The 72,089-nt window shown below is 37.0% G+C and overlaps 1 protein-coding gene, 1 long non-coding RNA gene and 1 other non-coding gene across 4 annotated transcripts; 2 read left to right on the forward strand and 1 right to left on the reverse strand.

Moving 5' to 3' along the window:
• Positions 1–5,057: 5,057 nt before the first annotated feature.
• Positions 5,058–8,407, reverse strand: LOC127086742 (APO protein 2, chloroplastic). 2 transcript variants are annotated; one of them, XM_051027537.1, is made up of 5 exons: positions 8,216–8,407; positions 7,935–8,092; positions 7,515–7,574; positions 6,427–6,719; positions 5,058–6,161 (listed from the first exon to the last, which is right to left on the reverse strand). In XM_051027537.1, the coding sequence occupies exons 1-5, from the start codon at positions 8,286–8,288 to the stop codon at positions 5,330–5,332; spliced, it is 1,416 nt and encodes a 471-aa protein (XP_050883494.1). In that variant the 5' UTR covers positions 8,289–8,407; the 3' UTR covers positions 5,058–5,329. The 2 variants fall into 2 exon arrangements, with proteins under 2 accessions (XP_050883494.1, XP_050883493.1); XM_051027536.1 differs by having other exon boundaries at positions 6,427–6,722; positions 8,216–8,402.
• A 7,442-nt stretch (positions 8,408–15,849) lies between these two features.
• LOC127086743 (uncharacterized) lies at positions 15,850–17,038 on the forward strand. The gene is made up of 2 exons (XR_007789596.1): positions 15,850–16,278; positions 16,815–17,038. It is a non-coding gene; the product is annotated as an uncharacterized LOC127086743 (long non-coding RNA).
• A 23,158-nt stretch (positions 17,039–40,196) lies between these two features.
• Positions 40,197–40,303, forward strand: LOC127089618 (small nucleolar RNA R71). Its single transcript, XR_007791190.1, has one exon. It is a non-coding gene; the product is annotated as a small nucleolar RNA R71 (small nucleolar RNA).
• Positions 40,304–72,089: the final 31,786 nt, after the last annotated feature.

A 72,089-nucleotide genomic window follows, 5' to 3' on the forward strand; every position in this document is an offset into this window, starting at 1 on the left:
CCCACGTGATTTCAGTACTTCCAGCAGCTTCCAACTCAGTGCGGGTAGCAACCCACCAATCATCTGCTTCCTCTGACAGCATATGCGTACCGAACCTGACCTTCTGGTTATCGGCACACTCAGTCACTCGGAAGATCCTCTCAATCTCTTTCAACCACTTCTGAGCACCATCTGGATCGTATGCTCCCTTGAACATTGGAGGATTATTCTTCTGGAACTCACTTAGTTGACGAGCAGCTCCCATTCCCACAACATTCGGATTCCCTCCAAGTACTCCAGCTAGCATACCTAGAGCCTCAGCAATCGCAGCATCGTCTCTACCTCTTCCAGCCATCTCTATTCTGAAAACCCAACAAGCTAAAACAATAAGTACTGATAGGGTTGCACAACACCTATCACGTACAGGGAAACATAATAATTACGACTCGACTCGACTGACTATGCTCTGATACCACTAATGTAACACCCTTCTAAAAATACCCCAAATATTTAATTAAAACCACAAAATATAATCAGAGTAGATATGCAATTAAGGGTGTCACACTTGACACTTCACACCATTCACCAAAATATCCTGTCATGCTCATTTATTTAATCAAAATAAAACATTTGCATAATTCGCAGCGGATAAAATCTAACAACAATGCAAAACATGTAACACATTACATGTAAACTTGTTCAACAATCAACAATGAAAAACAAGTAAAACATCCCGTCCCGATGTTACATCTACCAGAGCATGACCCACTAAGGAATTACACTAGACTCCAAGGACTAGCTTCTACTCAATCACTGCTCGTTACCTGAAACATAGTTGTAAGGGTGAGTTCCTCAATCGATATAATAAGCATTATAAAATATCATGTAATGCTAAGTAACTTAACGCATTCATCACCCAAATCAGATTACACATTCAGCAATGGTAACATCAACTCAAAATCATATTCAACACAAACACAAAACACACGTATAATATTGGAATACATCCATTCATATTATACGCCATACATACATTATGCAATGAGACTCCATGCATGCGGTACCGACTATTCGTGAACACATAGTTCAACCTCACCGATCAAATCCAGATACGGCTACCAAGCTCATTAGTCCCATTCATTTGAGACCTAGTGACTCACTCACTAATTCCTCACCATGGGAATTAGCTACCACCCCAAGGGCTATGATATGCACGCTAATCACCTAGCATGCAAACATCAACAATAATCCACAATACTCACTCACTAATTCCTCACCATGGGAATTAGCTACCACCATAAAGGCCATAATATGCACGCTAAATCAACTAGCATGCAAACATCAACAATCCACAATGGACATATGCTCACACTCTAAGCCATAAAACAGTCCATTCCACAATTGCATACATAATAGATACATTCACAGCATTATGCATTCCATCATACATCATCAGCATATTATCACAAAAAATCATATCATGTCATGCCAATTAATAATCACAGTATTAGCACACTCTACTAATACCTACACTGCTCAAAACAACGAGAAACGATCCCTACTATATCATACATCAGCTAAAATTACATTACTCAGTTGAACAACCAAAAACTGCACAACAACAGCACAGAAAAATCACAATTCTGCCCATACGCGTATTGCCTAGTCCCATACGCGTATGGCCCATTTCTCAGCCAATCCCATACGCGTATTGCCTGCCTCATACGCGTATGCTACGCGTACCACATCCTCATACGCGTACCAACAGAGACAAAACTACGTTAAAATCATCATCTTCTTCATCCATACGCGTATTGCCTAGTGCCATACGCGTACCAGACCATCTCATACGCGTATTGCCTAGTGCCATACGCGTATGACCAGAAACCAGAATTCCAGATCTGCTATGGTTTTCTCTGCTACGAGATTCTCAGATCCAACCTTCCACATTCCAATTTTTACACAACATTCATTCATATTGTCTAACACAGATCATACACATTCAATCTCACAAATTCTAACATTATTCCATCTAATCCTTACGAATTTTCTTCAATTATAACTCATATCACATTCATCCATAAATTCATAAATTTCAACATTCATCATTCTAATCAGGGTCAAATCAATGGTTTATCACTACCCATTACATGTTTACCCATAATACCCATTAAACGACGATAAACCCCCCTTACCTGAGTTAATCCGGCAAATCTCTGAGCTTCAAGCTTTTCCTTCCTTCAACCCTTGTTCTCTTGCTCTTTGCCCTTTTCCACTTTTCAGTCGTTTTTCTGTATTCACGTGAAAACTCTCTTTTACCAAATGGGACCTTTTCTAATTCCAACTTTTATTCCAATAATAATAATAATAATAATAATATTCCAATAATATTCCAATTATTTAATTAAATTAATAAATATTATATTAATTTAAATTAAATAATTATCCTTATTTCATCGGGGTGTTACACTTCACATGACAAGTTAATTGAAATAAAGAAAACTTTTCCTTTTATCAAAATCTGCAGTTTGATATGCCTTATGATGTTTGCTTTTAAGCCAAACAGAAGATATTGACATTCCCTATTATCACTCACAAGTCTATTAATATTTCTGACTTAGTTCATATGGAAATATGGGGTCCATTGTCCATTCCTTCCCTTAATGGCCTCAAATACTTTCTCACAGTTGTGGATGACAAAAGTAGATTTACATGTATTTTCTTCATGAAATATAAATAAAAAACATCCAACCTTATTAAGACTTTTATTTCTATGGTTCACACTCAATTTAGTAGAAACATTAAATACATTAGATCAGATAATAAAAATTAATTTATCCTTATAGACTTTTATAAAGAAACTAAGAATTCACATTATACTTCTTGTGTTGGAACTCCACGGCAAGATGGCATAGTCAAGAGAAAAAACCAACATATAATTGGTATTACTTGAGCCTTATTACTTCAAGCTAAATTACCTACAATTTTATGGTCTTAAATAGTTAGGCATGCCATTCATATTATTAATAGACCCCTCACACCTTTTTTGCAAAATAAAGTTACCTTTTCAAATTTTACATCAATGTTTGCCTGATCTAAATCTTCTTAGAATTTTTGGTTATCTTTGTTTTGCATCAACGTTACAAGCTAATAGGAAGAAATTAAACTCTAGATCCAAGAAATGTATGTATCTAAATTTTCATATTGGTGTCAAGTGACACATTTTATTTGACTTACATTCGAAAGAAATATTTTTGTCTAGAGATGTTGTTTTCTTTGAATCAGTTTTTCCTTACCAACATTTTAACCATGTCTTATCCACTTCTAATAATTATTCACATTCAACTGATATATCTTATTTTTCTTACATTCATGATTCTAAATCACATATCACCTCAAACCAGCATCGTCATGTTGTTCCAAATGCATCCAATGTCAACAAACATGTTACCTTCACCAAACAGAATTCCTCTCATTCAAATTCACAACATACTAACACAAGTCACTCATCCATCATTGCACCATCACCCAACTTACCTGATCCTAACTTTCAATCTAGAAGATCTACTCGAGTCACTCACCATCCTACATTCTTCCCAAATTATCATTGCAACTTGACTGAAAATACATTTCAGTCTCCTAATTCAGATGAATTTCTAACTTCTTATCCATTATCATTGCAACTCGTCCGAGTCTTAAATTTGACTCGTTTCAATTTTGTAGAGAGACATTTAACTTTTAAAGAAAAACCCCTAATTTTCTAAAACAGACCTGGATCAGGTCGAGTATTATTAAATACTAGTTTATTATTATTTTTATAAAATAACAATTCTTAAACACACTATCAAACTTTCCATTTTTCAAGGATAAGTGAAGTCGGTATTATTGAATATTGATTTATTATTATTTTTATTATTAAATACTAATTTATTATTTCTCTTTTTCAAAGAAAACTTATGGTATCATGAAATTGAATAACCTAACCGATATCAAATTCTTGCAACATAAATTCTCTTTCTTCCGTTCCTTCTTCCAATTCAAGTTGCTTCTTCATTAACAAATTATTTAAGTAAAATAACTTCGTTTTTTCTCTTTCACATTCGAGCTTCGTTTTTCTTTTTGACATTCAATCATCGACGCCAACTCATTGGAGTACTAATGCTAAATTACATATGTTACATATAAAAATATATTTTTCTATAAGTAGTAGGATCCTACGATCCATGCTACGCTTCTCGAGTTACGACTATTGAATCCTCTACCGATTATGCGTGAACTCTCGAGATTTTAAACATTGGTGACAACAAATCAACTCTTCATATAACAGCAAATCATGTATTCCATAAGAGAACAAAACATATAGAAATCAATTGTCATGTAATTAGAGACAAGGTGCAAGCAAAAATCATTCACTTACTTCCAATTGCATCCAAGGATGGGGTGAAACATATTTTAACTAAATCATTGCACATAGGATCTATTCACTTACTTCCAATTGCATCCGAGGATGGGGTGAAACATATTTTAACTTAATCATTGCACATAGGATCTGTTAACAATCTTCAAAACAAGTTAGGAATGATTGACATCTATTCAGAGGGATGTTGAGCATAAGGGATAGAGGTTATTAGTGAACTTGCTTGTGTGACAAGCTAACTTCACTATGAGTGTAACTATCACTTCATGATAGTTGTAACTAACGTGACTAATCCATCCTCAGTAGTTATGATCTAATTGAAAGTTAGCTATTGAAATACTTTAGTTACTATAAGAAGCATTAGGCTTAACATTGAAAGTCAGATTTTGTGAGATTTCATTCCCAATAATGCAATTCAAGCTTCTTCAAGCTTCTTGTTTGTTTCATTTCAACGGTGTTCATAGCTTAACTTTCACACTTTTATAACTTCATTCCTTAATTCCCTACTGCAGACACCAAAACAATCTCATATCCTCTATTTTTCGTCTTCTCTATACTCTCTGGCACTATTTATCTTTTCCCTAATAACGTGTTTATTTTAGAAAAGCCCCGGAGAATGTTCCAAGATTTACCTTTACCTATTAGATCAAACCCCGGAGAATGTTCCAAGATTTACCTTTACCTATTAGATCAAAACCATGTCATTCTTTTACAACACATGGATCTTAAAACATTACAATATCAGAGCACAGGCCTTTCATAATTGAGGTTAATCAATCTGACACCAATGTTGTAGATCTTCTGCAATATGCTAACAGTTGACCATACAAAAAGTGTGTTCAGTTTAACTGAAAAAATACCCCAGCCAGGACTAACCACATAATGCTATTCTTTTGACCTTCTACATACAACATGCAATTTACACTTTAAATCTCAAACTACCATTTCAGCTTCTTGAAGAGTTGAAGGGATCCCAACATTAAGGCGCATGGTTGATTTATATTGTTCTGGTAACTCAGCACCAGCCTGAATGCACATTTCGACTACAGCTGGCGCCTGTCCGTAGAAATTCCTAAGCTCTCGTTCCAGCGGTGGTCCGTTTACATCAGGGACATGCCACACAAATCTCGGCGGTATTAAGTCATTGAGCACTGCAGATTGCCAACCATGCTGCCCATTGCGTTGCTGGTGTTTGTGTGCCCCACAGTTTTGAGCTTTGGTTCCGTTGGGACCAACATGAATTTCAGGGCAATATCCACAGACCCTCACATGGTACATCCTCATTACTCTCTTGGCACCTCTCCTCATTTGTTCCCATGCTTGGAGTGTTTCCTCGGCAAGGTGGACTATTTCCTCCTTGTTCACTGGAGCAACTATTTCTGAATCTGGTATTTCAGCTAGTAACGGTTTAATAGGTTTATCTGGGACTCTATCTGGTAGTTCACTTTCATCAGCATCCACAAATTCCTTCCTCCCAATACGGATTATTGGCTTTCTTCTCCTTTTTGTGGGAAACTCTGGAATCTCAACGCCAGCTTGAATGCAGAGCTCAACCACTGCTGGAATCCGAGGGATGGAGAATCTCTCTTCATGAGTAATCCGCTTTCCAAGGCGGTCATAGAGGTGATAGGCTTCAACCGGTATTAATATGTCTTCAACATGTGCATTTGTCCATTCATGAAGGCCCTTGCGGAGGTTCGCTTGTGAACCTTTACATGACTTGAACGGATGTCCAACAGGGCCTACATGGATTTCACTGCACCACCTGCATAATTTTTTCAACACGAGTAAGAACATCAAAGCACATTTTTTGAGCAGGAAACATTAAACTACGTTTATTCAGTGAAAATAATATACAAGAGTTAAGTGAAACACAGAAAAATTATTCGCAGGTCTAACATTTGGTTGATCATGTTAAGTATCTGGAATATTTTGTGATGCCAGAAACAACAGTGATCTGTATTACTACAGTATATCAAAATAAAAAACATGAAATTTTGTGTAATTTGTCAATAGTATAATATAATTACCCACAAGCATGCACGGGTACTACTTTGAGCAGCTTCTTTATATTATTAATCAAAGTGATCCTAGCATTATACACATCATGTGCATCTGGTATCAGGTTCTTCACTAGCAAACCATTCTTTGGCGGCGGCAATGGTTTTCTCCTTGGCTCATCTTTCATCTTCTTTATCCTCTCCCTAGCTGCCCGTCGCAGTTCTACAATGGGAACTGGAAAAGGCTTCTTCTCCTTTCTTGAATAATGCCGAGGAAAATCAGCATTTTGAGGCACTTCATTTCTATTCTTACTATCACCATGCTGCTTAAAAAGATGAGATGAAGGAAAAGGAAAAAAAAACAGTTACATACATAGGAATTTAAGAGTTGAATCTAATTCTAGCCAAATTGTATCCGTTCTAAAAGGCTAATTCTAAAATGGGCACAACGCCAAAACTCTAAAGGCACAGCGAACGAAAGCTAACTCAGAGATACATTAAAATAACAACAACAAAATACCACAAAGTTTTTGCTGAAATGATTTTAATTTGTTTTTATATTGGATGTGCTTATAAGCAGTTTAGCCGCAAAAGAATTGCTATCTGATAACAAAATAAAACACAGGGAGTCACAACAACAGAACTTTCCTTTCCATCAATCTTCTTTCTATTCTAAAATAAGTCTTCCTCTAATGACACTAGACCGAATTTCACATTTCTATTTTTGATCAATTTTTTTCCTACATCTGCAATAATGCAGGAGATTTTTACCAGTGCATAAAAAATTCTAATAGTCAGTCCATTAACACTTGTCTTGTTATGAAAGACAGCCAATGAAAAGCTGATCCGTTTTAAGTAACGCAGATTTCATGTTAGGCCAAATGACAAAAACCCAATGAAAAGCTGATCCGTTTTATAATGGTCAAAATGCAGGTTAAGCAATTTGTTTCTTTCCCACCTCAACCAAGCAATATAAATATGCCAAAATTTGTATATGCCATCTCAGAATAAGTGAACATTTGCGTATTATTTTAAACACTGAAACCCTTTCAACCAAATACGCTGTACTATCCGCATATAAAATCAGTATCACAGGATAAGTTAAGTTGTTTACTTACTTCTCGTCTCCATTGCTTAGCATCTGTCCGTATGGGTTGCTGGTTTCCAGACAGAGTTACCTACGAATCATACTTCATAAAAAGTTAATGACAAACAAAACCACACTTACCAATTAAAAAACTGAAATTGATAATGAAATTCACCAAATCTGGATAATGAATAGATATAGATATACAAGGAGTTAAAGAACATTTTCACAATAATAGCGCGAACATATACATCACTCTACTGTACACCTACGAAGCGCACACACCCCGATTACGACACCGGACATAGTCACCGATAATAATTTGAGAAAATAAAAAAATCAAACATAATAAGTGTCCGTGTAGGTATCTGACACTCACAGGGAGAGGACAGTGTGGTGCTACATAACTATACAGATAACGTTGAGTCAAGAGAAACCAAAGTTAGCTAACCTTAGAAGTTGCAGAGTCATTTTTCTCATTATTTTCCTTCCTCCCTCCAAAAAGTGCATATAATCGAAAATATGTATGGTCATTTCCAATTTTTCGACAACCGTTGTGCAGCGAAAATGTCTTGATTTCAACTATATTTGACCTGGAGTTTAGTTTACCTATATAACAAATAGGTTTAAACATGGTTTTAGTCCATAGAAATATACAAGTTCTTACTTTGATTCTCATCCTAATCCCGAAAATTGAAGTTCCTGTGAATGGAGAGAGAAAGATAGACTTACAGAGAGAAGATGAGAAAAGGGAGTTGTTGTCCGAGAATCCGATTACGTTTGAGAAAGAGAGGATTGACGCCATTGGAGTTATGGGACGAAAGAGAGAAGTTGGAGAAGACGATTGAGCAAAAGAGTTTTGGATTTCGGAGAGATAGGATTTGAGTGAGGACCGGTTTTTTAATGGTTTAATTGCAATTTAGTTTTCTATTTTTTTTCATCATGGTCCTCCGTTTAAAAAATTATAATTTTGATTTTTTTTTTAAATTTTATGTCGAATTTTCATCTCATTTTAAAGATTAAAATCAAACATAAAATTTAAAAAAGATTAAAAATATAATTTTTAAAATGGAGGAATCAAAATTTAAGAAAAAAAAAGTTAAAATAGTGAAGTCAAAGTTGTAATAATTTTTTTTTATTATTATGTAAGTGATGTTAAAATGACAAATTTTAGTCATATAATTCATTCTTTCAACCAAATTTTATTATATAACGGCGTATTCAATTATTTAATATGTTTTTTTATGTCGAGTTTAAATTATAAATTATCTAACAAAAATTCTAAAATCAATTAAATTTATAGGACTTTGTTAATATAAATAAGATAAAATTACACGGATCTTTTAAATTATTTTTGTGTAACATGGTTCTTTAGAGTCTGTTTGGTTAGGGGTAAATGGAGGGGAGAAGAGAAAATGTGAAGAGAGAGAACATTTAATAGTTTTTATGTGTTTGGTTTAAATTTTAAGAGGAAGAGGGGAACTAGATTGTGGAAACTAAAATCCCTTCCATGGATTTGGTGGGATTTGGAGGGGAAGAAAGATGTTTTATTTTAATTATAATTATATTTACTTATTTATTTATTTAAATATAAACTTAATTTATTAAAATGTTAAAATTCTATTTTAAACCAATTTTATCTTTCTTTTATATTTTTTATTGTATTTTTATATCTTCGCCTTATGATCATTACATCTATTTAAAATATTTTATTTTATATTTTTATATTTTAATATTAATTTTTTATTATCGTAATGTTTTTGTTTATACTAATTTTTGTTAGATTGTATTGTATTTGATAATCTTTTTAAAATTATATATTATAATCGTTATGTTTGTATAATTTTTCCATGATATTCTCTAATTGATTACTTATATTTCGTCAATGAATTTGTATTTGAATTATAAACATTAATATCATGAGTCTTATTATAAAATTAGAAAGATACAAATGTAATTTAATTTTAAAATATCCATGTAGTATAAATATAGTTTGCATAACACTCACATCCAGCTCTCAATATTGTCAAATAAAATATTTGCTACTATATATTTATACTATTTTAGAAAAAAAATATTAGCAAAAAATTTGGGATTTCTTTATTCCACTATATGCAGTGAGGTGGATAAAAACCCTATAAAAATTTGAAAAATACTCTTTAATTTTTGAAGATATATTTCCGAACGCGCATTTTGCATCACTAAATAACACATTAAATGAGTCTCACCCGATTCTAAACCAAAATTTTACTCCGGCGGTACAGGATTTCATATGTCAATTCAATTTATTGCTTATTGTGCATTCCAGGGGAGTTTCCAAATATGCATTTCTGGATTTTAAAGCGGCAGATTGGAAACCTGTCACCATTGTATGTTAGACATTTTCGGAGATGCATTTCAGGAAATATCAAACTTGTTTTTAATAAAATAACCATCTGCATGATCAGACCCATTTTCATTTTTTCCTAAATCCTTTTAAAAAATTCATTCATTCTTAATCAAGATTTTCACTCCAAAACTTTATTCTTGTGTTTTATCACATCAAAATGAGCAAAAGAAGTTGAAGTTCAAGGTAAAGATCATGGCAATTTCTTTTCCCACCCTTATGGTGTAGGTCACACCTCTGGAAACCAAAAAATGTCCTCATGTTTTTTTGGAGATGCATATCCGAATGCACCAAATCTCATTTTTGCCAAAATTTAATTTGGAGATGCATCTACGAAGATTTATGGGATGAATTCACATATGCATATCTGAAAAGACTCATTAAGCCATTTAAATAACGATTTCATTAAGATGGTTTGTCATTTAACCATTCAGTAATATTATCAGAGATGCATCTTCAAAAATCTCAAGAGGGAAATTGAATATATGACAAACTTGTATGATCATCTCTCCCACACTCCATACCTCCTACATAACCCAAAACCCTTTAAAAAATTCATTTCCAATCAACTTTTCAATTCCAAACCATCATTCTTGTGTTTTATCACATCAAACGGAGCAATAGAGGCTGTAATTTAAGGTAAAGTTCATTTATTTCATACCCCACTGCTTGCATTAATCTTGAAGTTGAAAAAAATGAACGTTATGTCTGAATATACATCTCTGAACTCACCTACTATCTATTTCGAAGATGTATCTTCGAAGTTGTCTGTTACTGTGAATTTAATTAATTATTTTTCTATTTTGGTTTGTATTAGATATGGTGCACCCAAATATGTTTCTCAAAGTTGTTGTAAGTAATTATGTAAAACCAGATGAAATGAAGGATGATGTTAAAATGGATGAAGCGAATGATGATGTTAAATTGGGTGCTAGACCAGTGGATGTCGAGTTAGATGTTGGTCAACAATTTAGGAATGAACAACTACTGCTCTTGAACATATGCTTGAATGGGTCTGCATGAAGGCCATGAAGTTGGGGTTTGTCATTGTAATTGGAAGGTCCGATAATGGTTCTAATAGAAGGCAAGCATTTGTAACCATGAGATGCAAGAGAAGTGCCATGTATGTTCCACCGACTCAGAAGTTTAAACGTGATGACACTGGATCGAGAAAATGTGAGTGTCCGTTTAAATTGTGTGGATACCGTAAGGTGGATGGTACATGAAAATTTAATGTGATTTTTGGTTTACATAATCATGCCTTGGAAACCGAGCTAGTCGAGCATCCCATTATATGTCGCCTTAAATTGGAGGAGAAGAAAATTGTTTCGGACATGTCCTTATTTATGGTGGGTCCGAAAAACTAAAAGAAAACATAATAGAATATTTAACAAAATAAAAAAAAACGAAAATAAACAAACATAAGAATAAAAATTATAATAAAAAGTGCAGTTATTATAATTTATATTAAATACAAAAATATGAAAAATAATTTAAATGTGGAGAACAATTATAATTAATTGATTGAAGTAACAGAGAAAAATCACACAAAAGAGAGGTGTCATACCCAAAATTCACCATACCCTTCACAATGTTCATCTAGGTCACTAACCCTAATCATATGCATATCCTCATTGTCACTCATTTCATCTGCATAGCCATGGTTCAATACAAGAGGACAAATATCTTGGATTCAAAGCTTTGTGCTTGCACCAAGTGGAAACTAGGGTTTCCCAGCAGCTAGAGGTTGCTCAACAATCAAATCCTAATTGGAGATAACTCTTGAGGCTTGTGTATGTGCTTATCATTGATGATTCCACTTTCGCTTATTGGTGAAGCAAAACCATAATTTGGGCATTCTCACTTGGCCATGGCTCCATAAACCCTAATTATGTCCAACACTCCTTGTATGGGCCGATTACCCTAATTTCATCTGATCCATCATCACTCCATTGTGTGTATGTTTCTCTTGCTTGATCAAGCTTCACCCAATAACCTCTTATGCATGGCCCTTCATGATGGCTTCCTTATTTTGGTTCACTTCATGTTCTTACGTGTGCACCTTATGTTTGTTTGTGTCCTTTAGTCCAATTCCAAGTTCATGGCCCCCAACTTTCATTTGCTTCCATGGCTTGCTCAGGCCTTGCTTGGTTTCATCTGGTCAATTTCATTCAAGTCCATTTCATGACAACTTCAATGCTTGGTGTTTGGTCCATGGATCTTTGGTTCATGTTTATCATTGTCCATTCAGGTTCGCTAAATCCTAATATGATTCATCATGGTCATATCCATTGATTCATGTTAATGGTCCATTTATCTCAATACCTTTCATCATTTCTTATTTCAATCCATTTCAAGTCTTGTCATGTATCATCCTTTCAAGGTTTGATTCCATTGGTTCATGTTAATATAGTCCATTCAAAGTTAATTCAAGCCATGTTCATATGATTCATTCAAGTCATGTTTATCCAAAGTCATTCGTTCAAGATTCAATTTAAATACCAATCTTATTTCATTCAAAATAGCAAATTCCATCATTACAAATGTCCGAACATTGCAAAATCTAAAAAAAATACAAGTTTGACCTAGGTTGACTTTTTGGTCAAACAGTTGACCAAAGTCAACTTCCTAACCCTCTAAGTCCTAACCCTAATTGCACCTTTCTTTAATTACAAATATTCATCCAAGGCCTTCAAATCTTGCATAATATCTTGGTGTCCTTAAAACCTTCATTTCCTTCTTGATTTTTGTGATTGACTATCCAAGATTGACTTACCTATTTTATTTACCTTACCTGAAGAGAAAGTCAGCTCTACAACAATATAAAACCCTATGGAATTTGGAGCAATGGACCAAGTTGCATCAAGGCATGTAACTGCAACAAAGTGCAAAACCATTGCCAAGCCAAAGTCAGAATCAGTGCAGGATCAATGCCATGAAGCAATGCTAACAAACCTCATACCTGATGCAAAACATAAGCCAAGTCATAACCAACATGACCTGATGCAGACCATATTCAGAGAATGTTGCACAATATAAACCTGCAATCAATCAACAACCAAGCTGCAATGCCAAATGCAAAACCAAGTCAAAACCATAACCCAATTGTCGCATCTCGAAAAATACGATTCCTCGCGATGGTCGTGGAAAAAATTTATGTTCGAACAAAGTCGCCACCGAACTTTATTTATCCCAATGAAGGAATATGAAAATATCGATAAAACCTTTAGGAAATGGAATAATGGTCGTCGCAACCATATTCGGGTTCGGGAGTGGATTACGTAAGGGAAAGGTATTAGCACCCCTTACGTCCGTTGTGCTCAACGGGAACCTTTTAGTTCTAATACGCGTTTTGAGTGTTAATTTATGTTTGTTTGTTATCTTTGGGTTATAAAATTATTAAAAATGGATGAGAATCTCAGAAAGGGAAAGGGGAGGTTTTTTATTAGTGTGCTCGCGAAGATACAACAATCTCCTGCCTACGTATCCTTATGGCGTAATAAGGAAATCAGAGCATTCATAGTTCGGGGAACTACAGTTTATTGGTGTTTTTAATGAACAACTGTGTAGATCGCGTTCTAAAGGCTAAACGCTAGCTTGTCTACTCTCGGCGGAGGCTTAAGCATTAGTTTGTTGTGCGCATTAGAAAGGATTAATAGTGTTCTTTTTTAAAAGAGTTTTGATCACACGAGGGTGACAAGTTGAATTAATATGTTGGATGTTTTGTTTGATTAGATATTTTTGGTTGGATGACGATTACTCGGATAGTCGAATAAGACAACTCGTTATCCTAACAGTCGGGAAAGGGAATAGAAGACTCTAGACCGCTTTCTTTTTCATCCTTAATTATAGAAAGGATTTGATAATAATTAATGTATTTTGAACGGACGACGAATACTCGGATAATCGAGTAAGACAACTCGTATCCTAATAATCGGGAAAGAGAATAGAAGACTCTAGACCGCTTTCTGTTTCATCTGAATATTTATGAAAATGAGGTTGTATATGGTTGATGTTTTTAGAATAAACGACAAGTGCTCGAATGGCTAAGTAAGACAACTTATATCCCAGCATTTGAGAAGAGGAATTGAAAACTCAAGACCATCTCTCTTTTCGTATAGTTTTGATTGAGAATGATTTGACTTATGGTATGAGTTGGTGAAAAATGACAATTGTTCAACTGAACGAGTAAGAGAACTCGTATTCAAACAATTGAGGAGTGAAGTTGAAAACTCAAAGTCAACTCCCTTTTCATTTAGCTTACTGTAAAAATATTTTTGATTAAGTTATATGTTTGTGGAAAAATGAAAATTGTTCGACTGACCGAGTGAGAGAACTCGTATTCAAACAATTGAGAAGAGAAATTGAAAACTCAAAGTCATCTCCTTTTTCATTTTAGCTTATTATGAAAATAATTTGATTTAATCGGGTTTGGAAGTTTGTAGAGGAACGACAATAATTTGACTAACCAAGTAAGAGAACTTGTATTCAAATAGTTGTGGAGAAAAAATTGAAGACTCAAAGTTATCTCCCTTTTAGTTTCTTGTTATAAAAGGATTTGATTTCTTCGTGCTTAAATGGATTAGAAATGACGACCATTTGACTAACCGAGTAAGAAAACTCGTATTCAAATAAATCGAGGAGAGGAGTTGAAAACTCAAAACCATCCCCCTTTTCATTTCCAAATGAAGTATTGGGTTGTGATTGGATACGTTAATTTAATTTGAATGAAAATACTCGATATTGAATCGAGGTTTTAATTTTGTTTTATGAATGAAATGGATTTTATTTAGTGAATCAAACATCTACTCGATTAAAATCGAATATGTCTCATTGTAAGAAAGTCCAAGAGTAAGCCATGTGAGGTTGATGGCGATGCTTTTACAAGCGATCAACTTACATAGGTGTTTTGAAAATGGGCTCGACTTTGGATCGAGAAGTATGTGATTTATTTTGAAATCGGCTCGGATTACTTTAAAATCGATGAAAGCGATGTGATTTTGTCACAATTATAACATATCATTTCGTGTACACTCAAGGTTCAATATAAACAAATAGATAAAGAATAATCATGCACATACACTCCTTAAGATAAATAAACATCTAAATTATGAAGGTCACTTGTGATTCTATAACCAATTAATTAATTGAATGTTTAACGAATTATTTTATTTTAATTAAATAATAAGTAGTAATAAAAAATGAATATAACCAAATAATTAAATATTAATGATGATAACAACCATATAATTGTGTATTTATTTTTAAAACAATTAATAATAATAATAGTAATATAATTACATATTTACTATATATATATATAAAATAAAATAATATTAATAATAGTATAATTATAATTTCGAAAATAAAATAAAATAATATTAACAATAGTATAATTATAATTTCGAAAATAAAATAAAATAATATTAACAATAGTATAATTATAATTTCGAAAATAAAATAAAATAATATTAACAATAGTATAATTATAATTTTGAAAATAAAATAAAATAATATCAACAATAGTATAATTATGATTTGGAAAATAAAATAAAATGATATTAACAATAGTATAATTATGATTTCGAAAATAAAATAAAATGATATTAACATAGTATAATTATAATTTCGAAAATAAAATAAAATAATATCAACAATAGTATAATTATAATTTCGAAAATAAAATAAAGTAATATCAACAATAGTATAATTATGATTTCGAAAATAAAATAAAATGATATTAACAATAGTATAATTATGATTTCGAAAATAAAATAAAATGATATTAACAATAGTATTTGTTCTATTCTAAACCGTGGGGGTGTGAACAATCAGGGAACATGGGCCTAAGAGCAGGAAAAACTCATGAAGGGTCTGGTCAAACTTGTTGACCTAGGGGGCTTCATCTTCTAAACGGTGACAAGTGTCCAAAGTTGGTGACACTTGTCACCGCCACCTCACCAAGCCAAACACGGTTTTAAAAAACAAAAATAGAAAAAATAAATGGTCATTCTTTATTTTCCACTCTCTCTCTTCAAATCAAAACCAAACGAAAGGGCTCTGTACAGAGCGCCTCCCTCTGCAAACCCTAAAGCTCCTCTCTCTTAGAGAGGACGACTGGAGACGGCGGCTCACGGCGGAGCCTCCGCTCTCCTTCGTCGCTTCATTCTCTCCCGTTCCTAACTCTGATTCATGAACCAACCCTCTTTCTCCTTCTCATAATTTCGAGACACACAATATAAAATCATGCGAAAACAAACTCAATCAAAATATCTACAAAAAAGGGAAACTCATGGAAGAAGATAGGTGTGAATCGTTTACCAAATCGGAAGCTCTGAAAATCTCCGGGTTCGGTGAGATCCTCCGGATGTCGGCAACGGTTCTCTTCGGCGAGCGATTCTTCAGTGAGGTGAACTACTTTCCCTTTGCTTTTCCGTAAGTTTTTAAGGTTTTTTTAGGAATTTCTTGATGTGTTCTTCTGGGTTTGAAAGAAATTGATTTGTTGTTCTTGTGTTCGTTTTTAGGGTTTTTAGGAATATTAATGTGTTGTTCTTGGTTTTCAAGAAACAAATCACTCTGTTCTCATGTGTGTGTTTGAGAAAAATGCTCTGTTGTTGCTGTTAACTTTTTAGGGTTTTTAGAGAAAATTAATTTGTTGTTCTTGGTGTTGTGTTCTTATGTGTCTTTTTGTTGTTGTGTTCTTGCTGTGTGTTTTTTTAAGTCTTGAAAACTCCTTTCTTTTTCGATTTTCCCATCCCAGATTATGTGGGATTTAATTTCTGTGGATTTGTTCTGTTTTAAGTTATTATTGCAATGCCTTTTTGGATGTTCAAGTTAACCTGCTGGGTAAAGTTTCAAACTGAGTAATTTATTTAGTTATTTTTTAGTTTTTTAAGCGCTTTTGAAAAATACTTTTTTAAATAAGCTGTTTTTTCTTCTCTGCAGGTTATAGGAATGAAGTGACCTTGATGGAATGGAAAAGTGGCGGTAAGAAAGCACACTTGGAGGCGCGCCCAAGTCCAAGGGGTTTTCAATTTGATTACTTGGTCTTGGTCATTAGAATTAGGAACATGTTTTTGCAGCAAATTCCACTTAGTTAAAATGTGTATTTGGACTTATCTGTAACTTATTGAATTAAATCTAATAGCCACTAATAACTATGTATTCAACCTTTTAAGCTTTCAAAACTTAACTCAATATTTATTCATGCTAATCAATTTCAACTTTTAAAAACAACACCCTTTTAACTAATATAGTGATTTAATTTAAAAAACAACACATATTCTAATTTAAACACAAAAATTTAAATATGAGACTTTTAATTTAAAAAACAACACATGTTCTAATTTAAACACAAAAATCTAAATATGGAACTTTTTAATTTAAAAAAAATAACACATATTCTAATTTAAACACAAAAATCTAAATATGGAACTTTTAATTTTAAAAACAACACATATTCTAATTTAAACACAAAAAATCTAAATATGGAACTTTTAATTTAAAAACAAACACATATTCTAATTTAAACACAAAAAATCTAAATATGGAACTTTTAATTTAAAAACAAACACATATTCTAATTTAAACACACAAAAATCTAAATATGGAACTTTTAATTTTAAAACAAACACATATTCTAATTTAAACACACAAAAATCTAAATATGAGACTTTTAATTTAAAAAACAACACATATTCTAATTTAAACACAAAAATCTAAATATGGGACTTTTAATTTAAAAAAGAACATATATTCTAATTTAAACACAAAAATCTAAATATGGGACTTTTAATTTAAAAACAACACATATTCTAATTTAAACACAAAAATCTAAATATGAAATTTTTAATTTAAAAACAAACACATACATGCCTCAAAAAAATGCAAATTTAGTTTGGGTACCTATGAAGAACTTAGAACTTGGCATAAATATTTGGGATGTGTAAATGGACTAGTAAATAGTGATCATAGAAATAATAACATGGCTCTTAATAAGTACTAATGGACTAATAAAAAATGGGTTTTGGATTAGTAATGTAGAAAGATTCAAACCACATTTTAGATTATGAACACACTTATGCAAATGGACCTTTGAAACAAAGAGATCTCATGGGTAAACCACAAATGGCCAGACAAAATTGGGGTAAATGCTATTGAATCCGCAGCTGTTGGGACACCAATGCAACAACCTTAGGGCTAAATGCAGACCTGCAAGTTTCCAACACCACATGTTATTTGCCATGCTGCAAAACAACACCAAGAACCAACATGGCCTACTACAATCAATCAGAAACATGAACCACAATGCAAACCATTATGCAATAACACATGATCAATCCTGTAAAACAAACTCAGTTCAAAGTGAAACATAACTCAACTTAACATTCAAGCATCATTCATAACCTCACTAATCATAATTGAATTCGTGCCTAGCTATTCATATGCCCTAACTAACATTTCATACCAATTAACTGCCTAGGGATCCACACAAACCAAAAACTAAATGGCTAACTAACTTACATCGATTCCACCATTTGCAAACTTCCATAACATAATTGCACTAATCCTAATCTTAACAACCTATAAATTCATCCATCAATTATTATCTTCATTCAAGCACATTCGCCCAATCATTCACTCTCACTCTGTCCAATAATTTTCATTCTCAGACCCTAGATTCATTCATAATATTCATTTCACAAACACTCATCATCATAAAAACTCAAAAAAATCTCCTTCAAACTCTCTCACTCTCAACAAAACCTCACCTTCAACCTCATCATGACAATCAATAACTTCATTGTTCTCCAGTCAATAACTTCAACATCTCAACTGAATCAATCTCACACCACTCAAATTCACTCAACATTTCATCTCTCGAATTTCAATCCAATATCAACCACACTCAGAGAAACTCAGAGGGGAAAAAAGAAGAACAAGAAGAAGAAGAGGAATTCGAGAATCAGGATCTAGAGAGAGAGAGATTCAAGACCTTACTTGGAATTCTTTCGTCGATGTCACCGTCGTCACCTCCGACAAGGTGAATCTTGAAACCTTCTCTTTTATTCAATTGCTTGTTTCTAGAATGTAGAGGATATGGATAATATTCAAAACCCCAATCCCAGGGGCTTTGAATCTTCACAAAGAGAATTTAATTTAAGATTGAGATATTAGGGTTCTTGAGGTCATCGTTTCGGTTAGTTCCCTAGGTGTAGAATCTGGAGAATTTGATAGGAGATTCATAATGACCAGGTTGAGACAGATGGATTAATGTCATTATTTTGAATTTCTAGTGGCCACCGTCGCCGGAAGCAATTCCCGGCGCGGTGGCCCACGGCGATTTCAACTTGAGTTGACCTGAGTACATCTTCTGACCCTGCACACGTTTTAATTTCCATTTAAATTCAATTTAATTCCATGTGCTGTAATTCCCACGTGACACATTCACATGCTGGTTCAATTTCCATGTGTTCATTTCCATCACATGTTCAATTGCATATCCTTGGTTTCTGAATGGGCCTCATGTGTGCATGGGCCAAACCAGTTTCAATAACCATCATCCTACAATGCTTCTGAACCCCCCTGGCCAAAGATAAATTTTCAACGGGCTTCAGCTCTAAGGCTCATGCGCCTATTTTGGGTTCTGCACCTATTTTCCAAATTGTATACCCCTAACCTATTTATTTATTTATTCATTTTCTTACTATTTTCTTGATATTTTCTTGCTATTTTAATTCTTCTTTTTTAATATGATGATTTTAATTCTTGGTTAGATTTTAATTGTCATTTTCACCATGTTTAGGAAATAAAAAAATACATGTTTGATTGTTCAATTAATTGTCACTTAGGATTTAATATGTTTAGAGGTTTGTGTTGTTAATCACCATTACAAATCCCTTTGAAAAAATAATCAATTCACCATTTAATTCTTGACTTTTTTTATCCATTAAATCTTACTTTTGATTAACATTCTAGTTTAGGTTAAAATTGATCTTGCATTTTAATTCCATATGACATTTTAAGTCCATTTTTAATTCCATTTAATTCTTGCATTTTGATTGTGGTTAATGGAATTAAATTGAAAATGTCATTTCAATTTAAAGTGATGTATGCTTGTATGTCCATTTTCCTTACCATGATCTTACTATCATCTTGTCATCATTTTATCATTTCATGATTCATTCTTATTTGATTTATCATTTACCATTTAATTCCCATTTTTATCCATGTCTTTTAATCCATGCTAATTCCATATGTTTGTGTTCACATGTCCATTGAGATTTAAGTTGGATCCAAGTTATCATGACCTCTAATCCATTCATTATGCCCTATATTGTGTGAGGGTACCATGTCACATGATTATTTTAGACATGGTACTTGGTTTGTAACTTGTTTAACTCCTATTTCTTTTATTTTGTGTTATATGGTTCCATTCCCCCATTGTGGGTCATATGACCCCCCATCCCATGCAAATGTAATAACTTAGGTTTATTTCTTTTATAGCTTATCATGCATGCTAACTAAAAAGATAAAACCAAATGATAAAATAAACCTTTTCAAAAGATAAAGACATACTTGATTCAACGTCAAGTGTTTTCCAAATCAAAGTCACTTCATAGAAACACAAGTGTTTGATCGAAAGTCAAGTATCTCTTATCCATTCCACATCATTCTCTTCTCAATCTATCTCTCTACCTCCATTCTTCACACACAATTTTCATGACAAATCCAAACACTTGATCCAATGTCAAGTGCATTTTTCAAAACAATTTCTCAACAAACTGGAATGTGAGAATGGGGTGTACGTGCTTGTACACAACATTCAAGTACTTGGGTTGTCGGTCGTACCTAGCTTGAGGATCCGACACTTGACTTCCCTCTTAAAACATCTAATGATTCAAACAGGTTCAATCTAGGTGCTATGAGGGAGAAACAAGGTGGTTAGGATACCATTGTCCTATCAACTCTCAAGTATTCTAATTGTTGGTCGTACTTTGTCAAGGGTCATATACTCGTCTCCCTCTAAGTACCAATGATTAGACTTGCCAAACTTTTTCACAATTCAAATCTCTTTTGGATGAAAAATAGTGGTTAGGATACTATTGTCCTTTCAACTCCAAAGTATTCATATTGTTGATTGTATCTAGCCAAGGGTCTGATATTTATCTTCGTACTAAAATCAACCCAACCAATCAAATCAATTTTCTACCTTAGGGAATCTTTCAAACCTTTTCAAAAATGGTGTGTTACTTTCGTTCTACCGTGAACCATGCTTAAGCCTCAATGCGTGAGCAAGTAATGTTTAACTGCTAGAATGTGACCCAAGCACATCCATTCTACTGCAACTAAATAAACACTTAATGCTCTCATGCTCGAGCATACAAGCAAGTGAATAGTAGCATGTGAACATCAACACTATTCATAAAAATAACCAAACAAATACTCTGTTTGTGAGCGGAACTATAGAGCTCTGACTTCCTCGTTGCACGTATGAGGGTACGTAGGCACAAGGGCCCAAATCCTTGGCAAGCACACTAATTTAAAACTTATTTTCTCTTCCCATCTTATTCTTATTGCATCTCATTTCCCGATAGCAAACAACATTCAGATAAACAACATCCATATGCATTGATACAGGTAAAGTGGTTCCCATCGAGTATGATGGATGTGAGGGGTGCTAATATCTTCCCCTTACATAGTCGACTTCTGAATCCACTCTTAGTTGTAAGACCATTCTCTTTTAGGGTTTTATCGCTATTTTCCATTTGGAATAAATAAAAAACCGGTGGCGAATCTTTATTTTTTGCGACGCGACAAGCGACAGTAAAATAAAAGAAAATGAATAATTTTAAAATAATAAAATAAAACTGAGTATATTTTAATAAATGTAAAAAATATTAAAAATCATATTCCATTCCCTCCCATCTGAATCCCCCCGATTTAGAGGGACCCATAAAGTGTGTTTTAGAGAAATTTTGCTCCTCTCATCTCCCCTCATAAAAGGGAAAAGTACGAACAAAACCCAAAGAAGTTTTAAAACAAAACTAAAAAAAAGATACGGGTCCGAGGGTTAATTATGCAAAGGGAAGGTATTAGCACCCTAAACATTCATGGTACCCCATGGGAACCTCTTTGAAAATATATATATTGTTTTGAAAAAGGTGTTGTTTGCAAAAAGATTGGAGAGATGGGAAGAGAAGTATGTTTTTTCTTTAATTTTTGTGTTTGCCAAGACTTTTGAAGTCTCATGCCTACATACCAACAAAGTCCAATAGAGGATTAAAACCTCGTAGTTCATGGTAAAAATATAAAAGATGTTTGTTTTGATTTATTTTTTAAAATGAAAAGACATTTTATCATTTCAAGGAGAATACTCAACTAGTCACCCACGAGTATGAGAACTTTGCATCATCATGAGAAGAGCTCCAACTTGGATAAAAATCTATAAGTATGCCATTAATTCTCTTAGATGGGAAGGAGTTGTCATCAATACTATGGAGATACAATAATTATATCTCAACTATTGAAATGACTCATGTCTAAACTTTGAAAAAAAAGTTTTAAAGGGAAAAGTGCACAAAGGGCACAAAATAATTTGAATGAGTTATGCATTTTTAATTCTTTTGAAATTGGTCTGAATATACTTAATATAAATTAGCATTTATTAGGAAAAGGTTTTGAAAATCACTTGACAAAAGTCAAGGTTTATTGACAAAATGATTCAAGTTTGAAATCAAGAAGATTTTTTAAAAGAGAGAGAAGATTTGAAAATTAAAGAAAGGGAGGAGAAGAAGAGACTATCATAGAGCATAAAGACAAAGCTAGGGAGGAAAGATCTAACCAAGAGATAACTAGCTTTATGACATAAGTCAAGAAAAAATTCTCTCATTTGGATTAAGCCTCAAGCAAATCAAATAAGCAAAGAATAATTATGCATCAGATGAAACCAAAATAATCAAGCCAGATCTTCACAAAGAAATCCAAAGTCAGATGAATCTCAAGGTCTCAAATCACAATCTCCCAAAGTAAGGGTCAAGGTCCTAGCTCTAAGTCCATAAATCCATAAGAATGTTAAGGATAGCAACCTCAAGTCCATGAATCAAGGGAAACAAAACTTTTAGTTTTTTTTCTTTATTAAGGTTTTTTTACAAGGAAATGAAAGTCCAAATGGACAAAGAACAAATAACAAAGTATAAAACAATATGATATGAGATCCTAAAATAAAAGCATAAAGTAAATAACAAGAATTAAATAACAAGAAGTCCAAATTGGATCAAATGTTTGATCAAGTCATCATCAAAATCAAACATCCATATTGGTGGATTAGGGTTTTCACCTCATTAACACACAATATCCATTGAGTTTGATGAGACTTATGGTCCAAACCATCATGATCCAAGGCCAACAGAAGTTCACAAAGGTCACACATATATAAAATAAAATAAAAATGCACCAAAAGTATATTTAAATGAATGTTAAAGTAGAAATAAAGTGAAAAATCCATAAGGTCCTTCAAAACACCAAATAAATGGCCAAGAAAATTATGGAAGGTTGGAAATAAAATAAGAAGCATATAATAAATTTTCAGAATTTAAAAATGCAGAAAATATTTTTTTAACCAATTAAAACAAAGGAGAAAAGAGAAATTCCATGAGAAATAGAAAATCAGTGAAATAAAATATGGACAAATAAAAATCAGATTAAGAAAAATAAAAGAGAATTTTAGAAATTATTTTGGGATTTTTTGGATGTAAAATGAATTTTCTATGAATTAAAAAAAATGAAATTAAAATCAGAAAGAACACGGAGCGCTGGATCAAGCCTCATTAATTGACGTGGTTGATCCAACACTCACAAGGCTGGGACGCACGATGGAGTTTAGCTGAAATAAAACACGAGATTGCATTTAAATTGAACCAATCAAATTATTTCATTTGTCCAACGTGTCTCAAACTCAGATGACCTGAGATACACTTCGGTTGGTCCTCCACCGAAGGTTCATTGTTTGGTAAATTCAGGACATGAGACCACCACCAATATGATCGCCTTCTCATCATGAATTCAACCTCATACTCTAAATTCATTTATCTAAACTGAGCACGAGGAATTTCAGAGTTGTTTCAGAAGTAAGCAAGCTACGAAAAATTAAATTAAATGATGAGCATGATCAATCAACACCAGATAAGTTAGGGGAAAGCATCAGAGAGTGAAAGACTGCATTGTGGTAACTTGCTTTAGTTCAAATGGTGTTCAGAACTACCTTGTACAAATGGTGATCAGAAGTTGATGAAGCTCGATCTGGTTAGAGCACTTCAGAAGGTCTCAGAGCTTGGGAATTGTTGCAAAAGTTTCAGAGGATGCCGAAGATGCTAATGGACTCAAGAAATTGGATTGAAAAAAGTTGGAATTCAAAACACGATAGTTGAATTTTTATGGAAAACTTCAGATTGCAGTAGGGGTTTATTGGCTCTCAAAAGCTTGGAAATGAATACAATAGCTTCCTATATTTATAGGGAATGTAAATACGCGTGGAATCAAGCTAAATTCGTGTAAAACGAATTTGATCATGAAGTGAAAAAGTCTGACTTGTAACTCATCAAAACTCAGCCAAATAATGTGTTTCAAGGGTCAATTAACTTCTGCAGACTTGGTTAAACATGTTTAGGTCCAAAATGCGTGCTAATTTATCTTGGAAATGAGATTAGTGAAGTTTAAATTTTGGGCAATGGTGATTTCTTCAGTTCCAAGTCACCATGTTCAACTCAATGGGGCATCTTGCTCAGGAGGCTTTTTGGTCCCATTCTTTTTGAAATTTGTTGACATCATAACAAAGATTACAATGTGATAACAAAGGTTTCATTTGGATGATTTAGCATAAATTTATGGCATGTTGAAGTTGGCATGAAAAATTGCTCATGTAACTTAGAAAAATTTAAGTATTCAATGGTTGAAAATGACCTGTAATGTTTCAATGAATTCCATGGCCTTCCAAGCATAATTTGACTTTGTTCCTTGAAGCAAACTTGTAGAGTGCATCACAAGTGATATTTTCAAAAATAATTAGCCTCAACTGTTGAAAATTGAAGAAGTTACAATCCTTGAAAGTTGAGAAAAGTCACTTGAAAATAGGTCAAATTTCACTAAGTCCACAATTGACCTATAATGTCTCCAAACTTTTGATGATCCTCCAAGCATAATTGGCCATTATCATGTAAGAGAAGTTGTAGAGGATGATGAGAAGAGTAAAATTCAAAAGGAAGCATTAAAAAATGTTGAGAATTGAAGGAGTTGTGATTCTTGAAACTTTGACTTCAAATGTTGACTTTTTGGTCAAACCTCTTGGAATAAACTTGTGCACTTGAACTTTACTTGCATTTCAAAGCACATGGATAACCATATGAACTTACAATAAGGTGTACTTGAATTTCTATTTATTATATTTCTTAAATCTTGAGGTAACTTGGTGAATAAAGCATGGAAATAAACACATGAACATTTGACTTTTCTTGAGAAATAAACAACAAAACTTTGATGTACTCTTGATCAAAATGAGATTGAAATGTGATTTAGAACTTTAGTGGTCATGCATTTAAATATAATCCCCTTGAGAATTAATGGTTGGCCCCATTTAACTTGAGGAATCAACACAAACTCTAGTTGAGGAGCCATGCTTGATACTCTTGATGAAAAGCATTGCCTTGCACAATAAACTTAAAGAAAACAAGACATGTTTTTGCTATTTTTATTAGTGGTTAGATAAGTAATGAACATATAAACACAAAGGTAAAATACCAACCAATATGTGCTTGATAATCCCTACAAAATCAAACCCAAAGATGAGAGGGAGAGGGACCAATAGGTGACCTTGTTTGTGTGCAAGGATGCTAATGGTATGTGGGATCTTAGGGTTAAAAAATAGGGTATGACATATGCCCCTATTTAAGTTTCTTCAATTTGGAGATATGAAGATTGAAATCTTTGTCTCAATGAGATTGAAGAGACTTAATACCAAAGACCCAATTTTTGGCCCTAAGATACCGCAAAATGCTTATGATATGATATGAATGCAGATGAGGAACTTTGTGGGGGAATAGCGTCACAAGAAACAAAGAACTGCTGGAGGAAAAAAGAGACTAAAATTTTGTAGGGGAAATAACAGTTTCCAAGAGGGGGAAAACTCAACTAGGGACAAACCAAGTTCCACAGGGGAACGACTCGGCTCAGGAGTAACTATAGTATTGGAAAGAAACCAATGCATATTTAGGTTCAATCATACCAATCATGTCGATTCCCCAGAGAAAGGCCATGGGGATGAAATAAAATTGAGAATTGTCGGAGGCACATGAATCTTATCAGCATAAATCTGACACTTATGGCACTTCTTCACATATTTACAACAATCAGATTCCATTATCAGCCAATAGTAACCTGCCATTAACATCTTTTTAGCCATTGCATGTCCATTGGCATGAGTACCAAAGGATCATTCATGAACTTCTTGCATTAACATGTATGCTTCGTGTCTATCCACGCATTTGAGAAAAACCATTTCAAAGTTTCTCTTGTACAACACATCTTCATTCAGAAGAAATTGTCAAGCAATCTTCTCAAAGTCTTCTTATCTTTGTTGGATTCCCCAAGCGGGTACTCATGACTTTGGAGGAAACACTTAATATCATGATACCAAGGCTTTCATCTGTAACTTCTTCTGCTATGAATACATGAGCAGGCCCATCGAGGCACATAATTTTGATACTGGACACGTCATTCCAATGATTTACTTTATACATAGAAGACAAAGTAGCCAAATCATCTTCCATCTGATTCTCTTCACGAGGTATATGGTGAAATTCAACTTTATTTAAGAAAGTCAACAACCTCCTTGCATAATCTTTGTAAGGAATAAAACCAGGGTGCGAGTCTCTCATTCTCCTTTAATCTGATTAACCCCTAAGGCGGAATCTCCATATACATCAAGGATTTTAATCCTCAAATCAATGGCTTCTTCAAGACCCACGATACAAGCTTTATAATATGTCATGTTATTCGTACAATCAAACATCAACCTTGCATTGAAAGGGATATGAGAACCCTGAGGAGTAATGATGATTGCCCCAATTCCATTACCATAAGCATTAACAACTCCATCAAACACTAAACCCCATTGGGATCCGGGCTCTGGTCCTTCTTCGGGTAACATTTCATCATAATCTTTAGATTTTAAGTACATGACATCTTCATTTGAGAAGTCAAACTTGATGGATTGATAATCGTTGATCGGCTGGTGAGCCAAATGGTCCATAGTAATACTTCCTTTAACTGCCTTCTGAGTATGGTACTCAATATCATATTCAGACAATAGCATTTTCCAACGAGAAATCCTTCCAGTCAAAGCAGGCTTTTAAAAAATATACTTGATTGGGTCTATTTTGGATATCAACCAAGTGGTATGATTAATCATATACTGGCGTAGATGTTTGGCAGCCCATGCCAAAGCACAAGAATTCTTCTCGAGCATGGAATACCGAGATTCACTATCTATAAACTTGTTACTCAAATAGTAGATGGCATGCTCATTTCTACCAGTTTCATCTTGTTGTCCAAGCACATAACCCATGGACTCTTTTAAGACAATTAAATACATAATCAGTGGTCTTCCTTCCACTGGAGGAGACAAGATAAGAGGTTTGAGAAAATACTCTTTGATCGTCAAAACCTTTCTAGCAATCTTCTGTCTAAACACAACCGTGATCTTTACGGAGAAGCTTGAAGATTGGCCCACACGTGGCAGTCATATGAGATATAAATTTGGATATGTAATTCAGACGCCTGAGGAATACTCTGACTTATTTTTCTGTCTTTGGCGCAGGCATTTCTCGAATGGCTCTAACTTTATCAGGATCTATTTCAATACCTCTTTTTGGGTGACAATGAAACCCAACAGTTTTCCTGAACGGACACCAAAAGTACATTTATTAGGATTCAGACGAAGTTTAAACTTTCTCAACCGCTGGAACAACTTCAACAAATGCTCAACATGACCTTCTTCATCCTTCGACTTAGCAATCATATCATCGACATAGACTTTTATCTCTTTGTGCATCATGTCATGGAAAAGAGTAGTCATGGCTCTTTGTTACGTTGCACTAGCATTCTTTAAACCAAAAGGTATCGCTCTATAGCAGAATATTCCCCAGGGTGTAATAAATGTTGTCTTTTCCATGTCCTCGGGTGCCATATTTATCTGATTATAACCGAAGAAACCATCCATAAAGGAGAAGACATTGAACTTAGTTGTATTATCTACCAACATGTCAATGTGCGACAGAGGAAAATCACCTTTTGGGCTTGCTTTGTTCATATCTCTATAATCAACGCACATCCGAACTTTACCATCCTTCTTTGGAACAGGAATAGTGTTGGCCACCCATTGAGGATACTCATAAGTAACAAGGAAACCAACATTAATATGCTTTTACACCTTCTCTTTGATCTTGACAGTCATATCAGGATGAGTTCTTCTCAACTTATGTTTAACCGGTGGACATTCTAGCTTAAATGGAAATCTATGCTCCACAATATCAGTATCCATACCTGACATATCTTGATAAGACCAAGCAAACACATCAACATATTCTCTAAGAAGCTTTACCATCCTCTTCTTAACATCTGGACAAAGCAGTGCCCCAATCTTGACTTCTTTCTTGTTATCTTCGGACCCCAGATTAATAACTTCCAACGGCTATTTATGAGGCTGAATGGTCCTTTCTTTGTGCTCAAGAAAACATAAAATCTCATCAGGAACCTCTTCAACATCCTCCTCTTCCATTTTAAACACAAGAACTCAAAGTTGGGAGAAGGCATATGGTCATTGTTTTCAATGGGTTTAACAATCAATCTGCATAATGATTTTATGCTTAATTTTAGAAAATGAACAAATAGACGCACATTGTGACGCAGATATAAAAAAGTGATTATTATCTTGGTTTTTATGTTACCATTTTTCAGAAAAAAACAAAAAGAGAAAACATAATATGAATAAGAAAAATAACATTTTATTAATGATGACAAAATCTGAAACAAAGCCCACATAGATTCACTTTCACCTTGGGCATATTTAAAGGATTTTGTAAATAACAAAAAAACATATTACTTTGACAAGTGAGTAATAGAAGGAACATCAACAACAGTCCAATTTTGGCATATCAACCCATGTATCACAAAGCTTGGCGCTTCTTGTTCTTCATCGTCTTCCAGGATTGCGACAGCAGACTGATCTTTGGAATGAATAAAGCCAGCATGTGAAATACTTCCTAAATTTGCTTCAAATTTCTTCGAGTTGAACCAGGTGAAAAGCCCAAACCAGCTCTGTTCTTGTTCTCGGCAAGTTCAACAACTTGTCCCCACCTAGAAGGTTAACCATTCTCCACCATTTGTTGGGCATCTTTCAAAGATGTCATGGATTTCTAATTCTTCTTAATAGCATTATCATCAACAGAAAGAGCTTGAAACGAAGTTCCTACAACTTCCTCAACATCAATGTATGAAAATGAAGAGAGATGACTCACCAACAAGGCTTGCTCGCCACCCACAATTACTAACTTCTCATTATTCATAAACTTTAGCTTTTGATAGAGAGTTGACGTCACTGCCCCAACTTCATGAATCCATGGACGACCCAGGAGACAACTATAGGCGGGATGAATATCCATCACTTAAAAAGTGATATGAAATAAGCACGAACCTACCTTCATTGGGAGATCAACTTCCCCAATTACGGTCTTCCTCGAGCCATCGAAGGCTTTCATAACAACTCCACTAAACCTCATCGGAGCACCTTGATAAGAAAGTTTGGACATAGTGGATTTGGGCATAACATTCAGAGAAGAACCAGTGTCCACTAGCACATTGGAAATGGGATCCTCTTGACAGTTCATTGGAAATATGCAGAGCCAAGTTATGATTCCTCCCTTGCTCGGGAAATTCTTCATTATTGAAGCTCAGATTGTTACATGCGATAATATTGGCCACAATGCCATCAAATTGATCAATTGTTACATCGTGATCCACATAGGCTTGCTCCAGGACCTTCTGCAAAGCCTCTCGGTGAGCTTCTGAATTCATCAGCAAAGATAAGACAGATATCTTGGACGAGGTGTGAAATAACTGATCCATCACATTGAAATCACTTCTCTTAATCAATTTTAACACTTCATCCAGATCAGAATTTTGATCCACACCACTGGGTTGGCCAGACTACATAACATAAGTTTTCGCTTGAGTTGGCTTCCCTACCACAACATCTTCAGTTCTCTTAGGAGCTGCATCAATAAATACTCGACCACTTCGAGTCACACCACTTACATTGACAATGTTTACAACAGAAGAAAAACAAGGAATAAGGACTTCTTTACCATCTTCCACCATAATAGCATCGTAGGGCGTATGACCTACCAAACAAATGACCAACGGAGAAACAACAAACTTCTGACCATTATATGCAATCGCAGTTAATTATGGGAGATTAAAACGGGGAACTATGACATTTAACTCATGCTCATCTTCATCTATATCCCTCGTGATCTGAATAAGATTTTGATCCAACATCTCTTGTAAGTCTCTTTTCACTACAACACACCCTCAAGGACTTCTGGAACAAATGTGGCAAGAAGCATGGTCATGCTCATAATAACTCAGCTCGCACAAAGTTGCATGCATCTCGACCAAGGATCTTCTGATCAGATTGACATAAAAAACACGGTATTTTCCAAGACATCCTTCAACCATATTCATAGTTGCACCACCATGTTTAGGCAACAGATTGGCTTGCACATTGGGACCAGAGTCTTCAAAAGACAAAATACCACTTTGCATTAATCTTCTTACCTCAACTTTCAAAGTGAAACAATTTTCAATATCATGACCTGATGCACCTTGGTGGAATGCACAATGATGATCAGGTTTATAACACCATATAAGCTCTTTCGGAACTACTGCTGAAGTTCTTGTTTGTACCAAATTCTTTTGTATCAAAGCAGAAAATAGTTATGTGCAGGACATCAGAATTGGATCAAACTATGCAGGTCTCTGGACACGGTATATTGATGTTGTTGATTCTGTTGATTGGTACGTTGTTGAAAACGTGGTTGATAACTTAGTGTAATTTGAACAGCTGGAGCAAGATTGATAACTGGAGCAACTTACACCACATGCTGATGACGCTAATTGTTTCTCAGAGATCTCCTATGCTTCTCTTGTGAAATAGCGTTAGCATCATGTTTCTTCTTTTTGGCCAAACCATTCCCATACCTTATGGAGTTGTCAGATGAACCACCTTCTTTCAATCGTCCTTCACGGGCACCTTCTTCTAATCTCATTCCCATGTTTACCATTTTGGTAAAATCACTAGGAGCACTTGCAACCATCTAGTCATAGTAAAATTGACTCAACATCTTAAAAAACAACTTTGTCATTTCTTTCTCTTCTAACAGAGGACTGACCTGGGCAACAATCTCGCGTCATCTCTGTGCATACTCTTTAAAAGTTTCTTTGTCCTTTTGGGATATAGCGTGAGGTTAATCTCTGTCCGGTGCCATGTCAATTTATACTTGTACTGACGAACTAAAGCTTCACCTAGGTCATTGAAAGTTCGGATCTGAGTGCTATCTAGTCCTATGTACCATTTCAAAGTAGCACAGATTAGACTGTCTTAAAAGTAGTGAATCAACAGTTGATGGTTATCAGTTTGAGTCGGCATCTTGCGAGCATACATCATTAAGTGACTCAGAGGACAAGAGTTTCCCTTATACTTCTCAAAATCTAGAACTTTGAACTTATGCGGAATCTTCACATTAGGAACTAAGTACAGATTATGAGCATTCTTCCCGAACAAATCTTTTCCCCTCAAAGCCCGAATCTCTGTCTACATAGCTTGAAACTAATCTTGAAACTCGTCCATCCTTTCATAGACTCCAACAGTTTCACTCTAGTCAGCATGGAAAATAGGTTCTTCAACATAAGGAGCAACATGGATCATTAGAGGTGGTGTAGACATAACCGGTTGAGCCATAGGAACTTCAACAACAGGTTGATACCCTTCAGGCACAAAGTTAGGGGGCATGCCCCAAGGGAACCAGAAGGAATATGATGTTGTGAAGCACTGACTAGAGCCACAAAAATGAGCGTAGAGACAATTTCAGAAATCACAGTCCTCTAAAGCGAAGTCTGAGGAGGAGGAGGAAGAGACTGAGTCTAAGCAGCCAACAAAGTTTCCATCATAGCAGTGAGCCTTTCATACTTGTCCCTCAAAGTAGTCACCTCTTCGTATAGTTCACGATTCTCTTGCTCTAGACGATCCATCTTCTTTAGTTAATTAACATGAGTGTTGTACTGGTGAGATAGATTGTCTGAACGAAGGACAAGAAAGGAAGAAATAAGACCCATGACAAACTTACTCAAAGAAAGACCAAAATGATGCATGATATACAAATGCAAATGTGAACATTTTTCAAGGAACTTTAAGACATAAAACAAATTGCAAACATCATAAAGGGAATAACGTGTCTTGAAGTACTAAAAATCTCATTTTTATTAATAATGTGAAGGATTACAATTAGAAATACAATTTCAACAATCATAAACGGAAAGAAACTAAACCTATGGAATCATATCCGATGACGACCCAACTCTAAGTTGATACTTCTTGCGAAGTCTTTTGATCTATCTTGCATAGTTAGTCTTCATAACATCTTTCTCCATCACGAGTTGGTCTACAATGCCTTTCCAAACACCAGAAGCAGGAATGTGAGTAGATGAAATGCTAGAGGAAAATAAATCCTCTTGGTTTCTTGACCTCTTCACAACACGTTGCTTAAATAACTCTATCAAGTCATCCTTTTCCTTCAACTACTTCTACAATTCTACTTTCTCAAGGTGTAAGGTGTGAAACTTGTCTTCCCAATCATCCATCTCTTGCTTCATCTTATCCAAAGCCTCTTTCAAATCCTCTATGCCTTTAAAAGTGGATGATTTGACCATTGCTAAAGAAATAGGTCTTTCATAAGCGTACAAAATCTTGAATTCTTTTGCTCTCTTCTTCATCCAACTAGTTTAAGGATCCAAAGCTACACAATTCTTCAACCCAAGCTCACTTTTTCCTTTCATATGAATATTGTTCCAAACATGTACCATCCTAGCTTTCAACCCTTGAGTGCCTTTACCTTCCTGAAAAAATAAACCTTCTAACATGGTGTTATTAGGTTTATTCTTCATAGCGAACCCAAGATGACGTCTTGCCAAAGTCGGATTATAGTTGATTCCTCCTTGTGTACCAAGAAGAGGCACATTAGAGAACTCCCTACAACTATTAATAACATTAAAATTGTCATAAATAGAAGAATACCAAGTGATGTCATCATTGGTGAGAGCCATAAGTCTTTGATACCACCTTAAACAACCCTTGTTTTCTTTGAAGATAGAAGACTGCGACAATTGCAAAATAAACCACTTGTACAGTAAAGGTGTACAACAGACAATAGTTCCACCCCCTTGGAAGTCCTATGATGAATGGACAAATAAGTGTCACAGAGCAAAGTTGGAACAAGATTCCCAACCAAAAAGATCCTAATAGCATTAATATTAACAAAATTGTCAATATTGGGGAACATGACCAAACTATAGATGAGTAAGGCAAAGATAACTTCAAAAGCCGCCATGCTACCAGCATTGGCAAAAGAAAAAACTTTCTCAATAATTTTTTTTAAAGTCATCCCCCTGATACCTCCTTTGACAATGAGATTAGCATCTGTATCAGATTTCCTCAGGTGAATAACCTCAGTAATAACTTGAGACTCAAGAATTCCTTCCACCCCACTAAAAGGAACTCTATCAAAAATTGGCATTCCCAAAATATAAGCATACTCCTCCATGGTAGGCAACAACTGATAGTCAGGGAAAGTGAAGCACCGATAAACAGGATCGTAGAACTGAACTAAAGTACAAAGAATACCATCTTCAACATCAGTAGATAGAACAGGCAAAAATCTTCCAAAACGGTCTCTGAAATCCTTAGGATCATACACAAAAGATGCTAGCTTTCTTAATTCCTTAAGATCGGGATGTCTGAAACTGTATTTCCGATGTTACTTCTTCCAATATCCATAGTCAAAATATTTGCGATGTTTGCAAAGAGAGTCTCTAAGTTCCTTGAAAACTGAAAAAAAATACTCATGAATGCAATGAGTGCATGATGAAGCAATCACAAACAAGATCACACAAGGCACACAAACAAGGTCCAAAAGTCTGGAGTCACGAGCATGGAGCCAAGGGTAAGATCCAACCCATAATGTATGTGCTAAGGGTATAATCACATGTAGAACAAGGTTCTAAAGAGTTCCCAAAGTCATAATTCCATCTTTTGGATATTACCGACTTAAACGACTACTCGCCAACCAATAATATTCTCAAGAGAAACTCGTCCGAGTGTAGTATTGTGTAACAACTAAGTCAAGTCTACACCTGAATAACCATCACACTACATCCTAAAATGCCAAGATGGGTTAAGGGTTCTAAGGTCCTCAACTACTTGGGCTCCTAGGTCGGAAAAAGTAATGCCAACTACAACTACTCGTGTGACATCAGTAATTCCAAAGGAGCCTCCACTGAGCGGGGGATCTCAAGTCAACATATTAAGGATTAATTCCACGTAAGCCAAACAAGACTATACCATCCTCCTATCATAAGAGATCTCAAGTCTGGGTAAATGACTTATCTCACCACACAGAGATCACCAAACACTAGACAAAACAAACAATAACAAACAACAACAAACATAATATATACACATAAACAAAGATAAGCTAAACCCACTAAGACTACTCCCCAATAGAGTCGTCACTTTACTGTTACGGTAAAACTTTTGAGTTTAAGCTATTGATTAACTTAACTCACAAAGTAAGAGTCGCCACCACACTTTTATTATTTCCAAAGGAAAATGGGAAAAGTACGAATAAAACCCAAAGAAGTTTTAAAACAAAACTATAAAAAAAGATACGGGTCCGGAGGTTAATTATGCAAAGGAAATGTCTTAGCACCCTAAACATCCATGGTACTCCATGGGATCCTCTTTGAAACTATGTATGTTTTGGTTTGAAAAAGGTGTTGTTTGCAAAAAGATTGGAGAGATGAGAGAATAAGTATGTTTTTTCCTTAATTTTTGTGTTTGCCAAGACTTTTGAAGTCTCATGTCTGCGTACCAACAAAGTGCAATGGAGGATTAAAACCTCGTAGTTCATGGTAAAAATATCAAAGATGTTTGTTTTGATTTATTTTTTTAATGAAAATACATTTTTTCATGTTAAGGAGAATACTCAACTAGTCACCCACGAGTATGAGAACTTTGTATCATCATGAGAAGGGCTCCAGCTTGGATAAAAATCTATAAGTATGCCATTAGCTCTCTTAGATGGAAAAGAATTATCATCAATACTATGGAGATAGGAGAATTATATCTCAACTATTGAAATGACTCATATCTAAACTTTGAAAAAAGAGTTTTAAAGGGAAAAATACACAAAGGGCACAAAATAATTTGAATGAGTTATGCATTTTTAATTCTTTTGAAACTGGTCTAAATATACTTAAGATGAATTAGCATTTATTAGGAATTTTTTTTGAAAATCACTTGACAAAAGCCAAGGTTTATTGAGAAAATGGTTCAAGTTTAAAATCAAGACGATTTTTTAAAAGAGGGAGAATATTTGAAAATTAAAGAAAGGGAGGAGAAGAAGAGATTATCCTAGAGCATAAAGTAAAAACTAGGGAGGAAAGATCTAACAAAGAGATAGCAAGCTTTATGACATAAGCCAAGCAATAATTCCCTCATTTGGATTAAGCCTCAAGCAAACCAAATATGCAAAAAATAATCATGCATCAGATGAAACCAAAATAACCAAGACAGGTCTTCACAAAGAAATCCAAAGTCAGATGAATCCCAAGGTCTCAAATCACAATCTCTCAAAGAAAGGGTCAATGTCCTAGCTCTATGTCCATAATTCCATAACAATGTTAAGGATAGTAACCTCAAGTCCATGAATCAAGGGAAGCAAAACTTTTAGTTTTTCTTCTCTTCATTAGTGTTTTTTACAAGGAAATGAAAGTCCAAATGGACAAAGAACAAATAACAAGCCATAAAACAATATAATATGAGATGCTAAAATAAAAGCATAAAGTAAATAACAAGAAATAAATGCATAAAATAAATGACATCAAAATAAAACTAATGTAATAGGATGTTAGTAAAATATGTTAGTGATCAAAAATGAAATATTTTTTGGTCATTTTTCGGAGAACACTAAACTATTCACCCACAAGCATGAAAATATAAACTTATACATCATCATGAGAAGGGCTCAAACTTGGATAAAATCAACAAGTATGCCACTAGCTCTCACAAATGAAAAGGGAGCAATATTTTCACACAATACCATAGGGAATATGAGACTTACAATCTCACTTATGAAAATGCCTTACTTTCAGGACAAATTTAACGTTATGTTAAGCAATCGTAATTAGACTTATGTAAACGTCACAACTATCTGAGGCCAATTAATAATAATTTTAGTGTTAATACATGCTCGATAAATGATATGCAAATCATTCTCCTAAAGTCGTGCCACACAAAAAAGAAACAAAGAAGATAAATGGTCAAGCGCAAAGGCTAGAAGGATGATCTATTACTTCAATATACACTGCATTGTGCTTAGGACAAACTTATGCATCAATCTAAAGTACCTTAAATGATTCGTGATCAATTAGGATGTAGATTTGAAATGATGAAAGTTCATCAAATACAAATCCATACATCATGAACAAGATGGACACAAGTCATCCATTTGATCAAGGGGAAAGAGAGAGGTGAAGAAGAAGGAAACAAGAGAGATCACACCCAAATTGGATCAAAGGTTTGATCAAGTCACCATCAAAATCAATCATCCATTTTGGTGGATTAGGGTTTTCACCCCATCAACATCCAAGATTCATTAAGTTTGATGAGACTTATGGTCCAAACAATCATGATCTAAGGCCAACAGAAGTTCACAAAGGTCACACAAATATAAAATTAAATTAAATGAAACAAAAATGCACCAAAAGTATTTTTAAATGAATTTTAAAATAGAAGTAAAGTGAAAAATCTATAAGGTCCTTCAAAACACCAAGTAAATGGCCAAGAAAATTATGGAAGGTTGGAAATAAAATAAGAAGCATATAATGAATTTTTCAGAATTTAAAAATGCAGAAACGTATTTTTAAACCAATTAAAATAAAGGAGAAAAGAGAAATTCCATGAAAAATAGAAAATCAGTGAAATAAAATATGGACAAATAAAAATGAGATGAAGAAAAATAAAAGAGAATTTTAGAAATTATTTTGGGATTTTTTGGATGTAAAATGATTTTTCTATGAATTTAAAAAGAAAATGCAATTAAAAATTAAAATAGAAAAAGAATTAAAATCAGAAAAAACACGGAGCGTTGGACCAAGCCTCATTAATTGACGTAGCAGATCCAACACTCATAAGGTTGGGGTGCACGATGGAATTTAGCTGAAATGAAATACGAGATTGCATTTAAATTGAACCAATCATATTATTTCATTTGTCCAGTGTGCCTTAAACTCAGATGGCCCGAGATAAACTTCGGTTGTCTTCTTCGATGGTCCTCCACTAGAGTTTCATTGTTTGGTAAATTCAGGACACGATACCATCATTAATGTGATCGCCTCCTCATCACAAATTCAACCTCATGCTCCAAAAACATTTATCTAAACTAAGCACAGGAAATTTCAGTGATGTTTCATAAGCAAGCAAGTCACGAAAAATAAAATTAAATGATGAACACGACCAATCAACACCATATAAGTTATGAATAACCGTCTAAATAGCAGAAGTGAGAATGCTTAGCCAATCGTTCAAGCATTTGATCAATAAACGGTAAAGGAAAATGATCCTTTCGAGTGGCTTTGTTTAATTTTCTATAATCAATGCACATTCTACTTCCAGTTACCACTCTTTGTGCTATAGATTTTCCTTTTTCATTATTAACAACTGTGACGCCTTCCTTCTTTGGTATGGCATGTACTGGGCTGACCCATTAGCTATCGGATATTGGGTAGATAATCCCTGCTTCTAACAGCTTTTGCACTTCTTTCTTTACTACATCAGTCAGAATGAGATTTATCCTTCTTTGATGTTCTCTAGAGGTCTTACCGTCTTCCTCTAGCATAATGCGATGCATGCATATGGAAGGGCTTATTCCTTTTAGATATGAGATATTGTAGCCTAAAGCAATTGGATATTTCCTTAAAACATGTAGGATTTTTTCGGTTTCTATTTGCCCTAAGTCTTTATTAACCATTACAGGTCACTCGAGTTCAATGTCTAGGAATTTGTACCTTAAATTCTTGGGTAGCATTTTAAGTTCTAATGTTGGTTTCTTCGGGCAAGGCATATGATTGGGTGTTAGTGCTAGACATTCACTTAGGTTGTCATCTTGGTATTCCTTATGCCAATTTTCATCTACAAAAGTAGGAGGCCTTGGAATTTTCAGTATTTCGGAGTATGATGTTTGTTCATTCTCCATTTCTCTTACACATTCGTCAATGACATCTAGCAGACAACATGTATCGTCTATAGCTGGTGCCTTTAAGAATTGCATCAAAATAAATTCGACTTTTTCCTCACCGACTTCAAAGGTTAGCTTGCCTTTCTTTACATCTATAATAGCTCCGGCAGTGGCTAAGAATGATCTTTCTAATATGATAGGGATATTGGAATCCTCCTTTATGTCCATGATTATGAAATCAGTAGGAATATAGAATTGACCTATGCACACTTGAACATTCTCTAGCATACCTACGGGAAATTTAACAGAACGATCCGTAAGTTGTACAGACATCCTAGTTGGTCTCAACTCTCCCATTTTAAGCCTTTCGCATATGGACAAAGGCATCAAGCTGATACTGGCTCCTAATTTGCATAGTGTTTTGTCTATGACAAACTTTCCGATTACACAGGGTATGGAGAAACTCCATGGGTCTTTTAGCTTAGGAGGCATATTGTTTTGAATTATAGCGATACACTCTGCAGTAAGTGTAACAGTTTCGTTATCCTCGATCTTCTTCTTGTTAGATAAGATCTCCTTAAGAAACTTAGCGTATGAGGGCCTTTGAGTGATGGCTTCTGTAAAGGGTATTGTGATATTTAATTATTTCAAAAGCTCTACAAATTTCTTGAATTGCCCTACACTTTTGGTTTTAACAAGTCTTTGAGGATACAAGATAAGAGGTTTATATGGTGGTGGAGGCACATATGGTTCTTCTTTCTCTACGACCTCTTTGCTTTTATCTTCCTTTAGTTCGTCTTCCTTCTCAGTTAACTTAGCAGGGTCTTGGTGCATGGCTGAACTTTGAATTCTAGGGTCGATTCGTCCATCTAATTCTATCCCACTTCGTAGTATAATAGCATTCACATGACCTTTCGGGTTTGGTTATGGTTGTCCAGGAAATGTACCTACAGGGGCAGCAGTAGGTGCTTTTTGTTGAGTCACTTGTGAAATTTGTGTTTCTAACATTTTGTTATGGGTGGCTAAAGCGTCTACTTTGTTTGCTAATTGCTTTATTTGCTTACTAGTGTGTATGTTTTGATTTAGGAAATCCTTATTTGTTTGGGCTTGGGTAGCTATGAAGTTTTCCATCATTATTTCAAGGTTTAACTTCCTAGGAGCATTTGGTGCATTTGTGGCAACTTTATGATATCCTGGTGGTATAACAAGTGCTTGGTTAGGTGCATACAATGCGTTATTGTTTTTGTACAAAAAGTTCGGATGGTTCTTCCAACCTGGGTTATAGGTGTTTTAGTAAGGGTTTCCTTGAGCATAATTCACTTGGTCTGTGGAGATTCCTGTCAAAAGTTGACATTCAGGGGAAGCATGCCCAGGAACTCCGCATATCTCGCAGTTTGGTGCTACGGCAGCCATGGTGGTTGCGGGTGTTATGGTAAGGTTTTCTATCTTTTGAGTAAGAGCATCTACCTTAGCATTTACATGGTCTATACTGCTTATTTCGTACATACCGCCTTTCGTTGGAGGTTTCTCTATGGAGGTTCTTTCACTTCCCTACTGGTAGTGATTTTGGGCCATACTTTCTATAAGTTGATAGGTCTCATTGTAGGGTTTATCCATCAGTGCGCCACCTGCAGCGACGTCTACTGTCAATCTTGTGTTGTACAAGAGACCATTGTAAAAGGTATGAATGATCAACCACTCTTCTAGACCGTGATATGGACAAAGCCTCATCATGTCCTTGTATCTCTCCCAAGCTTCAAAAAGTGATTCGTTGTCTTTTTATTTAAAACCGTTTATTTGGGCTCTTAGCATAGCCGTCTTACTAGGTGGAAAATATCGTGCCAATGAAACTTTCTACAACTCGTTCCACGTAGTGACAAAGTTGGACGGTGGAGACTGGAGCTAAGCTCTAGCTCTATCTCTTAATGATAAAGGGAAAAAACATAGTCTTATAGCTTCGAGGCTGACACCATTCGCTTTCACTGTGTCTGTGTATTGCAAAAACACTGACAAATCTAGGTTCGGGTCCTCCGTGGTGTCGCATCCGTGAAAAACAACCGGCGGGCTGAAACAAAAACACAACACAGAGCCGCCACTGCGCGTTATTTATCCCAAGATAGGGAAAGGAAACGCTCAGAGAAACCTGGAAAGGAAATGGTCTCGCGACCAAAGAGAAAGGGTAAGGGAGTCGGTTACGCAAGGGGAAGGTATTAGCACCCCTCACGTCCGTCGTACTCGACGGGATCCACGCTCTAAGAAAAGAAAAGGTTGCTAAACATCACACATACACGCACCGAAGACAACACAGGTGGGGTTAAGAGAAAGAGAGCTCGATAGGACGTCGCATCCTATGCCTACGTATCTCGTCTGGAACGAGAATCAGAGCTGCCGTAGTTCGGCTCACGCACGCCAAACAACACACACAAACTCAGGTAAACATGGAGCCTGAATGCCAATCACTGGACTTACATCAGCATCCGAACCAAAACACACACAAAATGGCAAACGTGGAGCCCGACCGCCAATCACTGGACTTACGTCGGCATCCGAACCAAACACACAATCAGATAACAAGTAAACACACACAAAAAGAAAAAAAAAAGTGCCCGGAGAGACCTCGCACGGTCTCCTGCCTACATACCTCGTCTGGAACGAGGATCAGGGCGATGTAGTTCCCCCTGAAAGGGAAAGAAAAACTAGCCAGAAACCAAGGGAAGACACACTACCAGGGAGCTGGACTCGAGCCTAGTGTTGTCATGCATCGTTACCCTATGTTCAGGTTTCTACCTACTTGCACAACTGCAAGCTAATCCTATCCAGGAAGAAAGCAAGCATACAAGCATACAGATCAAAACAAGCATTTCAAGCAAATATTCACATAGCACACACTATAACCAGTCAAGTGGGCTCAAACAATGGGTTTGACTGCCTCAGCAAGTCATCTGTACATGGGTAGTATTCGCTCTTAACCTTGCCATTACGGGGCTAAGGTGAAGCAGATGAGAGGTGAGTGAAGATTAGACTTCACAGCTCTTATCCCTGACCAGGGAGAGCTTCAGACAAAGGAGCGTGGGTCCAGAATGGAGGGACCCTTCTACGCTCAAGACTCTGACTCGATTGTGCAACAGCACAAGATCTTGGGTTTGTGTCCCAATGCATCAACACACAGTCGTGTGAGCAGAGGGACGACTCACAGAATAGTGGGGGATAGATTGCATATCCCTTTGATCCACCAATTGCCTCATAGAGGTCTTTACCTGCTTGGCACAAATGTAAACAACCACAAACATCGCCTCTTAAGGAGGACTTCAGACAGTTGCCTGGCCAAGTAACAGGCCAGGTCTTCCAGACTACATGAAGAATAGAAGTCCTACCTCAAGTGGTTTAAAAACCAAGCAGCAGCAAGCAAGTTCTTAAAGAACTGTAAGCGACTAAATGTACCTGAAATCAATCAAGTATCATCAGTACTCAGACAAACCAACAATAAACAGCAAATGTTAATCTATACAGACAACACAAGTTAATGCACACAAATGCAAGCTATAAGCTCAAGCTCAAGCTTCCAATCCTACAACACAAAGTCAAGTTAGTTTATAAACATCAACCAAACTCAATTCAAATTGCCTTGAAGCAATCTCCTTAAGCATTGTGCATTTCATCCTGAAAATCCACACCAAATGTGAGAAACTAGACCACTAGGCCAAGCCTAGGGTCCAAAAGGGAGAAAAAAAATCTAAACAGCAAGTAATATTCAACCAAAATCAAATTCAAACAAATAGAAAGCAAATGCAATTAGTCCCATGCTCATATCATTCACCAATATCATTTCATGCACAATTTAACATCAAACATGCAATTTGCAACTTCAATTGACCAAACAGAACTATTTCACTCAAAAGCATACCAAAACAACTCCAAAAATCCTCAAATAATTCACACCTAAACAGGACACAATCAACAAGTAGCATGTCAATTTTCAGCTCAATTGGACAAAAGAAAGTAGGTCAATGAAAATCAAAAAGTCCAGACACAATTATGTAAGCCAATTCAAGACATCCAAGCAAGCATCCATTTCAATAATTCATAAAACAGTGACAACAATTAAGAAATGAATGGGACCAAAAGCATGGTGTCCCACAATGTGTCTACAATCAACATATCAAATTTCATCTTCATCCAATACACTATGAGAATTTCACAATCAAAATACCAACATGTATCACACAATGTTACCAAATGAGCATACAGAGAAGAAAATTATCAATCAATTAGAAAATGACATCAAAAATTCCACCGAAAATCACATGTTATCTTGACATATCAATGATCATCCACACAAAATTTCAGCTCAAATCAACATCTCTAGGCATTTTAAATAAAATCAGAAAGTTGACCTAGCTTGGTGTGACACAAATTGTCACACCTAGATTCAAAAAATTATATCTCCATCACCAAGTATCCAAAAATCACAAACCACACATGAAAATCACCATCAACATGTCCAGAACAAGCACAAAAATTTTCATTCATTTCTTTAAAGGTATGAGCATTTCATGTTAAAAATGGCAAAACATGCAAAAAATATACACAAGTCAAAGATCAATAGGCAAGGTCAAAATTTCTCCATGCACAACTTATGGTATCATGCCTATAAAATTCTAGACAAAATTTGGGATCTATCAAAAAAAGCCTCACTAATTTTGGATTAATAATTAAGTTTCTATGATTTTTTAAAGTTTTGTTAAATAATGAAATAAATATTTAAGTGGTTTAATGAATTAAAATGATTTCAGTGGCAATTGTAATATTCATAGCCCGGTACCAAACGACAGCGCTCCTCATTTATTCGCTGTCAGCTCGCGATTGGACAGCTCAAGGCGGTAAACAGAATTCGAACTTGGCCTTGCGCTTCAGCGGATCAAACGCGAGCCTTTTCCAGAAATCACTTCATCTTCATCGCGTTCATGTTCTTCTACCTCCAGCTTCGGTCATGATCCAACCTCAACGAAAATACGCAAATGACACACCGTTCTCTTCCTCTTCCAACATACATCAAGAATATGCTAACTATTTTCCCTAAATCCTACCATACATCACGAATCGAGCATGACAAGGAATGAACATCAAACTTTGAATCGAGATTTCTCTCACCTCACTCAATCATTTTGCAAACCACAACCATCACATTCATCTACATTAAACACACTACAAAACGCATATCTCAATTAAAGAAATGATGAGATTCGATTTGGCACCTTAAATTGAAGACAGTGTGGATTCCTTGAGCTTTTGCGCGCGATTCCTCCAAACAGATGAAGAAGGAAGTATAGGAAGGTGACTTCAATGCTTAGCTTGATCCAATGTTGCTTCTATTGGAAGAAATCGCAAATTGCCATTGTTGAGCATAATTGGAACAGTCACGAATTTGCAAGGTTATGATGAGGAATTGATGAAACAGTTGAAGATCCTAGTGCATGGAAGAGGAAGCAAGAAGAATCACTCGAATTGATGAAGAATTGAAGGAGTTTGAATGAATTTTGTTGATGAATGTTCTTGATGAATTTGGAGAATTCGAGGGAAAAGTTGTTAGAATTTCTGGAGATTTGTGATTCTGATCCAAAGTTAGTTATGATTAATGTTATATACTTCCACTTAATCACACTCTTAATCATCCAATTAACCAAAATGAAATGTGATTAGCAAAAATGTATTTTACTAAGCAAGGGCAAAATTGGTATTTCACATCAGGCCTTGTGACAGCTGTATGACAGCTCACACACTCTCCAAATACCAGTTGTGATGTGTTGGCACTTGTCTCATGGCAATTGGACTTGTAATTCTCATTTTCACTATGCTATGCTAAATTGTACATTTTCAAATGAAGTTCCAAAATGACTTGGTCAAATATTGCACCTCCACATGTTATGACAATTCAAACCATTTCCAATTTGCATTTGTGAGGTGTTGCAAAAATCCCCATGCCAAAATTCCCATTATTTCTCAACTTGGACCATTTTGCCCTTGGATTTTTAACTGTACACTTGAAAATTGACTTTTTGCATTGACCATTTTTGATGAATTCCAATTATGCACCATGAAAGTTCATGTCAAATGGAGTTTGCACATAAAAAGATCACTCAATTTGGACACTCCATGTGGAAGTTATGCCACTTTGATTATGGGTCATTTTTGAAATTGAATGGACCATAACTTGCCAACCATACATGGGATTTTCAAGTTCTTGGACTTTTTGGAAAGGTGAGACCAAGATCTACAACTTTCATGTTGAACAAATTTTCATTTGAAGCTTCCTTGGACATGTAATTTTGAGGTCAAAAACTTTCCATTTTTGGAAACTTCCATTACAAGTCACTTTCTGTTTTTGGCAATTCTTGTCCTGGCTTGATTTTCTTCATTCTTAAGCTTTGACATGTCAAATAACACTTGTTTCAACATGAATGAAGTGTATCCAACTCATTTCCACCTCCAAATCCATAAAATCATGCACAGTTGACCACAGTTGACTTTTTCAACTGATAGATGAATTTAGCCATGCACTGATCAATCTGAGCCCCAATCTTGTGATGAAATGGCTCAAGGGTGAAACCCTAGCCTAAATTAGCTCCATAAAATCATATGATGATCCTCATATCCATCATAGACCCCATCTCCTAACCATGCCCTTATTGGCCTAATGCAATTGATTAGGGTTGACCAGTGGTCAAAACCCTAATCTCAAGGAATCTGCTTCAACACTTGATGATAACAAACCATGATGATGATGATGTATCACTTCAAACAAGATGAAGATCAATCTCCTTTGAGAATCACAAAACCCTAATTTGAATCACCACCCTCAGATGATTAATGATCCAATCCACTGAAACCCCAGCATGCACATGACCTCCTAAATCTTCTTGATCAAGACTTGTGAGGATGGCTTGCACAATGTAACCACATGATATGCAATATGCAATTCCTAATGACCTAAAAATGATATGTAATATGTTATGCTAGTCCCAAGAGAGGAGGGCAAATTTTGAGGTGTTACAGCTGCCCCTATTCAATCCACTGTGAACCTGTCGATATGAATAGCCTCGGCTTTCAGATGATCAGGATGAAGAGTGATTGAATACCAAGAACAGACGAACAATTTGCACTCTGATGGGAAATAATTAACAACGCCTGTCAGAATCGGCGAAGAAGCAATCTCAAAGAAAAATCTGTCTGGTACGGAGAAAACTCGGCTTGAACCCCAAAACATAAACGTCGACCTGGATACCAAAACAACACTGTCGACCTGGATACCAAAATAAATGGTAACACAGGGATAACCCATGGCCTGAACACCACTCGCTCGGGATTACTATTCTCTCTCCTTTTTCATTTTCTTGAACCCCGAAATTTTCTCTTCTTTTTTCATTTTCTTGGCCTGAACACCACTTTGGTCTGAACACCTCTTCGGTCTGGATACCACTTCGGTCTGGATACCACTTCGGTCTGGATACCGGGAAACTGGCCGGATTGCCGCAAGCTGCATCGATCTAATCATCGTGAGCTTCCTCGATCTGGAAATCGGAACTGGCCGGAGTGCCACAAGTTCTTCGTCCTGACTGTTGAGAACCTCTTCGATCTGGAAATCGGAAACTGGCCGGAGTGCCACAAGTTCTTCGTCCTGACTGTTGAGAACCTCTTCGATCTGGAAATCGGAAACTGGCCGGAATGCCACAAGTTCTTCGTCCTGACTGTTGAGAACCTCTTCGATCTGGAAATCGGAAACTGGCCGGAATGCCACAAGTTCTTCGTCCTGACTGTTGAGAACCTCTTCGATCTGGAAATCGGAAACTGGCCGGAATGCCACAAGTTCTTCGTCCTGACTGTTGAGAACCTCTTCGATCTGGAAATCGGAAACTGGCCGGATTGCCGCAAGTTCTTCGTCCTGACTGTTGAGAACCTCTTCGATCTGGAAATCGGAAACTGGCCGGAGTGCCACAAGTTCTTCGTCCTGACTGTTGAGAACCTCTTCGATCTGGAAATCGGAAACTGGCCGGAGTGCCACAAGTTCTTCGTCCTGACTGTTGAGAACCTCTTCGATCTGGAAATCGGAAATTGGCCGGAGTGCCACAAGTTCTTCGTCCTGACTGTTGAGAACCTCTTCGATCTGGAAATCGGAAATTGGCCGGAATGCCACAACGACCCATGCTGAGGATGACAAGCCCTGAGCCGACTGCTCTCTATTCAACCCTGGCAGACAAACACTTCGCATTTAGCTGGGGATTATCTTCTTTCTTGTTTTTCTTGAACCCCGAAACTTTCTTGATTAACATTCCCATTTCTGCTCGACAGAAACTTACCCTCCAGTATCGTACTACTGGGGAATATCCTTGATTAAAACCATGATGCTAGACTCCTCGGAGTAACACCTTCACTGTCTGATAAAACCACCTCTCAAACAGTAACCACAGCTTGAGACTAACTTATGCGTGCAATATGATGCATGATTGATTTTTCTGCGTAATGCTCCACAATTATGGAAATGCTACGCGATTTATTTTTTCTATGCAACATGCTATGCTTACTCTACATGATGAATGCATAAAAAGCATCCCCCTCAAGGGACTCTTCTGAGGAGCACGAGATACTCTGCTGAGAAACTCGTCAATACTCCGATTCCGCCCTGCTGGGGAATAGCACTGCTGTTGGGGAAAGGCAACCCTTGCTGGGGAAAACCTCCTTTGCACCCAATCCGCTCGGGAATTTGCTGGGGATAAGAACCACCAACACTCTGTGGGGACACCTCGATCTTTGAATTGCTGGGGATGTACATCCACCTCTGCTTGGAGAACCCTCACAGATACCTGGCAACTTTACTGGGGAAATGCTCACAGATACTCTGCTGGGAAACAGCCACCTTCAGGCCTGGCGACTGGGAAAGCATCGATCTGACACCTGCTGGGGATAACCATCCTGACCCTGCTAGGGGAAATGAATGCTACTCCGCTGGGGACAACCCATGCAATCCATAGATAGAATCAACTCAGTTGGGGATGCCAATATCAATCCGCTACGGAAACTCATTCAATCCACTGGTAGGATGAACACTGCTGGAGATATACTTCATTGAAACCCGCTCCACTCGGGGATAGCAACCTTCAGGTCTGGCTGCTGAGGAAACACCGTTTTAAACCTGCCAGGGACAATCATCTCGACTCGGCTAAGGGATCCATAGACCTTGGATCTGCTGGGGAGTTGGTCCTCTAATTCTGCTTGGGGACCTAGCTGGGGAAATGAGAAAAGTTGGTACAGAACACCCGCCGACTCGTCGAACCATGGTATCCACCTCCCAATCTCGTATCAGCTTTCCACTTTTGAGAACTCCCAGACTCGTCTGGACCTTTTCTGCTCCATCATCTTGTATTCCCAATCGCTCCACGCTCGACGAGACGTACTCCTGGGACTTATACAGAAATTCCAATTTTTCGACTTTGAAGAGTCTTCTTGATTAATTCCAAAGGTCGTCGGACGTCTCGTCGTCTCTCCGTCCTTTCTTCATACACTCGTTCTTGATCGGACTCTGCGGGGAATTTCTACAGACTTTCAAATCTTCCGACTTTGAAGAGTCTTCTTGATTACCATCAAGGATCATCGTACGTCTCAACGTCTTCTCCGTCATCCCTTCATATTCATTCGTCCCCGATTGGACTCCATGGGGATTTGTTTTGTACAGCTTCCACCACAACCTACAAGCGAGTGAAAACATCTCACAGTTCCTGCAAAACAGATCGTTAGATAAAACCGTGCCCCAGGCGTGTCAAGATTTCAACACTTGGGTCACTCAACCTTCCGAATAAGATTTCAAGCTCTCAATCTTATAAACATGCATCGGAAGGGACCTGTATGTCTAAAAATGAAAAATTCTTTATCAAAAATATCTGGATGTTTTTGCAATCAAAGCGGTAATGAAAAACAAAAACAAAATTATTTGACTGAATATGCATTTTATTGATTGGAAAAGTGTGGCTCAAACTGAGCAATACAAAGGAAGCAATTCCTGAAAAGAGGTAATTGCGCACAAAAGGAAAAATCTATCCTAATGGCAATATGAAACCCGTGATCTCATCGAGTTCCAACTCGGTTACACCCCGTATGTCCTCAGACTCTCCATACTTTCTGCCTTCTGAACAAGACGTTTCTGATTGATCCCTACCGGGTATTATCCATGATGCTTTAACCAAAGCGCAAACGATCATACTAGACGCAGTTGTTCGTTTCAATCCCTCTTTTGCCTGGACCGCCCTTTCGGGTTTTCAGTCCACCGGGATACCCTTTTTTGCCCAAGTCGCCTTTTCAGGTTTTCGACTTGCCGGGTGTACATTTTTCATTTTATCCCTAATTTTTGCCCGAACCTTTCTTTCTGTTTTTTGGTTCGCCGGGATGCCCATTTTTGCCTGGACTATTTTATTCTTTTCGTCCAGCGGGTCTCTTTATACGAAGTATTTTTTAACTGCGTCCGCATTCACAGGGGATGGAAAATCCTTGCCATCCATGGTCGTTAGCAACAAGGCTCCGCCAGAGAAGACCTTCTTGACCACGAATGGACCTTCATAATTGGGTGTCCATTTGCCCCTTCGATCGTTTTGAGAAGGAAGGATCCTTTTCAGCACCATATCACCTACGTGATATACCCGAGGTCGTACCTTCTTGTCAAAAGCACGCTTCATCCTTTGCTGGTATAGCTGCCCATGACAGATGGCTGCCAGCCTCTTTTCCTCAATTAGGCTCAGCTCTTCGTACCGGGTCCTTACCCATTCCGCCTCTTGCAATTTCACGTCCCTCAGGACTCTCAAAGAGGGAATTTGGACCTCAACCGGTAACACGGCTTCCATTCCATATACCAACAAGAAAGGTGTTGCCCCAGTAGATGTGCGCACCGACGTTCGGCACCCATGCAATGCAAACGGCAACATCTCATGCCAGTCTCTGTAGGTTACCACCATTTTCTACACAATCACACCGTCGGTGCATGCAAACGTTATCCGGGCAACAAAAGCTCATTCACCTTAACCTCCCCATCAGACATCAGAATCCGTTCGGATTCAGGGTCAAGCCCCTCCTCCGGGATCGGTTACTCTCAATCTTTCGATTTGAGCACCTCGAGATGTCCTCATCAGGGAACTCAAACTTCCTCGGTTGATAATCCTCAACGGGTTGCGGAGAGATGTAATCAGGCAATACACCCCTTGATTGCTTTCTGAGAGCATCACAAATCAGTCAACATTCTTTTGCTCTTCTCGGAACCTGTCCGGTCGATGCTGGATCCTCAAACCCATACTTGATCGGATCCTTTTTGGAAATCCATAAAGTGGCATGAATCAGCATACTGTCTCAGTCGGCGAGCAGCCTATGCCAAAGTACAGCAAGTTCTCTCGAACAGTGAATGTATTGTTTCACAGTCGATAAACTTTTTGCTAAGGTAAATTGCATGCTCTTTTCGACAAGACTCGTCATGCTGACCCAATACACCTCGTAGACCCCTCGAGGGCTGTCAAGTACAGATTAACAGTCTCTTTCCATAGGGAGGCAACAGAATCAGAGGCTCCTGCAACTTATTTTTTTTATTTCTCAATGCCCCTTGGCAATCATTATTTCACCTGACCGTTTGCTTTTTTCTTTCAACATCTTGAACATGGGTTCACACGTGGCTGTTAGGTGAGATGTGAACCATGACATGTAGTTCAATCTACCCAGGAGACCACGAACCTCTCTTTCCATTCACGGTTCAGGCATTTCTTTTTCTTTTTTCTTTTTTTTTTAGCAGGATCAACCCCGATTCCTCTTTTACAATGAACCCCAACATCTTACCGGACCGCACTCTGATAGTGCACTTATCTGAATTCAACCTCAGTTTGAATTGTCTCAACCGGTCAAACGACTTGCCCCGGCCTGCCAGATGCCCCTCTCCTGTTTGGGACTTTGCTATCATGTCATAGCATATCATTCCATTTCATGAGAAATCATATCATGAAACAAAGTCACCATGGCTCTCTGATACAGGCACTGGCGTTCTGCTTCTTTAGAGGACAACCTTCTCTCCATGGCAGCTTGGGCACAACGACACCGGTATCCGACCCTGGCATATCCTGACACGCCCAGGCGAAGGTATCCACATGCTTTTTCAACAAGGCTACCATTATGCTTTCGACTCGCCTCTGAAGCGGCCCCACTTTTCATTTCCTTTCTGACCTCGGCGGTGTACAGGTTAACAATCTCAACTCGCTCTTCATGCGGCTGAATCACCTTCTCCTCTTGTTTTGACAACCTGGCTAATTCCAGCAGATCACAATCTTCTTCGTCTTCTTCTTCAGCAAGATAGATTGGATTGTCGAAGTCATATGAGGTGTAACCAAATTGTTATCAACGAGATCCGGAGAATTATTTTTCGACTTTGGGACGAGACAAATCAAAAAAGAAAAATGAAAACAAACATTGCCATTTTTATTTGTTTTTTTTTAAACTGCAAAAATAAATGAAAAACAGGGAACACCGTTTTTTGACTGAAAAACATCCATTTATTAATGATGCAGAAAATGCAAATTTAAACATGAGGTGGCCCTTACAATGGACCATTACGTGTCGGGCAACACGTATGGCTTTCATGCAAATAAAACTGAAAACAGAAATCATTACTCTTCCGGATGAGTGGCAGTGATGATCTTTTCAGGCCTTCCAGTTCTGGACTTCCATCCCTGGTACGCACGGCTTTATCCAACCATCAAACTCGCAGTCACTGTCAGTCTCTTCACCCATCCCGCAGGCGTGATCCGAATCTTCAGCAATTGCACTCACCATCGCCTGACCATGTGCCGGCATGGGATTGGCATTAACGTTGGGAGATGGAGCAAAGTTGATTGCTTTTGAATCCACCAGGTCTTGGACTACGTGCTTAAAAGCTTTGCAGTCCTCTACACTGTGCCCGGGAGCACCCAAATGGAATTCACATTTGACATTTTCATCAAAATTGGCTGGCCTTTGATCAGGTCTCATAGGTGCCAAAGTCCTCAACTGTACCAGCCCTAGATCCTTCAACTTTTTCAATAGGAAAGAGTATGTCACAGGCGGCCTGTCAAAATGCCGATCACTCATCCTCCTCCGGACTTGATATCCTACCCTCTGAGACCTCTGCTGGAATGGCTGACGCTGCTGTTGCTGTTGTGCAGGCTGATTGTCAGCAGGAATAGTTACCGCAGCGGTGTGCTGGAAGTAACGATCCCTACTGGGTCCTCTCTGAGCGTAGACCGCACTGGTATTACCCTCATTTTTCCTTTGGCCATTTCCGAAGGGCTTCTTCGATCCTGATGACGAAGCATTACCACCCTGTATTTTCCCCATTTTCAGCCAACTTTCGATTCTCTCCCCTGCCACCACAATGTCAGCAAAGTTGGTAACCGGGCATCCAACCATTCTTTCAGCAAAAACCCCTTGCAGGGTACCCATGAATAGATCCGACATCTCCCGATCCACCAACGGAGGTTGAACTCTGGCAGCCAACTCCCTCCACCGTTGTGCATATTCTTTAAACCCCTCACTGTTCTTCTGAGACATACCCTGCAGCTGGGTACGACTCGGAGCCATATCAGCGTTGAACTGATACTGTTTAAAGAACGCATCTCCCAGATCCTGCCAACTCTTGACATCAGCAGACTTTAGCTTGGTGTACCATTCCAGAGATCCTCCGGACAAACTGTCCTGGAAGAAGTACATCCAGAGCTTCTGATCCGTCGTGTACGCAGAAATCTTGCGAACGAAAGCTTGGAGATGGGTTTCCGGGCAGGAACTCCCATTGTATTTGTCAAACGCGGGCGCTTTGAACTTCTGTGGGATCACGATCCCCTCAACTAGCCCCATGTTGGACATGTTGACAAATCCCGGAGTAGCATGGCTTTCCAGAGCCCTTACCTTCTCTGTCAGCAACTGAATCTCTTTGTTCTGTGGCGGAGCACTGTACGGACCAAATGGTTCATTATGCATCGAGAACTGGTCGGCTTCCCTGTCTTCTTCCCTGTCGTCATCAAACCCACAGAATGGAGGGAACAGACTATCCTTCAAATTCTGCCCCAGACCGGGTCCACCGCCAGTAGCAGCACCAAATCCACCAGCATTATTATTCACCCTACCCACAGTTGCTCTTTTTTCACTGTCTCTGGATCCACCCAGCCCCTGGTTGGAGACACCATCCAGGTTAACAACACTGTTAGCAGCTGAAGCTCGCTCGAGCTTCTCAACCTTATCAGCCAAAGCCTTCTGATCAACTGCAAAACCCTGCATGATGTTGATCAGCTCAGTCATTTTGTCCTTCAGCTCGAGGATATCTGTGTTAGGGAGATCCATCAGTCTGGGAGTATTGCGTCTGGTGAAGTATCTGTGAGGACGGGTTGAGTGCAAAGGTACAGTTCTGCGAGCGCGAGCAATGGTTCCTGAAACAGGCAAGCACGTTAGCAACCCGACCCCTGCAAAACAGCAAACAGGTTAATATGCATGAATGCAACGTCTATCCATATGAGGAAGATTCTGTCCTTTGATTCTGGCTTCATCGAGACAGATAATATTTTGACATCCACATTCTGAAATTCAAGATGTCTCTCAACCAGATTCTCAATCAATAATACTCCCCATATGGCTAAACATAGGTTCGATGCAGATGAATGCAAAATGAGAATGATGCAGATGTATGAATGCAATGCACTGGGCCATCCTCCAAGTCATCTGATCATTTGTTGCTCTGAATCACAACCCTGATCTCTGAACCGATCATAACCATCTGAAGGAACAAGTAACCACCAATCTAACCCACGGGTTCCGAAATAAACGGAAGAAAGATACACCATCATCATCATCAAACAATCTCTGAGCAGATACCCATAACCATCTGAATCGGCCCGGGGAATCCTGAAATAAACGGATCCCCACTGATAAAATCGGCCCAGGGAATCCTGAAATAAACGGATCCCCACTGATAAATACCACGGACAGCACTCCGGCGTCACGACAATAAATGGCCATAAATCCGACTTATAAATAGGACTCTGATCCACGGAACAAAAAGTCACCATCTGAGTCACCATCTGAACATGCATCTGCAAGAAATCACCCTCCCCTCACAGGTAAATTCTAATCAGGTCATCCTAAGGCGGATAATAGTCTCGACGATCGGGCAGAGATACTCAATGGGTTTGCCCTTTCGGGTGTGCCATTGTAGCTCCCTTAAGATCGTCTAAACCAAAGATCCGGGAAATGATCGGTCACCAGAGTCAACAGTTCAGATGAAGTAACTCAACCAAAGTGGAATACCCATAGAGGCAAGCACTGTCAAATGAACCTCGTCCGGCTTGTGGTACATCATGCTGCCAGGCACATATTGACCTAACATGAAGGAGGCAACATGAGACCACACTAATCCTAGGTGTATACTCGGGCCTGGGTTTTAGCCCTACTCAGAACACCCACCCCAAACAGAGGAACCACCTGCACAGAGGACGGCAACAACATGATAGTATGATGCATGCAAATATTTATGCAAATATATACACTGTTAGAATAATAAATGCAATGAATAAAGCAAAACAAGCAACCTAAACTATCCTAGAACGCTAGGAGAGACTCGCTTAGGGAAGATGGACCAGCACAGGTCAACATCTATGAATCCCCAGCAGAGTCGCCAGCTGTCGCATCCGCGAAAAACAACCGGCGGGCTGAAACAAAAACACAACACAGAGCCGCCACTGCGCGTTATTTATCCCAAGATAGGGAAAGGAAACGCTCAGAGAAACCTGGAAAGGAAATGGTCTCGCGACCAAAGAGAAAGGGTAAGGGAGTCGGTTACGCAAGGGGAAGGTATTAGCACCCCTCACGTCCGTCGTACTCGACGGGATCCACGCTCTAAGAAAAGAAAAGGTTGCTAAACATCACACACACACGCACCGAAGACAACACAGGTGGGGTTAAGAGAAAGAGAGCTCGATAGGACGTCGCATCCTATGCCTACGTATCTCGTCTGGAACGAGAATCAGAGCTGCCGTAGTTCGGCTCACGCACGCCAAACAACACACACAAACTCAGGTAAACATGGAGCCTGAATGCCAATCACTGGACTTACATCAGCATCCGAACCAAAACACACACAAAATGGCAAACGTGGAGCCCGACCGCCAATCACTGGACTTACGTCGGCATCCGAACCAAACACACAATCAGATAACAAGTAAACACACACAAAAAGAAAAAAAAAAGTGCCCGGAGAGACCTCGCACGGTCTCCTGCCTACATACCTCGTCTGGAACGAGGATCAGGGCGATGTAGTTCCCCCTGAAAGGGAAAGAAAAACTAGCCAGAAACCAAGGGAAGACACACTACCAGGGAGCTGGACTCGAGCCTAGTGTTGTCATGCATCGTTACCCTATGTTCAGGTTTCTACCTACTTGCACAACTGCAAGCTAATCCTATCCAGGAAGAAAGCAAGCATACAAGCATACAGATCAAAACAAGCATTTCAAGCAAATATTCACATAGCACACACTATAACCAGTCAAGTGGGCTCAAACAATGGGTTTGACTGCCTCAGCAAGTCATCTGTACATGGGTAGTATTCGCTCTTAACCTTGCCATTACGGGGCTAAGGTGAAGCAGATGAGAGGTGAGTGAAGATTAGACTTCACAGCTCTTATCCCTGACCAGGGAGAGCTTCAGACAAAGGAGCGTGGGTCCAGAATGGAGGGACCCTTCTACGCTCAAGACTCTGACTCGATTGTGCAACAGCACAAGATCTTGGGTTTGTGTCCCAATGCATCAACACACAGTCGTGTGAGCAGAGGGACGACTCACAGAATAGTGGGGGATAGATTGCATATCCCTTTGATCCACCAATTGCCTCATAGAGGTCTTTACCTGCTTGGCACAAATGTAAACAACCACAAACATCGCCTCTTAAGGAGGACTTCAGACAGTTGCCTGGCCAAGTAACAGGCCAGGTCTTCCAGACTACATGAAGAATAGAAGTCCTACCTCAAGTGGTTTAAAAACCAAGCAGCAGCAAGCAAGTTCTTAAAGAACTGTAAGCGACTAAATGTACCTGAAATCAATCAAGTATCATCAGTACTCAGACAAACCAACAATAAACAGCAAATGTTAATCTATACAGACAACACAAGTTAATGCACACAAATGCAAGCTATAAGCTCAAGCTCAAGCTTCCAATCCTACAACACAAAGTCAAGTTAGTTTATAAACATCAACCAAACTCAATTCAAATTGCCTTGAAGCAATCTCCTTAAGCATTGTGCATTTCATCCTGAAAATCCACACCAAATGTGAGAAACTAGACCACTAGGCCAAGCCTAGGGTCCAAAAGGGAGAAAAAAAATCTAAACAGCAAGTAATATTCAACCAAAATCAAATTCAAACAAATAGAAAGCAAATGCAATTGGTCCCATGCTCATATCATTCACCAATATCATTTCATGCACAATTTAACATCAAACATGCAATTTGCAACTTCAGTTGACCAAACAGAACTATTTCACTCAAACGCATACCAAAACAATTCCAAAAATCCTCAAATAATTCACACCTAAACAGGACACAATCAACAAGTAGCATGTCAATTTTCAGCTCAATTGGACAAAAGAAAGTAGGTCAATGAAAATCAAAAAGTCCAGACACAATTATGTAAGCCAATTCAAAACATCCAAGCAAGCATCCATTTCAATAATTCATAAAACAGTGACAACAATTAAGAAATGAATGGGACCAAAAGCATGGTGTCCCACAATGTGTCTACAATCAACATATCAAATTTCATCTTCATCCAATACACTATGAGAATTTCACAATCAAAATGCCAACATGTATCACACAATGTTACCAAATGAGCATACAGAGAAGAAAATTATCAATCAATTAGAAAATGACATCAAAAATTCCAGCGAAAATCACATGTTATCTTGACATATCAATGATCATCCACACAAAATTTCAGCTCAAATCAACATCTCTAGGCATTTTAAATAAAATCAGAAAGTTGACCTAGCTTGGTGTGACACAAATTGTCACACCTAGATTCAAAAAATTATATCTCCATCACCAAGTATCCAAAAATCACAAACCACACATGAAAATCACCATCAACATGTCCAGAACAAGCACAAAAATTTTCATTCATTTCTTTAAAGGTATGAGCATTTCATGTTAAAAATGGCAAAACATGCAAAAAATATACACAAGTCAAAGATCAATAGGCAAGGTCAAAATTTCTCCATGCACAACTTATGGTATCATGCCTATAAAATTCTAGACAAAATTTGGGATCTATCAAAAAAAGCCTCACTAATTTTGGATTAATAATTAAGTTTCTATGATTTTTTAAAGTTTTGTTAAATAATGAAATAAATATTTAAGTGGTTTAATGAATTAAAATGATTTCAGTGGCAATTGTAATATTCATAGCCCGGTACCAAACGACAGCGCTCCTTATTTATTCGCTGTCAGCTCGCGATTGGACAGCTCAAGGCGGTAAACAGAATTCGAACTTGGCCTTGCGCTTCAGCGGATCAAACGCGAGCCTTTTCCAGAAATCACTTCATCTTCATCGCGTTCATGTTCTTCTACCTCCAGCTTCGGTCATGATCCAACCTCAACGAAAATACGCAAATGACACACCGTTCTCTTCCTCTTCCAACATACATCAAGAATATGCTAACTATTTTCCCTAAATCCTACCATACATCACGAATCGAGCATGACAAGGAATGAACATCAAACTTTGAATCGAGATTTCTCTCACCTCACTCAATCATTTTGCAAACCACAAGCATCACATTCATCTACATTAAACACACTACAAAACGCATATCTCAATTAAAGAAATGATGAGATTCGATTTGGCACCTTAAGTTGAAGACAGTGTGGATTCCTTGAGCTTTTGCGCGCGATTCCTCCAAACAGATGAAGAAGGAAGTATAGGAAGGTGACTTCAATGCTTAGCTTGATCCAATGTTGCTTCTATTGGAAGAAATCGCAAATTGCCATTGTTGAGCATAATTGGAACAGTCACGAATTTGCAAGGTTATGATGAGGAATTGATGAAACAGTTGAAGATCCTAGTGCATGGAAGAGGAAGCAAGAAGAATCACTCGAATTGATGAAGAATTGAAGGAGTTTGGATGAATTTTGTTGATGAATGTTCTTGATGAATTTGGAGAATTGGAGGGAAAAGTTGTTAGAATTTCTGGAGATTTGTGATTCTGATCCAAAGTTAGTTATGATTAATGTTATATACTTCCACTTAATCACACTCTTAATCATCCAATTAACCAAAATGAAATGTGATTAGCAAAAATGCATTTTACTAAGCAAGGGCAAAATTGGTATTTCACATCAGGCCTTGTGATGTATCACACACTCTCCAAATACCAGTTGTGATGTGTTGGCACTTGTCTCATGGCAATTGGACTTGTAATTCTCATTTTCACTATGCTATGCTAAATTGTACATTTTCAAATGAAGTTCCAAAATGACTTGGTCAAATATTGCACCTCCACATGTTATGACAATTCAAACCATTTCCAATTTGCATTTGTGAGGTATTGCAAAAATCCCCATGCCAAAATTCCCATTATTTCTCAACTTGGACCATTTTGCCCTTGGATTTTTAACTGTACACTTGAAAATTGACTTTTTGCATTGACCATTTTTGATGAATTCCAATTATGCACCATGAAAGTTCATGTCAAATGGAGTTTGCACATAAAAAGATCACTCAATTTGGACACTCCATGTGGAAGTTATGCCACTTTGATTATGGGTCATTTTTGAAATTGAATGGACCATAACTTGCCAACCATACATGGGATTTTCAAGTTCTTGGACTTTTTGGAAAGGTGAGACCAAGATATACAACTTTCATGTTGAACAAATTTTCATTTGAAGCTTCCTTGGACATGTAATTTTGAGGTAAAAAACTTTCCATTTTTGGAAACTTCCATTACAAGTCACTTTCTATTTTTGGCAATTCTTGTCCTGACTTGATTTTCTTCATTCTTAAGCTTTGACATGTCAAATAACACTTGTTTCAACATGAATGAAGTGTATCCAACTCATTTCCACCTCCAAATCCATAAAATCATGCACAGTTGACCACAGTTGACTTTTTCAACTGATAGATGAATTTAGCCATGCACTGATCAATCTGAGCCCCAATCTTGTGATGAAATGGCTCAAGGGTGAAACCCTAGCCTAAATTAGCTCCATAAAATCATATGATGATCCTCATATCCATCATAGACCCCATCTCCTAACCATGCCCTTATTGGCCTAATGCAACTGATTAGGGTTGACCAGTGGTCAAAACCCTAATCTCAAGGAATCTGCTTCAACACTTGATGATAACAAACCATGATGATGATGATGTATCACTTCAAACAAGATGAAGATCAATCTCCTTTGAGAATCACAAAACCCTAATTTGAATCACCACCCTCAGATGATTAATGATCCAATCCACTGAAACCCCAACATGCACATGACCTCCTAAATCTTCTTGATCAAGACTTGTGAGGATGGCTTGCACAATGTAACCACATGATATGCAATATGCAATGCCTAATGACCTAAAAATGATATGTAATATGTTATGCTAGTCCCAAGAGAGGAGGGCAAATTTTGAGGTGTTACACGTGGGACTACCGGAAAATTGGTTTTGCTGTACGGATGACAATAATGAAGGTTTTAGATCGAAATTATTTGCATTGATGGCAGGGGCGGCGATGCTGTTATGTGGTTCATCCTGCGAAGGGATGCCATAGTACTTGAGAGAACGGTTCTGCGGTCCTTTGGCCATCTTTGGTTGTATAACTGGTTCAGGAATAGGGATATTAGGATCGGGAAGATTGCACTTGATACGATGTTCTCGTATCAGGTCTCGTATCTGGCGTTCTAATCTTAGATAACGCTCTGGTTCGTCGAATGGTAACTTTAATTTCTCTCCTTGAGAGCGAGTACTTGGCATACACTCGACAAATTAAAAAAAGGAAATAGTTTTGTTTTCCTTAGTCTATACTGGGAAACACTGGAGTTACGATATCGACTAAATTAGTCCTCGACAACGGTGCCAAAAACTTGATCACATGACTAGTGTGTCTATATGATTTGTGACTGCAAGTGCACAGTCGTATCGCTTAGTTTTAAAGATTATCGAACCCAAAGGACTAATAATTGAACTTACCGTTATCTAATGTTGCTACGTAAATCTAAGGTTAAGGATTTCTCTAGGAGTTGAGAGACAAAGAGAAATAACTACTAACGAAAATAGAATATTAATATAAATATTCAATAGCGGGATATCGGTATGTAACACATCAAACTTCGGGGATTCAATAGATAGTCGGTGTAATCTTAAACATCAAAATATTCTTCATTAGATATTATTTATTTAAAAGACTTTATCTCACACTCTCGTATTTATTGACTTTGACTATATTCTTAAACCAGAATGCTCCGCTCTCGCTGTCTCATTTGAATTAAAAGTAATTTGTGGAAATAAATAAAGTCTAATCAATCCTAAAGCGCTCTCGCTGTATTTAGGATTAATGCCTAGTTTCAGCTATCCGGTTAAAACCTCAAACTCTCGTTCTTATTGACCGTAACCTTTGTTTGCTTTGTACTCTCGTACGAAAACAATTTTAAATTTAGAACAAGAAATTATAACCGGAAAATAATATTTTATAAAAGCCAACACCAATTATTTACGAATCTCGTCGTTTCGACGACCTTTACATACCGATATCGATTGGTTTAGCCGGACATGGATTCGAGAACAAACATAATATAATGATCATTAAACATAAGACAAGGCATAAACAATTAAAATAGCAATTAAAATAAAACCTGGAATATAAACCGAAAAACTAGAATTAATGTTGGTTCTTGAATTCAAATCAGGTACACTGTTACAATCAAATTCAGTTGCTAAAACTAAAGTCGTAATAGTCCCCAATGTGGAGAATCTATCACTTTACAGGTAATTATCTGCCTAAAATACTAACAACAAAAATCTGGCTAAAAGTGCACACCCCGGTCTTTGAAGACCAGAGTCCATATATATACTCCCCACTCCTCCTTAAAAGTAGCCTTGAAGATATCCTAGTGGGGAGCACTTTGTTGAACGAGCCAAACGGGACGTGGAGAACAACATGGAGAGAAACAAGGAGAAATGGGTTGGTGGCTGCTGCCACAATCCTAGATGGTGGGCGCCACATCCTTCAATCCATGTAGCGGACGCCACTCTCTCATGTGATGGGCGCCACACTCTTCTAATGTGGTGGGCGTCACTCTCTCATCTGGTGGGCGCCACCTATTCTCATGTGGTGGGCGCCACACCTTTCTTTGTTTTGCTTCATTTTCTTCCCTTTTTCTTTCCTTTTTGCTCTTTTCCCGCTTTGCTTGCATAGACACCTCTTATTCGATAAATACCTGAAATAAACATAAAGTACGGCGTAATACTATGGAAAATCAAGTAAAAAGCAATGCAAATCAAGTCAAATATACGATACATTTTCGCGTTATCAAAAACTTCATATTGCAACAGAGGTTTCTCGGCTCTCAAAACTTTGGAAATGAATGCAGTAGCTTCCTCTATTTATAGGGAATGTGTTTTGATCCAAATACATGTGGAATCAAGCTGAATTCGTGTAAAGCGAATTTGATCATGAAGTGAAAAAAGTGTGACTTGTAACTCATCAAAACTCAGCCAAATAATGTGTTTCAAGGGTCAATTAACTTATGGAGACTTGGTTAAATATGTTTAAGTCCAAAACGCGTGCTAATTTGGCTTGGAATTGAGATTAGTGAAGTTCAAATTTCGGGCAATGGTGATTTCTTCACTTCCAAGTCACCATGTTCAACTCAATGGGGCATCTTGCTCATGAGGCTTTTTGGTCTCATTCTTTTTGCAATGTGTTGACATCATAACAAAGATTACAATGTGCCAAGAAAGTTTTCATATGGATTCTTTAGCACAAAGTTATGACATGTTGAAGTTGGCATGAAAAACTGGTCATATAACTTAGAAAATTTTAAGTATTTAATGTATGAAAATGACCTGTAATGTTTCAATGAATTCCATGGCCTTCCAAGCATAATTTGACTTTGATCCTTGAAGCAAACTTGTATAGCGAATCAGAAATGATATTATGCAAAAATAATAAGGCTCAAATGTTGAAAATTGAAGAAGTTACAATCCTTGAAAGTTGAGAAAAAGTCACTTGAAAATAGGTCAAATTTCACTAAGTCCACAAATGACCTATAATGTCTTCAAACTTTTGATGATCCTCCGAGCATAATTGGCTATTATCATGTAAAGAGAAGTTGTAGAGGATGACGATAAGAGTCAAATGCAAAAAGAAGCATTAAAAAATGTTTAGAATTTAAGGAGTTGTGATCCTTGAAACTTTGACTTCAAATGTTGACGTTTTGGTCAAACCTCTTGGAATAAACTTGTGGACTTGAACTTCCTTGCATTTCAAAGCACATCGATGATCATATGAATTCAAAATAAGATGTCATTGAATGTCTCTTGATTAGATTGCTCAGAGCTTGAGGTAACTTGGTGAAGAAGGCATGGAAATAAACACACGAACCTTTGACTTTTCTTGAGAAATAAACAACAAAAACTTGATGTACTCTTGATAAAAATGAGATTGAAAGGTGATTTAAAAATTTAGAGGTCATGCATTGAAAGATATCCCCCTTTGGAATCAATGGTTGGCCCCATTTAACTTGAGGAATCAACACAAACTCTAGCTGAGGAGCCATGCTTGATACTCTTGATGAAAAGCCCTACCTTGCACAATAAACTTAAAGAAAACAAGTCATGTTTTTGCTACTTTGATTAGTGGTAAGATAAGTAATGTACATGTAAACGCAAAGGTAAAATACCAACAAAGAAATGCTTGATGATCCTTGCAAAAGCAAACCCAAAGATGAGAGGTAGAGGGATCAAGAGGTGACCTTGTTTGTGTGCAAGGATGCCAATGGTATGTGGGATCTTAGGGTTAAAAATCAGGGTATGACAACACCCAGATAGGATTTAGTTTTAATTTGTTTTTCCACAATAAACCTCCAAAATATATGATTTTATTTGATTCATATTCAAATTTAAATCTCTAATTAAATTTGAATTGATCTCAACCCATCTTTAACAAACAAATCAAATAATTCATTGCTAAACGATAGCAACCAATCACGTTGCAAAATATCCAGAATTTATACTCATATCAGCAACAACATTGGCCTATTAACATGGGCTAGATGCTGCACATATGTTGTAACATCCGGTTCGACATCTATCCTTTTGACAGCGGAATCTTTGAACAAATGAAATAAAAAATTTATTTGATATAACTCATAATTCCAACTTCTCAATTAAATGATATATAATAAATCTCTTGCTGGAAATGAAGTATACCTCTAAATCTTTGATTGAGGATCTTTTCATTAAGTGTAAATACATGTTTTGTAATTAAAACAAATTCCATTAAATATTTTTAGCACATAAGTAAGGTGGTTGTTACACATCATGAGATCAAATTGACACATGCACATAACATCATGCTGGAACATCTTGCCCCACATGATTATTACCCTCCTTTGTTAGTATTTGTAAAAGGAATGGAACTAACCACAAACAAAACAACAAGCTTCAAGATCCATAACACAAGCTTGACATGAACAACAACCAACCAGACCAACACACATCCTCAACCAAAAGACATAAAAAAGGAACAATCTTCAACAAAGAAAACAAGACCATATTCAACAAAGGAACACCAAAATAACAGTAGCAACAACAACAAGTTAAGGTGAAAAAGCTCCAACATTTCTTCATTAAATACCAGATCAGTTTCATCAACAGATGCACAGATGTTGTACACAATGTCTAAGACATCTTTCCCAATAAACATCTTATACTGAACCTTAATAATTGATGAGGAATACCATCATTCTTAACCATAATTTCCTTTATCAACTTAGGATAACAAGCTCAAACATTCAACATTGTCTTCAATAACTGAGCATCACTAAGAAGCTCCATAATTTCATTATACGTCATTGCTTCAACATAATGTTCTTCTTTATTCTCACATGTAGTTTCCTCTTCCTCCTTAGCTTCCTTTTCCTTTGTCAATCTTGTTAATATAGGGAACCTTGCTTCTATCTAATTAATTAATAATTAAAGGTGAAAGCATCACACACTTTCCTCTATCATACACCATTCTATACTCCTTGCTTCTTTCAACATTACACTCAACTGTAATGTTCATAATAAGCTCCTTGATAAACTTTTCATAGAAAAGATTAATATCAATAACACTCTTCATTAGCCTAACATATTTTAATAGATCTATAATCTTTTTACAATCGAGAGCATTTATACCTAGTTCTTTTTCACAAGCAACCCTTCTTAGAAAAACATATTTCCACTTCTAGGGGAGCAGAATACAATGACACATTATCCAGGGGAGTAACATTCACAAGAGTCCTCTTTATACCAACTTTTCTCCTTATGATGTACACCATGTCCTGGACATATGCTTTAACATATGGCTCAAATTCACTTGTTTTAACAAGCTTTCTTTTCACTTCAAGATTAATAAAAGCAACTTTCTCATCCTTCCTTTGAGTTGGAAACTTAGTCACGAACATGTCATACATGTTGTCTGGAACATCCTAGTTGACATCTTCATTACCATTTTTGAGCATTAGGTTACTCCACAATAGTTGAGTACAACTACTTCCATCATATATACTTTGGGAATCAAAGGTGTAGTCTTTCATTTGCTTCACTTGAAAATAAGGAAAGTATGTAACATCTACTACCATGCTCAACTCAAATTTATATTACATTTGTTATACAAAACGATCCACCATCTTGTCTGACATGTTATCAACATAAATATGAACTATCATAAGATTCTTATTGTCTTTAACCTCTTCAAATGTTAAAGCTTATTTTGACAACTCCCTTTCAAGGTATATCCTTTTTTGATATAAATACTTATACTTCATCACACTTTCCTCATAATGGGAAGATACATTGTCTAAGGGAGTGACACAAACATGTGAGGGAATATTTTTTCCACAGACTATTTTCTTTGACTTCTTATCATACCTTTTACTAAGACCATTATCTTTAGTAACACCTGTTGGTGTAAGCCCTAGAGGCCAATACTTTTGGTACTTGTATCGAATTATTTATTAATAATAAAAGGCTTTTTCTTTATTATGTTTGTTTAATAAAGTCCCTAGAATAGATAGTCCGTTTAATGTATCAAGTGTGACTTAATCATGAGATCACATTAAACATAAAGACACTATTCTTAAAGTATCCGTAGTCGAGCTTTATTGTGAAGTGGGATAACATTAAAGCATTAAGACTATTATGTATATTGACTGATGATCACATCTCATGGATCATGGATAAGAAGTTATCAAGTCTTAAACATAGGTATGAATATTAAGAGTAATATTTATACTGGATTGACCCGCTGTGAGAATACTATATAGAATGTTATACAAAGTCTCATAAGTTATTCTCATGGTGATAATGGTGTATACCACCCTTTGACCTGAAACCACTATGGACCCTAGATGTAGAGTCGAGTGCCTTATTGCTGATCAAACATTGTTCATAACTGGATGACCATAAAGACAGTTGATGGGTACTCCACGAAGCATGCTAAGGGACATGAGTGACCTAGATGGAATTTGCCCATCCTGCGTAACATGATAAATGTATATGGGCCCAATATTGAACTGGACAAGGATGACATGGTCTATGCCTTGTGTTTAATATAGACATAAGGGCAAAAGGGTAATTATACACATAATTATTATCACAGAAGGATTTGTCAGATCACATGACATTTTCGTGTCTTGGGTAGCAGTGATGTATTGTTAGATACCGCTCACTGTTTATTATGTTAAATACGTGATTTAATATAATTACCAATGCCGCAAAAACCTACAGGGTCACACACAAAGGACAAATTGATGAGAGATAGAGTAACTAAGGTATACCGTAATGTACGGTGCCCTTAAGTGAATTGTAGAACATCGTAAGGTACGGTGTACTTAAGTAGAATACGAAATATGGTAAGGTACCACACGCTTAAGTGATTTTGGCATATTATAAGATATGGGCCATATACACTTGAGTGGGCTTTTTAGCTTGCAGCCCACACAAGTGGTTCTATAAATAGAACCCTTGTGTATAAGCATTTGTGAAGTTGCAATTTCGTTTCTCTCTCTCTCTCTCTCTCTCTCTCACTCAAAGCCTTCATTCGTAGCAGCTGGCACTGAGATTGAAGGAATCCGTTCGTGTGGACTGAGTAGAGGCATTGTCATCATTCAACGTTCGTGATCGCTCCGTAGATCTGCATCAAAGGTTACAATTGCCACAAGAGGTAACGACTATCACTGATCATGCCCCATTCGTAAGGATCATTAAAGGAGAAATTTTAAATTCCGCTGTGTTTTTGGATCGCCCTTCTCCTTTAGTGGTATCAGAGCCACTTATGAAACCATGCATCTGATAGCTGTTTATTTTCTGTATTAATACGATTAAAAGACAAAATGAATCAAAGAATAAACGAGTAATTAAATTGAGATCGATCAAGTTATATATATGATATAAGTAATCCTGATGCAAAATACGGTATATATGATATACTGTTTCTATTTCGTTCATTCAAAGATTTAATGGTTGTTTTCCTTTGAGCGATCAATGGTCGTTTGCTTCTTGATCCGACATTAGTATGGTGAAGCAATGACGTATTGATCAATCATACTGAATCAACAATCGAGATGTGTTTGACGGTCTGAAATTGGTGCATTAGGGTTAATGACGGCACAAGGGTTGTGTTGTCAAAGAGTTATGCATTAGGGTTAATGACGGCACAAGGGTTGTGTTGTCAAAGAGTTATGCGATTAGGGTTGTGACTGCGCAAGAGTTGTGCTTTAAAGTATCAAGTGTTGATGCGAAAAATGACGTCAATTTCAAATGAATTGTTCATTAAAATTTTCGGCCAGGGGCGCTGCCCCTACAACCCCTATTCCCGATGACCGGACAGCGGACCCGCGGCTAACTCTGCATAGTGTGATCGGTCGCTGAAATTTAATTTGGTTTTAATTAATTAAAAGAATTAAAATTAATAATAATAATGTGTTTATTATTATTGTCTTGTGGTGATCAGTTATGGCCTTAGTTTTCCTTTATTTTGTTTTGGATTTTAAAATATGACCTGCGTGTCGTGCCTCTCTTTTAATCTCTTAATGTAACTTCTTTTCTTATCTCACTCCCTCGTTTGTAAAACGAGTTTATTTTATATAATGTAATGTTATGAAGAAAGAGAATAATTCAATATCAAAGGAGGACAAACTTGAAGATCTTGCTTGGAGAAGCTTAGATCGTTATTAGGTTAGCTTAGGTTCTCTCATTGGCTTGGGAGAACAATTGCGCTAGGGGCCATAACTGTTTCATTATGTATGTATGTTGATGCATGTGAATGTATGTTGATGCATGTGAGAGATTATTTATAAGATAAATAAGCCGGTGAGATCAGAATAATTGAAAATTCCCTCAAATTAAATATTAAGTTTATGCTTTCCAAGTTTTAGCACTCATCAAGACTAGTATCGGATAATGTAGGTTTCGCCTACGCGAGGTGCATGTTCTATATTAGTAAAGTGCGATGGGATAATTGTAATATCCAATTGCTAAAACAATGGGTCAAACTTAACTAAACAAATTATAATAAGATTATATATGTTTAGAAGCAAGAGTTGGAAATGATCCATGTGATGGATTGGAATAAGGAGTTATTCACCCAACTAAAATATTCGAGAGTTGTATTAGATACAATTGGAAGGAGTTCCTACCTAAATAACCTAGTTTTGTGTAATCCGCCTACGCGGACTTAAAACAAAGTGAAATATGGATCTCGACCCACTAGAAAATCTTCCAACGGGATTTTCCAAATCAAATGGTGAGGGTCATTTGTTTTGAGTAAAATAGTGGGAGCATATTTAATTAAAGGCCTAATTAAATATGTTATTGATACTTATATTTTCATTATTTTCATGTAGATTACCATGACAACAAACACCTCTAACAATATTTTGCGATCAATCCTTGACAAGGAAAAATTGTCTGGGACAAATTTTCTGGATTGACACCGAAATATGAGGATTGTCCTCAAACATGATAGAAAGCTGTATGTCTTGGAGAAACCTGTTCCTGAAGAGGAACCTCCTAGTTCTGCACCTAAGGCAGAAAGAGATGCTTATAAGAAGCATGTCGATGATGCCAATGAAACTGCTTGTCTCATGCTAGCTACCATGAACTCAGAGTTGCAAAAGCAACATGAGAACATGACAGTGTTCGATATGATCGAACACCTGAAGATGCTCTATCAAGAGCAAGCAAGGCATGAAAGGTTTGAAGTTTCAAAAGCCCTTTTTCAAGGCAAGTTAGCTGAGGGAGCCCCTGTAGGTCCCCATGTGCTCAAGATGATTGGGTATGTGGAAAACCTTGAGAGGTTGGGTTTTCCCCTCGGAAAGGAACTTGCGTCTCATTTGATCTTGCAATCGTTGCCAGATAGATTTAGTCAATTTGTCCTAAATTTCAATATGAATGATATGGACAAATCTCTTTCTGAACTGCTAGCCATGTTAAGAACTGCTGAGCAGAATCTGAAGTCAAAAGGGAAGTCCATTCTGATGATCGGAAATGGAAAGAGACAGAACAAAAGGCCCACCAAGCAGGGTGATAAAGGGAAAGGCAAGGAAGTTTCCAAACCCACACCCACTGTTGCTGCTTTGAAGCCTAGTGGAGGCATAGCAAAAGAAGGCACCTGCTTCCATTGCGGTAAGACCGGACACTGGAAGAGAAACTGCCCAAAGTACCTGAAAGATAAGAAGAATGGAGTAGAGACTTCAACTTCAGGTATTTTTGTTATTGAAATTAATTTATCTACTTCTGCATCATGGGTATTAGATACTAGATGCGGTTCTCACATTTGTACCAATGTGCAGGGACTAAAAAGGAGTAGAGATTTGGCAAAAGGTGAAGTTGACCTACAAGTTGGCAATGGAGCAAAGGTTGCTGCTTTAGCCGTAGGAACTTATGTATTGACTTTACCTAGTGGTTTAATAATTCAGTTAGAGAACTGTTATTATGTACCTGCAATTAGCAGGAATATTATTTCCGTTTCTTGTTTGGACAAGTTTGGTTTTTCATTTATAATAAAGAACAATTGTTGCTCAATTTATTTGAATGATATATTCTATGCTACTGCACAAATGAACAATGGACTATATGTCCTTGATCTTGAAATGCCTATTTATAACATTAATACTAAAAGGATGAAACCTAATGAGTTAAATCCAACTTACCTTTGGCATTGTCGATTAGGCCACATAAATGAGAAACACATTTCCAAACTTCATAAAGATGGACTATTGGACTCTTTTGATTATGAATCATATGAGACATGCATATCTTGTTTAATTGGAAAGATGGCAAAGTCTCCATTCACAGGAAAAGGTGAAAGAGCTAATGATCTTTTGGCCCTCATACATACTGATGTATGTGGACCACTGAACATACCAGCCAAAGGAGGTTTTCAGTACTTAATCACATTTACTGATGATTTCAGTAGATATGGTTATGTGTATTTAATGAAACACAAATCAGAGTCCTTTGAAAAGTTCAAGGAATTCAAGAATGAAGTACAAAACCAACTAGGTAAGAATATTAAAACTCTTCGATCAGATCAAGGTGGTGAGTATTTAAGCCTAGAGTTTGATGACCATCTGAAAGAGTGTGGGATCCTATTCCAACTTACTCCTCCTGGAACACCCTAATGGAATGGTGTATCTGAGAGAAGAAATCGAACCCTGTTAGACATGGTCTGATCCATGATGAGTCATGTAACACCCTTCTACCCAAACGACATATTTAAATAAATTATCAGAGTACAACATGTAGAAGAGTTTACATTTCTTACAACATAACACTTATCGCATCACAACATAAAACATATTATTTATTTTATTAAAACTTCGCAGCGGACAACAACACAAATATTATCATTCATCATATAACAATTCATAATAATGTTTCAACATTATTTCAACAAAGCATCTCAACATATTAGTCATCATAAACAACGTAAATAATAACCAATTATCTATCGAATCCCATAACCCCGGTGTCACATGACCAGAGCATTTGACTCGACTCTGTAGAATAACTCTACACTTATTCTTCAAACCTCAACAATAGCTACTCCTCTTTATCTGCACATTGCTCATCATAGATGAACATAAACACATGCAGAAGGGGTGAGAATTACATTATTAAATAATAATATAACGACAGAAATATAAACATAAATATATTTCACATATGCCAACACAGCTCATCATAATCATCATAATCAACATACTTATGAACATCAACAAAACAACATATCAAATGCAATGCACACACCCATGCATGACTCAACACGACTCGGTATACCCATTTTGTGACCAACTACAGGATCACCACTCCCAGATTCATCACCATAGAATCCGAGTTCCCCGCAAGGAACCAAGCCTCTCCACAAGCCCGGAGTCAACAACATCATTGGAACTCAGTCCGTTCATCACTAGGCATCGGCCTTTCATGAATGCATGCACACCAAACATGCATCATAATCAACATAGCAACAACAGCATCATATAGTCATGTTATCATCATCATTAATAGCATGACATACAACTCAACAAAACAACAACAACATCACAATGATATCACATCTGGGAGTTTAAAACGCGAAAGCTGTCCGTCAAACTGATATGGCGAACGCCATTAGGCTAACGGCGAACGCCATTAGCGTTAAACGCTCTTATTCTGGAAAAAAGCCCAAATGGCGAGCGCCAAAGGCATAATGGCGAACGTCATTTGGCTGTTATGTGCATAAATAAGATTTTAAGTGCGGAAACAGTGGACGCGCGGGCTTCTAAGCATATAACTCAACAAAACTCACAGATCGGAGAATTTCCATCAAAACCCCAAACTTTCCCAATCTCCCTAAAATCCCCAAAATCCATCAACAATCCAACATATATCATGAATTTGCTCGCATATTATCGTTTAATAAGGTTCAGACCCCTTACCTCTTTGGATTGAAGGAAGTTCTGAGCAATCTTTGGCCTTTTCCTCTTCCTTCTCTTTCTCTTCAGCGTTTCTCCCTTTCTCTGACTCTGAGGCAAAAATACGTGAAAACACTCTGAGTTCTCACCTTGGCCTCTTTTATCCATTTCCACTTTTACCCTTCCACTCTTCATATTCCATTTATTTTATTTATTTAATTATTATTAAAATAAATAACATCTATAATAATAATAATAATTCCCAATATTATTTAATAATTCATTTTACCTTCAAATAATCATATTAAAATAATATTTAAATTAATCTAACAATATTCTGGGTGTTACAACTCTCCCCCACTTTAGAAGTTTTCGTCCTCGAAAACATACCTCAAGCAAATAGAGCCGGATACGACTCCTTCATCTGATCTTCACGCTCCCAAGTCAAGCTCTCACCAGCTGGACCTCCCCAAACAACTTTCACTAGAGCAATCTTCTTACCACTCAGGGTCTTCTCTTCTCGGTCATCTATCCGAATTGGCAACACCTCAACGGTCAAATTATCCCTCACCTGGATATCATCCAACTGAACAACATGCGAAGGATCCGCAATATATTTTCTCAACTGAGATACATGAAACACATCATGCAGATTAGAAAGCGATGGCGGTAAAGCTATCCGATACGCCACTTCCCCAACCCTCTTCAAAACCTGATACGGACCCACAACCTCGGAGTAAGCTTTTTAGACTTTAAAGCTCTACCCACACCTGTCGTCGGAGTAACTCTCAAGAACACATGATCTCCCTCTTGGAACTCAAGTGCCTTCCTCCTCTTATCATGATAACTCTTCTGACGACTCTGAGAAATCTTCATTTTCTCCTGAATCATCTTAACCCTTTCAGTCGTCTGCTGCACAATCTCAGGTCCGAGTACAACACTCTCACCTGGTCCATACCAACACAATGGAGTTCTACACCTCCTACCATACAATGCTTCATATGGAGCCATACCGATACTAGCATGAAAACTATTATTATAAGTAAACTCCACCAACGGCAAATAACTATCCCAAGAACCACTCTGCTCCAACACACAAGCTCTCAACAAATCCTCCAAGGATTGGATAGTTCTTTCAGTCTGACCATCAGTCTGAGGATGATAAGCTGAACTCAACCTCAACTTAGTCCCCAACGCTTTCTGCAAACTTTCCCAAAATCTAGAAGTAAATCTGGGATCTCTATCAGACACAATACTGGATGGAATACCATGCAGCCTCACTATCTCCTCAATATACAACTCTGCCAACTTCTCTAAAGAGTGATTAATCTTCATCGGCAAGAAATGCGCC

This window comes from Lathyrus oleraceus, chromosome 5, assembly GCF_024323335.1.
Source record: "Lathyrus oleraceus cultivar Zhongwan6 chromosome 5, CAAS_Psat_ZW6_1.0, whole genome shotgun sequence".
Taxonomy (NCBI): Eukaryota; Viridiplantae; Streptophyta; class Magnoliopsida; order Fabales; family Fabaceae; genus Lathyrus; species Lathyrus oleraceus.

What these genes read in the sequence shown, in the direction of transcription:
- LOC127086742 (XM_051027536.1), bottom strand. Translation starts at nt 8,288, where the DNA reads ATGGCGTCAATCCTCTCTTTCTCAAACGTAATCGGATTCTCGGACAAC. An exon ending in CCTTTTCTCATCTTCTCTCT is followed by an intron (nt 8,093 to 8,215) that starts GTAAGTCTATCT and finishes TTTGTTATATAG; the next exon opens with GTAAACTAAACTCCAGGTCA. An exon ending in GTACCCGTGCATGCTTGTGG is followed by an intron (nt 6,162 to 6,426) that starts GTAATTATATTA and finishes AAAATTATGCAG; the next exon opens with GTGGTGCAGTGAAATCCATG.